At 46.0% G+C, this 71,128-nt stretch overlaps 3 protein-coding genes and 2 non-coding genes across 22 annotated transcripts; 2 read left to right on the top strand and 3 right to left on the bottom strand.

The window, feature by feature from the left end:
- Nucleotides 1-26,600: 26,600 nt before the first annotated feature.
- On the bottom strand, nt 26,601-56,635 carry LOC120819822 (myocardin-related transcription factor A). Of its 18 annotated transcripts, none has more exons than XM_078102800.1 (20): nt 56,299-56,635; nt 55,662-55,720; nt 52,931-53,094; nt 38,230-38,295; nt 35,604-35,659; nt 35,071-35,146; nt 34,599-34,757; nt 33,694-33,848; nt 33,396-33,545; nt 33,153-33,221; nt 32,592-32,776; nt 31,982-32,153; nt 31,449-31,835; nt 30,385-31,344; nt 30,061-30,267; nt 29,888-29,968; nt 29,340-29,480; nt 29,111-29,200; nt 28,117-28,177; nt 26,601-28,038 (listed from the first exon to the last, which is right to left on the bottom strand). In XM_078102800.1, the coding sequence occupies exons 3-20, from the start codon at nt 53,052-53,054 to the stop codon at nt 27,458-27,460; spliced, it is 3,720 nt and encodes a 1,239-aa protein (XP_077958926.1). In that variant the 5' UTR covers nt 53,055-53,094; nt 55,662-55,720; nt 56,299-56,635; the 3' UTR covers nt 26,601-27,457. The 18 variants fall into 18 exon arrangements, with proteins under 18 accessions (XP_077958926.1, XP_077958929.1, XP_077958928.1 ...); XM_078102803.1 differs by having other exon boundaries at nt 33,402-33,545; XM_078102802.1 differs by lacking the exon at nt 56,299-56,635 and adding an exon at nt 56,112-56,208.
- Nucleotides 56,636-57,263: 628 nt separating this feature from the next.
- trnaq-cug (transfer RNA glutamine (anticodon CUG)) lies at nt 57,264-57,335 on the top strand. Its single transcript has one exon. It is a non-coding gene; the product is annotated as a tRNA-Gln (tRNA).
- Nucleotides 57,292-59,238, top strand: mrpl58 (mitochondrial ribosomal protein L58). Its single transcript, XM_040177579.2, has 6 exons — nt 57,292-57,661; nt 57,960-57,984; nt 58,077-58,136; nt 58,232-58,314; nt 58,464-58,633; nt 58,724-59,238. Exons 1-6 carry the CDS (start codon nt 57,509-57,511, stop codon nt 58,806-58,808), a joined length of 576 nt encoding a protein of 191 aa, XP_040033513.2. The 5' UTR covers nt 57,292-57,508; the 3' UTR covers nt 58,809-59,238.
- A 496-nt stretch (nt 59,239-59,734) lies between these two features.
- Nucleotides 59,735-59,807, bottom strand: trnar-ucg (transfer RNA arginine (anticodon UCG)). Its single transcript has one exon. It is a non-coding gene; the product is annotated as a tRNA-Arg (tRNA).
- A 1,307-nt stretch (nt 59,808-61,114) lies between these two features.
- Nucleotides 61,115-70,122, bottom strand: LOC120819829 (cerebellar degeneration-related protein 2-like). Its single transcript, XM_040177570.2, is given in 9 exon segments — nt 61,115-64,283; nt 64,369-64,576; nt 64,669-64,833; nt 64,913-65,061; nt 65,516-65,628; nt 69,626-69,716; nt 69,719-69,825; nt 69,828-69,866; nt 69,869-70,122. Coding segments are annotated over 9 exon segments (1,710 nt in total). The 5' UTR covers nt 69,918-70,122; the 3' UTR covers nt 61,115-63,494.
- Between the last annotated feature and the right edge of the window lie 1,006 nt (nt 70,123-71,128).

Here is a 71,128-nt window from a genome sequence, read left to right as displayed (position 1 = left end):
AGGTCCAACTATCTCGCTCTCAAACTCCCGTTCTTACAGAGCGGCGAAACCAAAGGTGTCAAGGTCAGCGTTTAATGGATAGTTTGGATGTTTTGACGGTGGGTGGTGAGAGGCGCTCATTCATAATGTATTACCTACACTGGAAGGCGTACGATGGGTTTTAGCCACACAAAAGAAGGAAAGAAGCTTAAAATAATCAATGTGTGTGTGAGGGCACGCTATATATAATGTTTTCTTCACTCATCACATGCCCTGTTCCAATGAGGGACCAACTGAATGGGTCATTTATTTTGACTCATTTAAAATCCACATGATTCATTTCAAAAAGGGTAGATAGGTTTCACCTTTGTTTCAGTTCTACTGACTCAAGAGCCCCATATAACCCCAGTTCTAAACTATCTATCTCTCTATCTACTTTTTTATGACTCTCAGTACTCCAGAGAGCAGAGAGGTCACTTAATGGCTTGATGACTACAAACATTATTGTAATCATAAACTCTGCAGTTACGCGGCCTCAACACCTGATTTTTTGTTCAGGTGTTCCGATCTGTTATCTACACGTCGCCATTTCACAGGTGGGGAATAATGTGGCCTGGTTTGCATTCCATGACGGACGAAGCTCACGAGTTAGCCACCTCGCTTCTTCCTCATCTCTCTTGAGAAGCGAACCTGTGCAATACCTATACCGATAACTTACACGTGCTTGTAATCACTCCATGTTGACTTGGTTCTTTACCAACGGCATGACATTTAACCCCTTCCTTCACCCTGACCTCATGTCTTTATACACTTCATCATCCGACCTCTGACCTCCTTTACTCCCTACATAACTAAGGCCACCTCGAGAGTCATGGTTTAAAACGTGGGGCCGCTGACCAAGCTGCTGCATTTGATCCATTGAGCGCGAGAACTGGCTGCCATCACATGAGGGAATCTTTCAGAAGATTTCTGTTTATCCCTCGTGCAGAGTTCATAGGGCTGGAGAATGTCTGCCCTGAGGGGCCCTCAAATAGACGTATAGCTGTTTGTTTTTCATTTTATCCGTGCTGAAACCAAACAAGCAGTGTTTGAAACACCAAATATCCTCTTATTAAACATTTATATATATATATAACATTCTCTGCAGTTTTGTCGAAGGGTGTGGATGCCTCTTCATTTCCTCATAGTCAGGACCTGATCAACCAGCTGATCAACCAGCTCCAAATGCTCGGGTAATCACCTCACCTGCACCACGTTGACCGAGAAGAAAGTGTTCTAGTTCATCAAGGCTTGAGTCAATAACCAGACTGCAGGCGCACACTCTGTACGTATTTAAAAACGTGAGAATTTGTGACACGCTGCAGACGCCATTCGTGATGATTAACTATTGCATGTTGGAGAGCCTGTGTGAGTGTGTGAGTGCGTGTGTGTGTGTTTTTATCTTCCAGTCTCAGCAAAGTGAATCGTGTTATATATTGATGCCTCGCTCTTTACGCCTTCATGGAGTGTAAAATTAACGAGCTGTCGGGCTATGCGGATGAGATTAAACGTCGTGCGTGTTTGCATGTGTGTGTGTGTGTATGTTTGTGTGGAAGCATGATTCATTGATGGTGGGCATTTGGAGGGCTGCTGCACTGCATGCTAAACCGACGCCACAGGCTGTGTGGGGCTCAAGAATAGCTGGACGACTGTTGCTTAGTCTGACCAGAACACTCCAAGCTGTGCGACCCCAACCCTAAACCGCCCTCGCGTTCATGTGCAGGCAACATATAAACACTACAAAAATGGCTCATGGCAGACTGAGACGTTTTTGTGAACATACACTATATAGTGTCAAGTGTTTATTTGAAAATAGAGCACCTTCCCCTTTGAGTCATCTGAAAGCTGTGTATGACTAAGTGGTGAATGCTGTAATCAAATTTAGACCCCCAGGTTAACACTGTTATATCTGTCAGCAATGTAGCTGTTGTTTGCACCGTTCACACTGTTGGGACTGTTTTTGTTGTATTTGTTGACAAATATAATCCTTGAGATTTGAATTAAAGGAACCTTCTTCATCCTCCTTTGCAGAACGGTCCGAGGTGAGATTGCCTTGGCTGTTTGTAATTTCATCAGCCTCACTTTCCTACGACGGCTCTTTCACATTTAAAGGATTGGAGTGGTGGAGCACAGGGGGACGCTTATTGGAGCACATTGTTTACTACAGATTGTGACCTTAATAAAAACTCAACCAATCGCCTTGCAACTAAAAAGGTGGTATGAGAATCTTACACACCATTCGTCATTCGTTTAAAAATAGGTGGGGTCAAAATATATTGTAACGCGCAGCAACTAACATGAGTCCCATTCTCCGTGTCTACCTCGTCCGACCGGGTCCTTCGGAGAGAATCCGTTTAGTCAAAGCTGCCGCTGTCTTATTGTTATTGTAGGTTAATCTTTCTAAGGCGCATGTTCCCTTATCGGAGCGCTGCAGTCACTACGCACCTCGATTAGCTTCTTGCAGTGAAATAATTAAAATCACACTAATCTTTGCAAATATGAAATGTTGCTACCCGTCTAATTAGAGGCCTCAGAGGCAAACAGCACAGAGGAAAACTAAAGGCGCCAGACTCTGAAGCTGAAGTTGGCTGCTGCTGTTGTTTAATGCAGGAGGCATTTTGGGGTGTGGGATGAATAAAACATCAGAGCACCTAGTTTATTTCCATCCTCCACCGTAACTCGTTCTTTACATAATTGAATTCTGGCCCGTTCGCGGCGCTGCTTCTAATTGAACCTCTGCCCGTTAGCCTGGGAATGATTTGTTTCTGCGTGGAGGGCTGAGGAGACCTCCTCCAGATCACTGAAAGGGTTGAGGTCCATGTATCAATCCTGTTTGTGGTAAGAAAAGAGGACTGTTTGCATCACCTTCCCTCACATGCCTGCAGACTTCAAGCTTCTCCTTCTGTCCGTGGGTGAGAAGCTACACCCTCCTGCCCAGCAACCATTCAACCTGGATGATTTACACTCTGAACTGACCCCCCCTTCTCGCCCCTGCAGGTCAAAGTCTCCCCCTTCCTCCACTTCTTTGTTCACACAGGGTTATTTTGTTAATGTGTGACTTGTTGCCTAATCTGTCATGTTGCGCGTTACAGTAGAGTGCCCCTCCCCTCCCTTCCCTCGACTTTGCAGGCCTCAATTGTGAGAGATGCTTAGCCCATTGTGCAGCAAGGTTTTTTATGCACAGCCATGCCCTCCCCATATGGACGCCATTGTGGCTTGCAATAAATGGTCACATTCAGCCCCACTTCCGCCTTCTCATTGAACAGCGTCACATTAGCATTCTGCTGCGACACATAGTGAGGGATTACAGGTAGTGAGCTCGGTCAAATGTAGGAGAAGGAAGTGATCCTCGGTATGTGAGCAAACCATCACGTTGTTAGGCTGCAAGCATTTAGGTGCCGTTTTATGGCTCTCGGTCGCTGTGGTTATTCTCAGCTCAATTAACAGATGGGGTTTTATGGAGTGAGCTAACAAGGTCTGCAGAGGTCCTGTTAGGCCAGTTCAGCAGTCTGATCTTAAGTTGAAATATGACTCAGTTAATGGCCTCTAAATGCTGCATGGGAAAAGGACGAATACCAAGCTCTGCTTCATGCTGGCGCGCAGGGAAAAGGCTTTTTGAGGTTTTATCGATAGCCTTTGCACATGAATCAATGTCATGCTGATCATCCTTACAGATGGACTGTCTTTTCTCATGTTTTTAAAGTAAGGGAACAAATAAATAACCAGAAATGACATAAGATTTGTGTGATAGTATTGAATTGCGGTTGTATTGGAGGGGCTGTCGTTGTGATTGTGATTGCAAGAAAACTATGAAAGGTTGAAGAAAGCTGGATCAAATACAACACGTGGCAAGGGGCAGTGACAGATAACAAGTTACAATCTCTTGGTGAACTATGACTTCAGTGTGAAGACGTCAAAGAGACGTTCCACGCCCGTGAACCCCCACCGCATGATTTCAACGTGGACAATATGTGGCACGGTGGTGTGGTGGTTAGCACTGTCGCCTCACAGCAAGAAGGTCCTGGGTTCGATTCTGCATGTTCTCCGTGTCTGTGTGGGTTCTCTCCGGGTTCTCTGGCTTCCTCCCACAGTCCAAAGACATGCTCTGGGCATCAGGTTGATTGGTGACTCTAAATTGCCCGCAGGTGTATGTATGAGAACGGTTGTGTGTCTCTGTGTAGCTCTGCGATTGGCTGGTGACCAGTCTAGGTTGGACCCTGTCTATCGCCTGAAGTTGGCTGGGATGGACTCCAGCCCCCCCGCGACCCTGTGTGCAGAATAAGCGGTTTGACAATGGATGGATGGATGGATGAATTTACATATAATAGTTAACAATTATATTATTTAACAACTTACGACTTACGACCAACCCAACATTACCGTAACATTGTTTCTTAATGTCTTTGTCTCAATTCACTGTTTCGATCACCAGGGGGGACTTGGCGCTTCACTTTTCAAGAATGTTTATTGAGGTGATGCAGTTGGTGATAGTGTGGGCTCCACGGTGGAAAGGAGTCCGTTGAATTCTCAAAACGTTTTTGTCATTGCTGTGAGTTCACAAATGGGTTTTGAACCATTTCTGAAGAAAAGATTCATATTACCTTCTAAGTAACGATTGTAGGTTGAAACCCTTCCATCTCCAAAATGCATCCATCGAAAGGCAGTAAACTTAGTCAAACTGTCGATAAGCAAGTTTGCCCATTAACTGTCAGCCTTTCAGAAAAGGAGACACTCACGTATCTGGTCAAAAGTGATCTTGAACAAAAGCACCGGCTCACTTGTATAAACTGCTCTCGGGAACATTGCCAGTTTAAAGTCTGAGATGTAAATAATGCACAGTTCCATTTTTCTTTTTTACCTTTACAATGAGATCATGTGTCACTGCTCATTCAACCCGTGGAGTTCCTCCGCTTCTGCAGTAATGACTAATGTTGGCAAGAAAAACTAAACGTAAGCTGATATCTTGTTTTGGAGGAATGAGGATGTGACGGAGGTGCAGGTTACAGCCCGAGTGGAAGGAACGAGAGCGGCCTCCTCACCCCCGGGACGTACGTGGTAGATCATGGGCTTGTGTGAGAGTTTTTGTCGTGCGGTGACAGCCGGTTTCAAATGAACTGGAGGGAAACCAGAGACGAGGTCAACAAATGGGCTCAATGGATCAGGTTGATTTGGTCAGTGTTTCCACTCACACCTCACCGTTCCTCGACAGACTGAGCTGAACAACCAAGAATCCCTCACCAGCCACCTCGAGTCCCTTCATCTACAGGTTTGTAGACAGGAGAAGAAAGCTGGCAACAATTCGATATGTTGATGATGATAATAAAGATAATTAAAGCTGCAAGCAGAGATGAACGGGCCTTCGCCTCCCCTTGCATGTCGGGGGCGGCAGCGCTCAGCCAGACATGACGTCAGAACAAGGAAAAGAAAATAGAGGCAATATTCACTCACAAAACCTTCCTCTTCATTTTAGAATACGGTTGACTTTTTTAGTAGAGCATGTCCAAGAACATCTGTGTGCAAAATTTCACGTCAATCGGTGAAACTGGGCAAAAACTTTGCACTTCTGAATTTTTTAATATGATAAAGACCTCAAAAGTGCGATTGAAGTGGTGAAAGAAATAGAATAATTCTTCGAAAACACAATAGGGCTTTGCCGGACCTTCAGTCGGCTCAGACCCTAATGAAGATATCCTTCATTTCATATAAGTGTAAAACACCTGAATGACATAATTCGGAGGTTTAGCTCAGTGCAGCGGCGGCCTGCGGGCTCCATAGCGTAGGCTTATGTAACCTTTGTGCCATTATGCCGTGATGCCCGGCTTACGGAAAGCACGTGTGCAGAAGTCGATACCCATAAGGCTGTGATGATTGCGAGGGATCTTTGCAGGTATGTGTTCACAAGGATTATGCAAATGAGGTCCCGTTTAGCAGATGAGGATGCGGGATCCTAGGGAGGAACGTGCTCTATATGGGACAAGAAGCTCAGGGCGGAAGCTGTAAACAAAGAGACATCAAAGTAGGACACAATGAGAAACACCCACAGGTCATATTTGCCTCCACTTACAGTTTCCTGTTTCTACCTATTCCTCTTGCATAACCCTCGTGTTTTGTTTTGAGATACCGGGCCTGGATGTACATGGTGCAGGACAGTGTCCCACTAGATTTGGGATTGGTCTTTAGAGGGCTTTCCTCCCCTCCTGTGTACATGCAGATATAAGCAGTATATGTGTGTACACAGGTGCACGTCAGGTTCATGGGAGACTCCAGTCGCATTAGCTTTGTTGGATTAAGCTGCAAAGATGTTTATTTTCTAAAGCAATGAAAGAGTGAATTAATGAATTATAGTACACAATGAAAAGAAAAGAACAGATCAGTGAACAGATGAGAAAATCTCATGTTTATATACTGAAGAAAGAATATCACATTTTAAATGTGGTATCTCTTTCTCACCCTATCACACTCTTCTTGGCTTTTGGCAAAGAAAAACACACTTAATATTGATTATGCAAAGCATGTCAAACACACAGAATGCTTTTGATGGTAGAATTGATGCTACTAACCTCACTGCGAAGCATGTTCGTGGTCGTTCTAAAAGTAGGGAACTGGCCAATTGCGATCAAGCAAATTTGAGTGTGCGTTTTTTTTAAACGGTGCTTGAAGATGCGCTCACACTCACACATCCACAAAAAGGAACAGGGTCTCATTATATCTTAGTTGTGCCCTGCGGCAGGGTGAGTATTTACACAGTTGTTCATAGGAGTGACTGTGTTCGACCGCGAGCAAATTAGTTTGCACCCTGAGGGCTCAGTCGATGGCAGCCTCAGGAGCTCTGGGTGTGCCTGTGAGTGTCTCTGTGCAGATCATTACATTGTAACCGAATCTGTGTCCGTGTTGACTGGAGGCGGAGGACATCCCACATGCCCCTATGCAAAATAAATGGAGAACTTATTAAAGGGCAAAGGTCGCCAATGTGTCAGCAGCGTGTATCAAGTTTACCTGCTTGTGTTCCTCCGCCTCCTCTGCGCTCTCTCTTCAGTCCAACATCAACTTATATACACTTGCCTCTTTACATTCCCCCTCTCCTCTCGCTCTCGCTGTGTACGTACTGTTGCAGCTGTTGCTCTTTTTAACTTCAGTAGGCCCGTTGGCTGCTGGTGATAAATTGGACACTGGGTGTAAATAGATGTTCTGTTTTCATGGGAGGGTTTTCCCTGACTTGGAGACACCGCAGCTGATTACAATACTCACTTTCTACGAAACACAGCAGGTGTTAGCAAGGCCAGAGTTAAGACAAACAGTACACAGATACAGCTGTCTGTGCTTACGGACTGGAAGACTTTGACAACATGCTGAATTGTGAGAAATGCACATGAATGATTGTTGCCTTTTCCACATATGCAGTAACCAATAGGGTTAAGCAGAACCTGTTCCTTCTTTATGCTCTCGCTGTGACACAGACTCATGTGAAAGGTGTAGGGGCCGTCATTGGGAAACAAATCTAAAGTGCAAATGAAGTTCAGTGTCAAGAAGAAATATTATTAAATATTGTAACCGATATTCTCACCTCTCATTTTCCTCAGCAGCACCTTACCGACTCTTTCGTTGGTGCCACCAACCGGCAGACAAAGGCCTATGGACAGAGCAGTAGCTGTTCAAATATTTCTGTGGTTTAATGGTCAGAAGCATTATACTAACATTGGATTGACGCTTCAAACAGAACATATAGAAATACCTTTGTTAAGCCAGACAGTCAGCACACACCTTTTATTGGTCCTTTAGATGGAACAGGAAAGGCTGCATCACGGTGAAAAGCATGTTATTAACAGCGTTTGTCGCGGTTTTAATGCGATGTTGGGCCAACGAAAAAAACTATGTTTAAAAACATGAATTGATCTTCAGAAACAGAATGAAATAGCATGATATCCAGGGTTTATTAATCCATTCGGAACACATAAGCAGACTAATCCACAACGTGTTTCTGTTTACATACTTCCTGGATCCTGATTGGTGGAACGCTGCAGCACCAAGGCACTGATTGGAGGGTCACAGACCGTAATACAGCGCAGATGAACATGATTCAGCTTATAGAGTGCATATGTTTAATGATATGAATCTAAGTCTTAACCTCTATGGATGAGTAGTAAAGAAAATGACTGGATTAAGAAACTAGACAATGACCGCATGAGTTTTGTGCACTTTAATTACCAAATATTCGTTATTCGGTAACGGTCCACAGAAGAGGTCTGTGGAAAGGTTATAACATTTCTTAATACGATATACCAGAACAAGGTAGAGGGTGTGACTAAAACAATGAGTAGGTGTCTGTACATCGAAAGAAGCCAATCAAATTTAAGAGTGAGGTAAATGCAGTGCCATGGCTATTATTTTTGATAATCCACATGCATATTCAAATCACCCACAATCATTTCTTTATCTGCTTTCAGGACTAAACATGACAAAAACTTCAGTTAGAAATTCAAAACACAGATATGAATGAAAATAATATAAATAAATAACCGGGACAGCAGATTTCTATTTTCCAGTCTTCGTTCATAGTAGATGGCGTAGAATGGCAGCTTTGTTTTTTGTTAGGTTTTGACATATCTTCCAGTAAAAAATTATATACAAAGGATTATTAAAAGGGGTAAATCAAGGCCTATCATGGGACGGTATCTGTCAAACATTACTGTGTTTTCCCCATTTCTCTAGCTTTATGTCACAAAATTTATAATTGCAACATTTCTTGAGTTTTATGATCAGATACATTTTCAAACAATTGTCATAAGAAGAGTTCCATCTCAACAAGCACTGACTTTGTGAAGAGCCAGCCAATCAGGGCTGATCAGCTACTCCTGTGACACCTGCAGATGGGTATATTTACCTGCGACGTGACTCAGGTTGCATTTTCTGTTGGTGACCGAAGTAATGGGAGTGTTTTGGGCCTTGCTTGTTTCTGTGCTGACTGTCTGGTTTACCAAAGGTATTTCTCTATGTTCCGCTGGAGACTTCAATTCAAGAACTTTGCGGTGGAGTATAGTAAATGTAGGGTTGATGAAGTAATGTTTGATGAAAAGCAACTTCTTTATCTGCAGGCTCTGGTTTGCCGGTTGGTGGCAAGAATGAAATGAGTGGTAATGGGCAGCAGAGGACAATGAGCGGTAAGAATATTGGTGACTACATATTTCATGAGGTTTGTTAATGATACTCATTTTTGTAACTTTACTATAGATCTATCTCCTAATGACTCCTCCATGAAGAAGGCCCTTACACTTCAGCATTCACTTGAGTCTGTGTTGCTGAGGAAGTCTAAAGAAGGTGAGCAACTTCTGCTTAACGCTACTTGCTGTTTGTGTACGGCTCTGGTTCTTGATGACATTATGTGGTATTTACGTCTCATAGAGGCTGTGTCTGGCTCATGGTACTTTGATTTCATTCTTTTTAATGTCTTCACTTCAGTCCAACTGGAAACCAATCAAGTGGAAGTGGCGACATCAGCTGTCTACCTGCATATTGTTGAAAAGGCGCAGGGCGACAAGGGCAGCAGCAGCACAGGCCAGAACGGCACCGTGAGCGACGACTCTGTAGGCCAGAACGGCACCGTGAGCGACGAGGCCGCCGCAGGTGGCAACAACGGCACCGTGAGCGACGAGGCCGCCGCAGGTGGCAACAACGGCACCGTGAGCGACGAGGCCGCCGCAGGTGGCAACAACGGCACCGTGAGCGACGCCGCCGCAGGTGGCAACAACGGCACAGTGGGTGACTATGACTACAAAGTCCAAAAGGGCGCCGACGCCGCAGGCGGCAACAACTGGACTCTGGCCGACGACGACTCTGCAGGCCAAAACGGCACCGTGAGCGACGACTTTAAAGGCCGCAACAGCACTCTGGGCAATAGTTCCTCTTAAGACATTTTGGCTTGTACCTACTTTTAATCTCTGGTGTTAAATAAAACTGTCCCTGAAATTGCCGTTTCCCTGTTTGTCGTGTTGTGCAAAACCAAAGAAGTAGACTTTGTGACTTTCAATGATTGGCCATGAACTTGTGTTGAATGGAATGGGCTCTTTGAATCCTAGGCAGTCTAGACTTATAGCAAGTTACCTGGGGCTGACAAGAGTTCTCCAAAAGGCGTCTTGAGCCTAGTGTTAAATGAGGTGACTTTATGCCCACTGACGCTAATACAGGAAGTAATGGGATCCCTTTTCTCTGTTCTACTTCCAATGCAGTGACTTTGCCTTCAATAGCGTGCCTGATTTTGATAAATCTAGATTATTTCTGCATCACCTTGGGAAAGGAAGTGCCTCAATTTTAATTAGGTAGGTGAAGAAAGACCATCTCAAGGGTGTGTCCTTTTAACTTGTTAAAGCTTAACTGATTTCTTTTTGTTTGACAAATTACTGGGTCCAAATGAAGCAACCTTTTTTGGAGTTTAAAATCAGGTGAAGGCTTTGATGTCCTCAAGACCTTGAAGTACATCGAGCTGGTTGGTTTCCTCCAGTTTGATCAATAGATACATTTAAGTATCTGCATAGGAATGAAAGTTGATGGAGGTTGTTCTGATGAGACCCAACGCAAGCATAAGTTCAATAAAATCTGTGGTCCAACACAGAACCATGTGGCTATTAGTCATTGAATAAAGTTTTAAGTGTTCACGTTGGTGAACATTGGCCCCTCGTTCATAGTTCACCAACGTGAACACTTTATAACTTTTTTTCGCCTTGCTACACTATGGATCCTTTTTCTTCATACTTAGTTGTGATTCTTAATTACCATAAATCATATGTATTAATTGGCTTTTCGCGCTTGTCTAAAAATTGGTCGACGCATGCAAGGAGTAAAAAAGTCCCAGCGTTTCTCTGAAAACGTATAACCACAAACTAGGCTTCACCAATTTCGGTCTCTAGTCACGCACCGTCACACACCTGATTTCTCACGCTAAAAAAACGTAACGTATTGAAAAGTTGACAGCCCTGCTCAAAGTTAGAAAAAAACATTTACGACGAAACCCATCGTCATGACGATACTCATTTAACGTTAGATAGAATCTGCTTGAGGAGGCGGGTCCATGTCACTAAATAGCAACTGGGATCGGCTTGTGCCGTTCTGAAAAAGGATCTGACCAGCGGAGGAACCTTCCACCGACCACCCAACCTGCCGTTCTGACAAAGGACCCCACCAACCACTTTTTGCACCTGGCGTCACTCTGATCTGATTTTGAAGAAAACCAATAGAGTGTCTGGATTGTATATGCTTTTACTTCTCATCCAACCACAATCAAACTCTATGCAGATGGTGCGATATATCTGGACGGGTTTTTAAACAAGCCAAAATGAAATAGGAGTAACGAGGATATTTTTAAAACTTAAGGAGTAGAAATTACAGGAATTTGCGTGAAAATGTAAGGAGTAGAAGTAAAAAGTCGTCTGAAAAATAAATACTTGAGTAAAGTATAGAAACCCAAAATTTCTACTTAAGTAAGGTAAGGTTACTTGACACCTCTGCATATTTTTATAATGTGTATACATTAAGAGAAGTAGCGTAATTTTCTTATAGACTCTGACAGTCTGCAACCAGAGGCCCTATGCTAGCAAAGTTCTTTAACACTACATAGTATTATTCACCCATCTGCTGATGACTGGTGCTGCCATACAAAGTGTGACCATCAGCAACTAACATTGGTACCATTCAAACAACATAGTCACACCTACTGGAACATTGTTGGGGTTAAGTGTCTCGCCCAAGGACATATTGACATGCAACTTAGCAGAGCCGGGGCGTTCAGGGACCTAGTTACTCTTCAAGTAAACTGTAGCAGATATAAAATGTCAGCATAATACAGTGTTTTGTCGTAGAAATATGAGTCATATGAGCTATATTAGTGTATTGATCTTAGCATAGCAGTGTCCCACAGACACAGAAGCAAAGAAACACACTGTGCTGATATATACATGCCACAAATATGCATGCCTATGGTGCATGTGTGCATGACGCTACTGATGCATGTGACAGACTCAGGAGCTATTTATGTCTTCCTGGTTTGAGCGTTGACGACACCAACATAACTCCATCTAGTCTGCACAACAACAACACGGGGACATGTTAATGCGTGAAACATTATCTAAATGAATGTGTCTTCTCAAGGTTATATGGAGCCCTACTTTGCTCATTGGTGCCTAAAGGACAGAGTCCTTCTATTGAAGTGTGGATGGTTGTACAGAATCAGCAAATTTAGACCCATTCAGCAGTTATTTGAGATGGGTCCTCATGCTCGAATGTCCTATAAAAACCCCAAATCTACTCCCATTGTAATATATCTTTGTACATAGAGAAGACCCTGTAATCTCAAACGTGTTCTTATTAAAATAAAAGGGAATTTCCCAGCACAGCAATTTAGCTTTTCACAATAACAATGAGAAGTTGTATATCTCCGTGGGTGTGTTGAACTTTTCTCCACTGGATAAGAAAATACTGTAAATCAGTGCTATTCTTGTTTAAGAGAAGCTGCTTAGTGTTGTTTAGCTTTTTTTATGTTCCTTTTATGTCTTTTGACTGTTACCATTAATCGGTCAAACTAGGTTTTGTCGGTTTACTGTTAACGGTTAGTTACTTAACATCCCCAATTACAAGCACTGCCACCTAATTGCTCTTCCTTAATTTAATCTTCAGTTAAACAGCTGTTACAATGTTTTTTTATATATTCACTCAAAAAAAAAAAAAAAGCGCCAGAATACACCGCGGCTGAACAGTGAAGATATTCCGTGTGCTTGCCAGCCCAATAGATTCATTTGAATTTGATTGCTGGCTCGTTTAGCAGAATGGGATTCTTGCTTAGCTGGGAGACAATTAGAACCAATCAGCTATGAACATAGCCGCTCCATGAATCTTATTTTCGGGCTGTGCTGCACAGAGTCCCACGACTCATTCCAGTGTTACCTCAAACAAGACGCCCCTCCACCACTTTCCCTAAGAGGAACCGAGAGTATTGATTTTGCCGTGTGATAATTATAGCTTTAATTATAGCTGGAAGTCATTCCACACCAAGGACGTGAGCGTGTGTGTCCGCGTGTGCGTTTGTGTGTGTGAAGGTATCGTTCCCCAAAGAGTAGATCTATTTGATGGCCAATCATTTTATTTGGCCTGTTGGGTCGCGTCTCAGCCTTTCTCAAACTTCAGAACACCGAATTACTGGGGATGTCGGGCCTCAAACGCTCTCTACTGAAGCTACCGGAACGTGCAGAGAAGTTTGACTCTGGGTGTGATCCAGTATCCAGTGTGAAAAAGTCAAGATCAGCGTTGATGCAGCATGGAAGACGCTGATTGATGGGCTTATTCTTAGCTAACAGAAACAATTGAAAACATAGTTGATGAAGAGAATATATTAGTCTGTTGCCACCAATAAATCCTCCTTAATCCTCCACACTTACACCTTTAAAGCAGAATGGCGTTTACCATCTTCACTTTTAGCACACTGGCAAATGCTAATTAGCATTAAAGACAGTACAGCTAATGCTGATGGAAGGGTCATTAGTCTCGTAATGAATCACATTATTGGACAATTTGAAAAATGCACCCCATGATGGAGCAAGAGGAGTCAAGAGATCATCAAACCATTGAACCGAATCCCGGCTGAGGGAGAATAAATGGCTGCCCCAAATGTCATGGCAAACCCTCCATATAAAAATAATAAAGAACTGGGAAATGAAAAATATTCTTTGTTTGGTTTGGAGCACTGAGGACTTGTGCCTCAGCACAGGAAGGAGCTGGCTCAGGAGAAACATTGGGATTCTGGGAAAGTCCTCTGCCTCCGTTTTCTATTCTGTCTGTATGGAGCAGGGAGAGCAGGCGAGCGACTGTCCCCCGTATCAGCACTGCAGGGGCTGAAACAAGTTGCCCAACAGTTTCTCCGTCGCATGGGGAGCTTTTCCTCTGTGTCTGCACGTTCAGAACAGCCTGATATATGAGAATTTTAAATGAGCTTTGGTATGCTTTTAGTGAAAGTGCGTGCTGGTGCAATATTTCAAAGTGACACGGCATCTGAGCGCCTGTAGCATCGTAGCCCAGGGAGAGTCAAAGTCCCTCATGAGAAGCACATGTTCCAATGTGCCACAGTCAACCTTGGCTAGTCAGTGGAGGGGTTTGTTGTGTGTGTATGTGTGTTTGCGTGTGTGTGCCTTTGGGTTACTGCAGTATTTCCTTCTCTCTTACTCGCTGTGGCCCTTTCTCTCTCTCTCTCTCTCTCTCTCTTTCTATCTTTTCTTCTCCCACCATATTCCCAGATAATGTATCAGACATAAACATGAAGACGTACTTACTAGCATATGCACGTGCCACTGCAGTCACACACACACACACACCTTCTCAGGGCAGATGTGCAAGCTCGAATGACCCGCTGCTCCCGGGCGGAGGCTAAAAAAAGCAGCTCGCCCTGCTCTGAGTAGATGGAATAGCATAATGAGCATGATGTCGGCATTGTTCTTACCACGGTAACAAGTGACGCTGATGGACAACGGGGGTGTGGAGCGGGGGGCGCGATGGAGAGAGAGGGGGAAACCAGAGACTGGCAAAAACCTAAAGGAGAGAGAGGAAAACAACTCAAAACATGCAGTGAGTGAGATTCCTTATGTCACAACACACTCAGCTCAACTCACAAAGTGTGACACTGCCACAAATTGCATTTTTCTATTAGATGTGGACCCCTCGAATCAAGACCAAAATGCGTGTCGTACAAGCGCGCAATTTGCAAAAAGCATCGTTAAACATTTGACCTCTCTCATCCCCCCTGGAGTCGGCTATAACGTGTCACTGGCTAAGCACAAAGTATCAGTACCGTGCGCAGCTCACTGCAGTGACTCAGGAACTATTCATCACAATGTGCAAATACTCTTGGCAAGTGACATTCAAATTTGTGATTCAATGCTGAAGAGGGAAAGCTGCAGATGGCTGTTTTATTGTTTTATTGGTTAATTGTAGTCGAACTTCCCCAACACTTTTCCCACAGCAGCCCGCTGTTGGTGTCCCGTGTGAACGCAAAAGTAAACACTGACTTATTGAGGAGCTGCCGCTGCTGGCTGGAGACTTTCGTTTTGTGTTGATGTTGGCGGACTACGTGGAAAAAGCTGCAGTGTTTCCAAAACTTGTCATTTAGCTGCATCCAGGTCTGATGGTCGGCCCCCCTGCAGTCCGGTTTCTGGTCCTCCCGTGCGGCCTGCAGGCCCGGCAGGAGGCCCGGCGGGGGGAGTTCTTGCACTTGCATGATGACGTCGTCTGATTACACACGGAATTCGACACTTTGGCACCAAAGACCGGGTTTAAGACTAACTGCTACTTAGAGGCATCAATATCAATCTGAGGCTGTTTCATGACCTGCTAAATGTTCCTCACGTTACCTTTAACTTGCACTTACGTTCTTACGAGTTTACACAACAAACATTCTTATTTTAACACAAACAAAGTTTTGTTGCATAAACAGCTTTTATTGTGGATGGATTTCAGCAGGCACACTAATCCTTCTTGTTGCTGGAGGTTTGTAGGAAATAACACGATGTCATAACAAAGTGTTGCACGAAGATATAAATAAAATTGAACTTGAACTTGATGTTTAAATGTCTACTGTGGCCTCACCGAATTTTCTGCATAAAACGTGAATGCAGCATGATGTTGACCGGTGCCGTTTTCCTTTTAGTTGTTTGAGGCCTAAATGCCACTCATCCTCATACACAGCGTAAATAGCCCACTGCTGCGTAACATGAGGATCTGACTCAGTTGGGGAGAGCATGAGGAAGAAGCATGAGATGAAGGTCACAAGACAGTTCTGGATATCCTGGCAAAAGGGACCTTGTTATTGGCTGTTACGCAATGCAAGCGCATTGAGTTTGAGTTTCTAGAGAGCTGCTTTAAATTCTATAAACATGTCTGAGTCTACATGTACTTTTTAAAGCTCCTTAATACGTTTTAAAGGGCAGCATAATGAAAACTGTAAAAACGTCGGCCACAAGAGTTTCCTAATTACACACATAGCATCATCTCTAGAAATGTCCAGTAGCAAATGTCTTTTTAGCTTTGTTATCTCCAGCAACACCAAGAAGAAAAACATGTGAAAAAGCTTTGACTGCTGTGTACTGCAAAAAGCAACGAGCTAAAAGAGGCTAACAAAAGCTCCACACAGCTAATCTAATTCTTTGTAGATCAGTTGCTGTAATTGACACACTCAGCATTAACTCCAGCAAATTAAAGGCAAAGTCCCAAAAGCTATTTGATTTGAGTTTATGTAAAAAAGATATATTGATTGGTACAGCTTTAATTATGAGGTTGGCGCTTGAGAAAACCTCACCAGAATATATTAAAATTGCAAAAACAAAGAAGTCAAGGAAAGATTGTTTACACGTAACAATCCATGCACATTTACATAAAAAGAATGAAAAATGTATGTCAGAGAGAAAAACATACAAGTGAATATGAAATCAAACATCGTTTTAGGGGGAACTTTGGGAGGCAAAGGGCCTGTATATTGTACAATCTGTCCAATGGTTATTGATCATTACCGTACAGCGGCATAAAACATGGCTTTGATCCACCAACACACAGTCCATCATAACCTTGACAGCTAGAATAATAACATCTGGGCGGATGATAATCAAACCCTGAAGGACTTGTTCTATTTTACTAATGGATGTGCCTTCAGCGCAGCTAATTTGAATTGTTTTGCATCATTTCAAGGAAATTCACTTGACAGTTGCGTAGAAACCCAGCCGGTGTGCGACTCTCTCGTGAGCGCTTTAGATTTATTTTCCCTGTTGCCTTTTGGAGCCAAACATGTCGTCACATGTCAGTTGAGTTGTGGGAGAAGCAGAAGGGGCGAGTTTGTTGTCCTGCTCAGACTGGTTGGTCAGAGCGACCAGCTGACCAACAGCTCCTCTGGAATGAACAAAGCAAAACGTTTCACATGTTACAAAAGGGACTTTAAATCAAGATGATGCTAAAGGCCTGTGTTCCATCTTCAGTTCGCTAATGGCTGCTGTCTAACTGCAATGTAACTTGGCCACATTCGTAAGGAGCCAGCATGCCGCTGATTTGGAGAAATGACTGTGTAGGTTGTGAAAAGTCTCTGGAAAGCAGCAGGAGGGGGAAGCAGCTGCAGAGGCCTCTATTGTTCAGAGCTACGAAGAGTCCGAGTGAACTGGAGAAAAGTGTTTAACAGGAACCTTCCTCAATCCCTCACCTTCAGTGTCACACAGTGACGGACAGCTTTAGAGAAAGCCTCTGGTTTATTTTGGTGTTGGACATAAGGTGGTTGACTTAGAACCTCCCTACTGGTGCCATCGGTGTAATCCCGTTTTATTGCTCTCTATCATGCCGGGCAGCTGGCCCATATGTGGACCCGGCACCGTCGGCGCGCTGCAGTCGCAGCCCGAACCCAAACGTCACGGTGGATTGTGTAAAAGCTCCGTCGCTTAGAGGATTGGAAACAGCAGGGGAGAGCACCACTGCGCTAATACACAGTGTCTCCCCAGCGCTGACGTGCACGCATTGACGTCAAACAGTTTGCACACTGTGCACAGCAGGAATTGTTCCCAGTTGTGAATGTGATCACATCTCACACACACACACACGCACACACACACACACACACACACACACACACACGCACACACACCTCTTAATGTTAAGCTGAGGCCTGGAGATAAGTCCAAATATAGCAGGGGAGGGAGAGTGAGTCATCAGGATCAACTGAACAGATGCGAGGGTGTGTGTGTGAGCATGTGTGCATGCGCGTGCGTGCGTGCGCAAGTTAATTTTGGAAACAGGTGACGAAAGGGAAACAATTAGGCAATCGGTAACCGAACCATCGCAACCACTTAAAAAGAATATCGGGGATTGCAAAATGTTTACAGCTGAAGTGTAAATGCATCATGTCTCAATGAATCAAATTATCAGGTACCTAATAATGGCAAATATATTTTCACTTTCAGCGTCCAAAAGTGTATTCCTGGTTAACAGCCTGGGAGCCTTTTACTCATTCAAATTGTTGGAGATTTGGATTGCAGAATAACAACTACGATGTTAAAGGGTCCTCTAGTTTGTTAGAGCACTGTCTTAACTCATAGACGCTGCTTCTTTGTAACGAGTCAAAGAGGTTTGGAACGGGTTTGAACTTGGAAGAAAAGTGACGCATTTCTTTTCAAACGCTGTCGATTTGTCAAAGCTTTCACAGCATCACTAAATCTTCAACCAATGTTTTACCACAACATCCAAACCAAGTCCGCAAACATTATAATTCCTTTCGATCTTATCAAGGCAGTGCAGAATATGTTTACTTATTTACTTTCAGCATAAAAGCATTAGACAAATAAACTGAATAACTATTGACCAGAAGGAACTCTTGTTCACTCACAGCATTTTACTGAAAGGAAACTCCATAAAACCACATATAATGGCAATAGGCTTTACAACAATCTGCACCGGACAAAATGCCAGATGCTGCTGTGGGTCAACGGGGTCGTGGTAGTTGCTCCTCTGTCTGCAAACACCTGTTTGAAACCTATACTGCAAAATGTGCAACTGTTGTGCATCGCTTCCAGTACAAATGTTCCTGAACCAAAACATTCAGCAGCAAATATAAGGCATTGCTAAGTGCCACAATGTCGATGCCGTTTCAACAGCATGCAACAAAGTCCATTCATCATTGTTTAGGCCTTTGAGAACCTTGTTGAAAATATATCAAAACCATCTGCATGGCTTCTTGCTTTTAAAGGTAAGTGAGAAAATAAGTCTCAGATTATCAGGAATGACATTGTTCGACCTCCAAACATGAAAATACAAGAAGATAAAGTGCCAAAGCTTGTATGGGCCCACAGCTGTGGCCTGAGGAAAGCATGGTAGAAAAAGAGAAGACTCCTATTGGCATCTTCCCTGGAGATGAACCTTAAGCCTTGAGAAGACGAGACGAGAAGCACCGCCGATGACTCGTCTCATCTCGCTTTAACGGCGTCCATTCGTATTCAGGGAGAGCGGCCGTCCGGGAGTGAGCGGATTCACACCGCCACTCGTCGGGGAGTTTACACTCCTTATTGGAGTCTCATCAAGCTGCCGCAGAGGGGGGAGCCGACTCAAGCCGGCGGGGCGAAGAGGCCATGTGGCTGAAGACCAAACCTAACGGAGTGCCTTTATTCATCGACAGTCCTCCCGCGCCTCCCTTCATCACACGCCGTGCAGAGGGTATTTTAAGTGGTGTGTTTTCCTTACACTCTCTACACATCAGCGCTGGGTCAACTTCCAAGGTGGGAACCCATTGGGGTTCGTCTTAGTCTCACAGTACTCTCGGTTTATTTGGTGAATTGCAATAAATCAGTCATGGAGGCTGTGATGCTCCGGGATTTCTACCTCTTCACATCATGCCGTCAAACTATGTGGCATTAGATTCAGAGGCGTTTTTTATTATCCACACCTGTTGGCGGGCCGACTAAAAGAAGTGACCTCCTGTTTCCCACATGGACTTCAGGGGGCTTCTTCAACCGGTGGGATTCAATGAACACTTCATTCATTCACGGGCGACTGTGGGTGAGTGGGGAGCACGGTCGTCCTCCAATCAGAGGGTTGTGGGTTCGATCCCAGGCCCGGCTAACCCGCATGTCGTTGTGTCCTTGGGCAAGACACTTAACCCAACATTGCTCCTGTAGCTGCGACTACAATGTGTGAATGTTAGTTACTGATGGCAGGTATCACTGTGTATGGTTCTCCTGTCATCAGTGTATGAATGGGTGAATGATGTCATGTGGTGTTAAAGCTCTTTGAGTGGTCAGAAGACTAGAAAAGCTTCATACAAGTACAGTCCATTTACTATTTACTTCCCACAGTATCCCATCATGTTTATGACCAAAACATTTGGTGCATCAGAGGAACTTTCTCAGTATAAAATGTGATGTGGATTTTGTCCCTAATTACAATTTACAGGGGATAAACAAAGTGTGTGTGTGTGTGTGTGTGTGTGTGTGTGTGTGTGTGTGTGCCTGTGACAGATTGTTTTCTGTGTTTAGGTTGTTATTTGTGTCAATATGCCTCAGCAGTTCTGAACAAATTTAAGCGTGGGAGTGTTGTCGTGCTGGTCCATGTGTGCTGTGTGTGTGTGTGTGTGTGTGTGTGTGTGTGTGTGTGTGTGTGTGAGATAGAGAGAGCCAGAGAGAGAAATGGGAGAGTGAACACGATGTACCCAGGCACGGTAAACTGGGCCGTGTCCATGTGTCTGCTTGCAGCTATGCACTTGGCAGTCCCCTCCCCCCCCCCCAACCCCCCGCCTCTTCTCAGGCCTAACCAGATCTGGTCATGTGACCTGACCCCCCCCCCCCCCCAGCACATTCTGCCACCAACACGGCTCCTTCCGCCCCTCGACTCCTTTCTACTCACTTCTTCTCTTTCCTGCAGCCATTGTATTGTAAAGCTGACATGAGAGGCTCTCATGGTTTAAACACCCCCCTCCTCCCCTCTCTGCCCGGGCCCCTCACCCTCTCTTCCTTCCCCCCAAATCTTTTACTTGTCCTCAGGAAGCTCTGTAAAGTCGAGGGTTTTTGTCAGGTGAGGTGAACACGGTGTCCTGTGCCGAGCCCGCAGGCCGGCGCCAGAGGCATCGAGACAAAATAGAACCCCTAAAATACACACTAAAACACACACACACACACACACACACACACACACACACACACAAACATGCACACACCTCTTGAGCACTAAATCAACACACAATCTACAAATTGCTGAAGCCGTAGTTTATTGCGTTAGGCCCGACGCGGCAACCCTCGAACTGTTACATTATTGAAGATAAACTACTGCCTCAAGTACCTTATTGTTTTTATAATACGGTTACCAGGGAAATTATAATTAGTAAGTAAATAGCTGCCTTTCAGCACAAAATAGTATTAGCCACCAAACGTTGTTTATCGCATTTCAGTAATCTAGAGAAAAAATGGTCCCTGTATTCATTCATTCACATCGCTCATGACGTCCACCTTGATTGTCCAGTTGCAAAAGCTCGCATTGCGCAAAAACGATCATTTGTGGGATTTCTGGGGGTCAAGCAAAATCTAACCTGCTACTCGGGTCAACGTGAACAGCAACTGTACATTATCCTCAATAATGTGTGACTCACTGTCAACCAATCAGAACGCTGGATTCCATCTGCCTGTATTATAATAATTGCTAATAAAGTGCTAAACTTGTTAAAATGGAATTAGTTTTTAGCAGTAGGGGCTCTTGGGGATAACACTCAGGGAGGTTGGATCCAGATAGAAGAGCGCTGATACAGGAAGAGGGTAAAACGAGAGAGTGGGATGAAGCAGGGAATGAGGGAGCCGACAGCGTGAGCAGGGGAAATCCGGGTTTAAGAGCTTTGCTGCGCTTTAACACAAGCAATTTATTCAGAGCCTAAAAAAAACAATGGAGCCGAGAGAGTAAGAGGACTCAGCTGAGATCAACACCATGTAGGAATTAATGAAGTTCCCCGCCAACACACGGCAGAGAGATATTACAGCCCGCAGGCTGGAGACACTCTACTAATTGTGTTTTCATGAAACACAAATGTCTCATACTTCATTTCCCAATTATGAATGCTGCAATTGGTCACACAAAAAAAAGTTTAGTAAAAACTTCTGTGCAGAAAGACCCCCACTTATGGCAAATTTTACTCAGGCAGAAACATTGTAAATAAATAAACAAGCTAATTGACTGTACAACTTTTTTTCTAGTATTCCAACGCAACGCAATTTAACACTACATGGCATAATTCATTCACAGTCCCATTTTTAAGCCGCGGCAACAGACAGACAGTGTCGACTGAGAATAAACAATTAACTGAACCAACTGAAACTTCTCCTGCGTGCCAACGAGAAATTCAGCGGCTGATTATATTGAATAACAATAAATATTGTATATTCTCTAGTGACACACCCACAGAGGATTTAGTTCTACGGATCTTCAGCAACTAATATAGTGGAGCCATATATTTCCCTGAAGAGGTGGTGGAGAACCAAACCGAGCTAAAAGGGGAGCAAGACTTGACCTCAAATGAATGCTAGTTGATGCTTATCTGCAGAGCAGCTGTTTCACCAATCACATGTTTAACCAATCACATGTTCAACCAATCACACGTTTAACCAATCACATGTTCAACCAATCACATCTTCAACCAATCACATGTTTAACCAATCACATCTTCAACCAATCACACGTTCAACCAATCACATGTTTAACCAATCACATCTTCAACCAATCACACGTTCAACCAATCACATGTTTAACCAATCACATCTTCAACCAATCACACGTTTAACCAATCACATGTTCAACCAATCACACGTTCAACCAATCACATGTTTAACCAATCACATCTTCAACCAATCACACGTTCAACCAATCACATGTTTAACCAATCACATCTTCAACCAATCACATGTATACGGTAATACATTTTACAGCTCTGTAAAATTATTATTCAGCTTTAATCAGAGACACCAAAGTACAACTGGTTTATTATTGATAACCTTGTTAAATACTGTATAGTTTGATATATAAAAAAAAATCACATTTTACAAGCTAATTAAAAGCGTTGACTTTATTAGGTGCAATCCTAATCTGAAGTGCACAGTGGTAAAATAACGCACAAAAGTGTTCATTTTAAACAAATCTTCCTGTCCTGGTTCAACCTTTTCTTCTACACCAGAAAACATGTGGCGCAGAATTGGATCAAGATGGATAAACTCCGCAGTGCCGAGAATAGATGGATTGTTGTTGGGCTTTCTCGGAGTGTACCCTCCACATTACTCTAATCTGCAGCTGAATCGGGCCCCTGGTTTATGACGCTGATGTTTTCTCTGCTGTCAGTCTGCTGGTGACGAGAGGCGTGAAACGCAGCAGAGCGCGTGACGTCCCCGATGGATCATGTATCGATCTCTCTCTTACACAGACGCACAAAGGCACACGCTGTGCCTTTTCCCACCCTGAGTAAACTTCTAAAGCAGATTGCATAATGCATGCAACGGAAGCGTGGCAGCGGAGACACTCGTTCTCCGTCCCTCTCTGTGATGAAGGGATTGCATCAGGAAGGAGAAGGGGAGGATTTGGGTCACGCTGGCTCTGTGTGAGTGATTAGACGAGACGCTCTCAGGCAGCTCAGGCTCGCTCCCAGTCTGGAGAGGGTTCTGGGACGTAGGGGAGCGAGGGAGAGTCAGACAAGAGAGCGGCCCTGCAGGCCGTCAACCCCTTCCACTTGACTGCTGTTCTATTCCTGAGCAGCCCGTGTGTGCTGTTCCAAAAATAAAACACTATGAAGGGTGGGTGAACACGTGCACATGCAGCTCCCCTTCTTCCCACAATCACAAATAAACACGCACTCACTGCTCACGTTTAGAGGGAGCAAACCGGTGGGCTTCTGGGTCTGATTGAGAAGATGGAGTCTCGGATTTGTGTTTTATCGTCCGGGTAGAATGTAAAACGCTGTCACATTCCGCTATCTTTTCAAATCATAAATAAATAATGCAATATTTAGGAGGGTATGCATAGAGATGTCCAGACCGACAAAAAGACCCTTTCTTAAAGAAAGTAAATAAGCGTATTACCCCAAATATTTTACCAGTTCTAAAAATGTTTCTTGAGTGGAAATCAAGGAGAATAATTTGACAGAACACCTGTTCTAAGGCGTCAAACTTGTAAAAGCTGTAAATATCTGCACACATATGTCTTTTCAACCCCAAAATGCTCGCTGGGATTGCTACTGTTTACTGTTGTAATCATTTCCATAACACACAGCCAGCATGGCGTCTCATTATGCAAAAAAAACGATGGCGCTGATGAAATATTCAGGTGCAGTCAATCAAGACCAGTAAACTTCTTCTGAAAAGTGTGACTCGGTTGTCTCCTCGCCTCCTGACGTAGATGTATATATAGAAATAGATAAATGGGTGAAGGAAGGATGCACATTCTCTCCTCATTCACCACCTGTAAGTCCCTGTTTCGCTCTGAGCAGTGAACCTGGCCGGGTGTGCATTGTGTGTCCGCGTGTGCGGTTGCGTGTGTGAGGTCACACGTTGTCCGTGTCCTTTTATTACGTAAGCAGCGGTGGAACTGACGTGGCCTCGGGCTCAGTAACTGATTTACAGTGTGAGGTTGTAAAACGTTTAATCCGGCTGCTGGATGGGAGACAGAAGCGTGCACTATCATCACTATTAGAATAGTTTTCAAATAAAGAGATTACTTGTTCAATTATTTGGGTCCTTACATAAGAGCACTTTCACAGCAGAGGTCAGTAAAACTCCAGCAGACCAGAACTACTAAAACTACTTTTCCTGAACGTGCTTTTGCGTTGAAGGGTTCTGACAACGCACCGTTGGGCTCTGAAGCGATCTAAATGCTTCATGAGAAAATACACCAACAGATGAGAAGTGGAGTGGAAGGAGGTTGCACGCACACAGCAGCGTGTCCCCGGACCTCAGGGTGGAGGTGAGACACATCAGGTGAGGTCTGAGGGCTCTCTAGTGGCGCTGAGGGCTCACTGCATCAAACGGTCAGATGATCGCCTGAAACGGAGGCAAAGGCCGATGGGAATTGCATCCATTTGTTTTCTTTTTACCTGCTGATTTTTGCTATTACTGCGTATTTCATATTTGGGCTTTTTTTAGGTTCCCATCAGAATGAAAGTTCAGTTATATTTATATATTTATTTATATTTTTTGTACTTTATTTTAACATAAATGTTTTTCAAGCGCTTTCCGTGATGTCGTTTTTTTAATCGTTTTTCTACATAGCTCTTATTGTAATTTAACTGAGGGAAGGACATTTCTACTTCATCCTTTTGCAATCGAATTGTAACGTTAATACCAACTCAATTTTTATGGGACTAAATCACAGCGCAAGTTGACCCTAACAGTCACCTGGACCGTGTTAAATATTAATTGAATACCCACAATCTAGAGGCCAGAAGGACCGCAAATCCCCCACAAACCATGAAAAGAACCAGAGTCCCCACCTGGGCTGTAAGAGGAGGCCGACCTATATATGAAAATACGATGGAGACAAGTGTGGAACATCCCCGATCAAGTGCTGGATATAGGAACACACGGATATCATTGCTTCCTTATGTAAATATGTATAGAATTGTTTATGCCCTTCTGCCGTTAACAATTAGGAGCCAGTGTGTTGGAGCCATTTTTTCTATATTAGCAAGGAAAATGATTCATGCATGAGAAGTAATAGCATCTAAGCATCATTGAAACTATATTTCAATTGCCATTTTTTATCTTTTATCTCTTGGACCCGCACTGAGATGAAAGGTGTAGCCTGCTCGTGTGTTGGAGGAGAGGGCGAAGCGGTGCTTTGCTGACACCTGCTGTGCATTCTGGGAAGGTTGAACAGACTAAACCGTTTAAAGGAGAACGTTTAAGCACTTGTGGTTATTCAATATATGTATTTGATACAGAAATACTATTTATCATCTAACAAGAACTCTTAAAAAGACATTTGAATTAAACATTTAACCTCTTTGTGATAGTTGATAGTTTTAATAAAGAATATCGATCAAAAACAGACCAACCGTGGTCTGTTGTTCACCCAACCATGGGTGAACATCAGCACATACCGGTGGAAGAAAACCAGGGCACGATGCAACCTTTTATAGTTCAAACATCTTCTCCATCTTACTTCATATTAAATGAACGATTCCTCCACCGTGCGACACTGAAATGCACGTTGCTCGTTGTGGTGTTTTGATTTCGGTAAAGAAGACAGATCTGTTCAGTAACTGTCCAATAGGGCGACATGTGTGCATCCAGCATGACATCATGCCCCCACACTGGAGATACACAACACATAAACAGGAGGAATAGTGAGTGATGAACTTTAGAGATTAAATTGTTCATATTGGATGAAAGAAGCCATGTTTCACTGCAGTTCAATGCATATTAAATGAACTCACTGCAAACCATTGATCAAACATTGATTGATTGATTGCTTACCCTTTGTGGTGCAGGACACATTTCTTTGACCACAGCTCAAAAGAGGTTAATTGACCCCCCAAAAAGCTGTGCATAAAATGGCATCTTAAAACATTTGACGTCATGTTTTACCTTTCAATTACCTTATTACTTAGTTTGAATTTATTACTTTTCCAACAAATTATTTTACCCAAGGTTTGAATTCTGCTTTTGACATACTATAAATAGTCAACGTTTTTCAACATGCTATATTAGCACTTTGTTTCAGATTACTTTGACAAGCTATACCACGATTGTTATATTTTACCATTATACCATGATTTTTATATATTATAACTTTTAACACGTTATTTATTCTTTGACAGCTATAGTATATTTCCTACTTCATGCATTTTTTTCACATATTATTTGACATGAAAGTACAGTTAACTTTTAACATTAGACCAACAGATTCTAATCGGCTCGTCTTTATTATCAGTGACATTTGAGCTCAACGTGTTTAAGATATAATAAGTGTAAATTTACTTTTGTTGTCAGCAGCAATGTAGTTATTCTCCTCACAAATTTTCCATTTCTTCGTCTGTTGTGAAAACGCAGAAAAAAAAAAAAACATTTGTTGTGATTTTACAATATATTTATTTTTTCAAACTTTCCTTTCTTTAAAAAAAAAAAAATGACGAGGTCCAAGCTTCACCCTACGTTCCCCAGCTGATGAACTCGGCTCTAAAGCAACCAGCGAAGAAAAATAATCATGTGGACAATAATATACAGCAATACATAGTGGTCTACCATAAAGTTACCAATAATACACAACCTCCTCTGAGGCTTCAGTTCCAACGGCTGCCACTGATATGGTTCATTTGAAAGGGGACAGGTGGGAAGGGGGGGGGGTTCAGGTTGCCACAGTGAGAGGACGAGGTCACTCAGCATTGCGATTTGGCTGTTGGCCTGAACCTCCCCCTCCCCCCACCCTCTCCATCCTCTAACCCCCTCCGAACCAATCAGATTCAGCATAAGTGCAAAGTTTAGGAGGCACTGACACACCATGCCGTGTGGAGGAGCAGAGTGTAGTCACACCCCCCCCAGCTGTACTCTGTCAAACCGTTTGTAATGTTGCATTACAGTGCAGTCTCCAGCCACGTCTCTAATCTGGAAATAATGCATGTCGGGACACAGGAAATAGGATTATATCAGCGGGATGTGAACAGTCAGCTGCATGGACCCCCGTAGAAAGCCAATTACCAAAAGTCCACTCCAGTTCCACCAAGTTCAAGTCCTTTATCTAAGAATTCTTATGTTCGTTCCTCATTGGACCTCATCCTGCATACAGAAACAGCCAGTGTGTAAAAGCGTGTGTTTGCGTGTGCCAGTGAGCCCCGCAGTGGTTGAGACAGCATAGAAAAGACACGTCTACATGTGCATGACGTAAAGACGGCGCCTGTACACAGTGTGGGCGGGCGGGGGCGGAGCTACAGACACGACTCCCAGTGCAGCTGCAGGTCTGAGCTGTCTAGGAAATCGGTGGAGAAGACGCTCGGCGGGGTGTGAGGCACCAGCGGGGCCAGGCTCGTTCCCCCGTCTGCGTCTCCCCCCACCCCTCCTCCTCCTCCTCCGCCTCGACCCCCACTGCCGCCGGCAATCCCCACCATGGAAATATCCAGCCAGTCCATGCTGTCCAGGGTGGGGTCGCCAAAGTCCAGCCCCGCCGGGTGGGGGGAGAAGCCCAGGTCGGACGTGTCCATCGGGGAGGACGGGTGCTCCAGGATACTGGGCGTGCTCAGCATCTGGCTGTGGAGGTCGTCGATCAGCGACAGGCCGCCGCCGGGCTCCACGCCGAGGAGCGGCGCCCCAGTGGTGCTCTCCAGGAAGTCCTCCAGGCGCCCGCTGCCCGTGCAGTGCTCCCCCACAGAGGCCTGCGGGGAGATGAGGGACTCCGTAGGGGTGGGGGGGGAGAGGTGGTGGAGGGGAGACGGGGGAGAGGACGGGGAGGGCGGGTCAGAGTGGAGGGGGGCGAGGGAAGGGTCCGGGTTGGACTTAAAGCCGGGGAGTTCTAAAGGAGGACAGAGAAAGACGTTAGGAGACGGAGACTCGTGTAGCTCTCGTTAATGTTTGGATCAGAGCTTCTTACCTCCGCTCTTCAGCAGGATGTCAAACAGGTCGTCCATTTGCTGACTGTTGACGCCGTTCTCCTGCAAACAGAGGGGGGGGGGGTCAGAAAACATTTACACCTGCAACCACAGAACCACTGGCTTCCCACAGCAGACATGCACTACAACCCATTCCTTGCTTTTTGGTTAGTTTCTTGGTGGTTGAAAATGATCGCACGTTCCTCACGTGCAGCAAATCAAGTATATGATAAATGTATCATGTGAAATTATGGTAATATGAGATAAACTAATGGTGTTCTTGTTTTAACGTAAACTTTGCACATTTCCAGATGAATGTTTTTTTTTTTTCTGTCCCGCGGACCGTAAGCCACATTCCTCAGTCCTTTGCTGGACTTCTGACCGAAATGAAAAGCTTCTATTTGGATTTGGTCCACACGGACGTATCAGCATCACTTTAGAAATGATTTCCATCCGTACCAGCATCAAGTAGCACGTTGTTATTCCCTACACTGCGCATGCCGGTTTAAACAGGAAGTAGATCGTTGGGTATTATGGTATTATTATAGTATTCGTTGGCAATGAAGGGCCGGACTTGATACTTCCTTTTTTCTTTATCCAAAGATAAACAAACACATTTTGTAATAAAAAAGTTTTAGAATTCAACTTTAGTTGTAAGACTGCAGCTGTCTAACACACAAAATAACAACTTACAGATGTTATTTAGAAGTTTTACTAAATTAAGGGTTAGTAACTTTGGTCAACACATGTCTCACTCTTCGTAACAAGAACGAACCAATTCCTGCAGCAGCCTCTTCGCTCTCAGAGACACACATCACACACAAACACACTCCACAGTGAATCCAAGCCAACACCACCAGCTCTCTGCCCAAAAGCCATTGGACTACCTTCGGTTGGGTGAGCACAGCGCTCCGTGTGAGAGGCTGAGAGATGGGAAACGGAGGCACAGACAAAAGACGGACAACCACTACAGGACAGACGAAAAGAAAGACATACTTTGGAGCGTTGAGTAGGAAGGGAGGTGTTGGGTTTGGGAGAGGGAGGGGTGAACAGTGTGTGCCGGTCGTAGGGCAGACACACCTCTCTCTGCAGGGAGGAAGTGATGAAATGAAAAGAAAGGGGAAAGAAACAAGGAGAAAAAGTTAATGGAGTTTCCAGATCAGAAGGGAGGACATGGCGACGGGGAAGCATGGGAGCGAAGGGCCGGGGGGGGGGGTCGCGTTACCTTAAGCGATGACATTAAGTTACTCTGGCTTTCACTGTCCGACATGTCTTCAAAGAAAGGATGCAGATTGGGCGGAGCGGTGACCGACGGGCAGGGTGGAGGTACGCCATTGGTGTCCAGGTGCAGCCCTGCCTTCTGTCCCTGAGTGAGGAGAGAGGGACAAACTGAGCTGTGATTGGCTGCTCTGGTCTCAACGACGGGCTGCTGGATCACATGTCAGTCTACGTTCTGTTGGCTGGAGATGATTCTGCACTGGGCCAGTAGAGACGCCTTGTGGCAGGCGGAGGGAACTGCTTGGAGGACACAGACGGTCCTGATTCACTACGGTGCCAGATGAGGACAAAAGAATCCGGGGAGAACCGTAACGGTTTCCAAACTGTCGGTGACATTTGTTTTGAGGATTTCCTCAGTGGAAGCCGGTGGTGATAACCTCTCTTCTTTTGAGTCAATTCATTGATGTATATTGTAAGTGTAAAAGGAGATTACACAGTTTCATATAAATGACATGAATAAGTGCACAATAAGAAAAAAATAGGTGTTTAAAGTACCTTTTTGATTGGCTCAGCCACTGCTGGCTCCTTTGATTGGCTCCCACTGCTGAGGACTTTACTCGGACTCGATTGCAGCCTCTAACAGACGAGAAGAGAAAGTCGGAGATGAACATCACAGCAGAGCTTGTTAACCATCTGCAGTCACCCAACAAACAACACAGCTCCCGTACCTGCAGTGTGATGCGTCCGTTGGCTTTGGCCAATGAGGAAACTCCGTTCTGTCCATCTGCGGGGGGACTGGTCAGAGCAATCAGGTAGTGGTTTCCGTTGCTATCGGTGACCAGTGTTGGGGTCCCGTTAGCCTTGAGGAGGTCTAATGAAAGGGCCTGAGTTTGGGCCTGAGTACCGTTCTGTTGGTTAATAAAGACTGGGGTCACCTGAAAATGGAAACAGTGCACTTTAAAACTTTAACTCACTTTATATAAAGTCTGTGTTGAAATCTCTACCGCAGCACTTCCCTAATGCGCCGTTATGCCGAGCTGCCGGGCCGTTACCTGCTGTGTGGTGACAGCTGCCGCTTGCTGCCTCTCCTGCTGCCGCTGCTGAGCCCTCAGCTGCTTCCTCTGCTGGCTTTGGTTCGCTGCAGGCCTCTGGATCTGCAGAACTTGCTTGACCTGGACCGGGTTCTTCTGTTGGCTTTGTTGAACTTGAGTTTGTTTCAGCTGGTGCTGCTGCACCAGCTTCTGCTGACTGAGCCTCTGCTGCACTAGCCTCTGCTGTTTCTGTTGGGTTTGCTGTATGATAAGTTGCTGCAGCTGCTTCTGCTGATGGAGCAGGATCTGGGCTTCTTTCTTCTGCTGCAGCTGCAGCTTCTGAGCGTTCGATGAGGCCTCTGCCGCCTTGTGTGGTTGCTCCTGGCTCTGCTGCTGTGACTCTTTCTCCTGCTCGGCTTGTTGCAGCTGCAGCCGATGACTCTGCTGCAGCCTGAGGAGAGTGTCCTGGGAGCACTGCATCGACGGGGCGGCTCTCCTCACCTGGAGCGCCTCAGTCACTCCCTCCATCCCCTCCTCAGGCTCCATCTCCTTCTTCACCGTCACCGCGATGCCGTTGGTCAGAGAGGGGGGCTGAACGGCAGACGCTTTGATTAGAGTTGGAAGTTTAACCTCGGGGGTTCTGCTCTTCTCACTTTCTTCCCTCTTCAGCACGACTCCACTGGTCATCTTGCCATGTTCCAGCTGGGACCGGAGGGTCTCCACCAGCCTCTGCTTCTGCCTCAGCATCCTGGTCAACTCCTCGATCTGTTTGTCCTTCTCCTGGAGCATCTGGTCCTTTTCCAAAGAGGATGTGTCCATGGCCACTGCAGACAGCGGCTCTGGAGGCTGACACGCGGCGGGTGAGCTCCTGGAGAGACTGCATGAGCTCTGCATCTCCTCTTTGACCATGGAGAGCTGAGAGATGTTGGATGGGTGCTGGGGAGAAGGGTGCAGGGTGAGCTGGGTCAGGGGGGAGCTCACCTGAAGGACAAAGCATGACGACAATGTTAGGGAGACGTGTCCTTAACAAAAGAGTTATTTAACATAGTGACAACCAACCAACAGCTTTCCATCTGGTGTCTCACCATCTCTCCAAACATGTCTCCATTACAGCTGGTCTCATCCGGACTCATCCCGGCCAACGACCTCTCGGAGGGAGTAGGTGACATGGGGGGGCTGGAGCTGGTGCTGCCGAATCGCATGACGCGCCCGGGAATCACCTGAGCCAATGACGACAAATCCAACTTAAAGCCGCCCTCTCCTGATTGGTGGTCAGAGGTGGTGGTCGTGGTTGGGGAGGATGTGGAGGTGCCAGCAGCTGAGATGGCGCCCTGCGGGTTGCCGTTTTTTTTAGAAACCGCTGCAGTGCCGCCATTTTGCTCCTGGTAGTTGCGAAGCCTCTCAATAAGATCGTTCTTGGTGCCCGAGACGGTCAAACCACGCAATTTCAATTCCTGTTTCAACTCGGCAACCTTGGAGGAAGAGAAAGCAGATCAGTACTCACTCACAGGGGAAGGAAACAGAATATGACATATACTACATCTAATCAGGGGGAGACAAACGGCTGGAAGCTGAGTGGAGCATCTTTTCTAACAGGTAAATCTTATGTGTAACTTACTTTGAACTCATCCAAGTTGGCGGGCAGAGTGCCTGGTTTGGCTCCTCCCACAGCGCTTTGGATCTGACGGGCCGTCCCGCTCGGATTGGATGGGGCGGGGGTGGTCGTCGTGGGAACACTTCGGGAGGGGGAAGGGCCAGAGTTGGTTATGGGATGCTGCTCGGTCGGTTGCCTGAGAGGAGACAGAAAACGGTTACGTGTGGATTCAGCTTTACTTTGACGGAGCAGGGAACGTTGGGACTGAGGAGCGCAAAATATAATGGTGAATATGGTAGACAATATATATTGATTTAACAGTACTAAAAAAAACTGAATTTTAGAAACATTTTAATTGCAGAATCCATCAAAACCAAAGTAAATGACATCCACGAAGGTTTCATTGCTTGAATGATATTGATTCGATCAAGCTGTCAAACCTCATAGAAATTTTAAATCACTTCTGCTTTAACCTCCAGCCTCGATGGTGTCACCCAGAAGCCACCAATAGGGGAGGAACAAAACAAATCCACTTTAACTACTGGTTTAAACCTGAGAAAGAAACAGGAGGTTGGCAAACCCGTCGACTCTGAACAAATCCCCTGCGGTCAGTCATCCTCACTTCCACACTCACTTGGGGGGGGCGGGCAGAATGGTGTGGTAGTTATAGTGCTGCTGTTGCTGGTTGAGGATCTGCAGCTGTAGGAAGAGTTGCTGCTGGTGGAGGAGCTTGGCGTAGGACGAGTCCATCTGGGGCGGACGCTCCTTGTCTGCCTTCTGGTCCGGAGGGATGTACTGGTGGTACTTCAGCTTCTTCACCTACAGCCAGGACACAGGAGGCTTGAGAGGCAACTCCTCATAAAACATGGTGAGACCTCCAATCAACGTGTGGGCGGAACACAGTACATGTGGGCGGAACAATCAACGGTTGTAACATAACCACCATAAAGAGCAATTCTTTCCCGGTTCTGCCCAAAGTCTGAATTCTGCTGTTCTTTTGTTCCTATTGTGATTGTTATTTAAATGTCAAAACGTTAAGAGGACCTACAACAAACCCAGTGAGAGCAGCTTGATGGACTCAGCGATAAACACCTTGGTTTAATCTGCCCGACACAATCTTAGAAACACTATTTTCTGCACTCGATCAAAGCGCAGCTCCTTTGCACTTGAATAGGGGAAAAAAGAGCCTGCTGACCTTGGGTTTGCTGTCCTTCGCTTTCTTCAGTCTCTGAGGAGGACGGTCTGAACTTGTCTTAGCCTGAGACTGAAGACACAAACCGTGAGAAATGGGGTCGGGGGGGGGGGGGGGGGGGGGTTGGCCAGTTATAACTGCTCCACAAATAGAGATTAAGGTCAGATTTATTCACAAGTCATCAAATTGGCAGGAGGTTCCACAGGGAAATATTTCATGGCAGGAGACAAAAATAACCAGCATTACCCGCACCTTGGCGTGTCCAGTAGAGGGGCGGGAGTTTGTTAAGGTCACCATTGTCCCAGCTGTCACTTTTGGGAATGGGGAGTCCAACCCATTCACCTGGGGAGGAGGAGGAGGTGGTGGTGGTGGTGGAGGAGGGGACTGTGTGATGAACTGTGAAGACATCACTCTGGTTAACGGTGCATCACATATCACATTTATTAGGACCTGCTTTGGTTTATAGGAAGTTGATCAAAACGCAACTTCTCTTAAATGATTGCACTTTAGACGTAAAGATTTAAAATACACCCTGCAATGGTACCTGAGTGGGAGACATGTCCCCGCTCTGGGAGAACACGTCAGAAGGGGACAGCTGGGGGACGGCACTCAGGGGGGAGTCGTGATTGATTAGCTGGTCCGGTGACAGAGCGTCGCTGCTGTCCTCGTCTAAAGACGAGCTGTCTCCCTTCTGGGAATCTGGGACGGAGGACACATATTTTCAGATTGAGAAGAAGCAAGATAATCATGGGAAGTGTCCGGTAAAAAATGTCTTCTGACCAGAGGGCACAACTATTCACCTCTCTGGCTCCCTCACAACGCGTTCACAGCGGAACACCGTCATCGCTGGTTAACAGATTGCTCAACAGCGGTGACTTATTTCAGAGAAGTTCTACAACACTCTGTAATGCCTGTTCAAACACGGCCATTGTGTCATTTACGTAACACAAGTTGTTTGTCAGCCTTAATGCTGTGTCACATTCGTCAGAATGTGTGGCTACCTGGATGTTGAAATCAAACGCCTAAAGGTGTGTTCAGAAAAAACGCCATTTAGTTTTAAGAAGTGGTGCAATCGAGGACAAAGATTACCACTTTAAATTCTCAGTGCATGTGTTGACGTAGTGCTTGTGTGTGTGTGTGTGTGTGTGTGTGTGTGTGTGTGAACACATACTTGTGCCTGCGTGATTGTGGGATTGCAGAATACCTCATTTTTGTTGGCTATTGGCTAATTAGTTTTGCTTCATCCGTACCAGGTGAACAGTGTGTTTCTGTTACCTAGATGCATGACTGTTATGTCTAAATGTGTGTATTAGTTTGTAGCTCCTCAGCATCCACGAGTTGATCTGCGTGACTGTGATTGTGCCCTTAAAGATGTGTAATGGGCGCGCTGAGAGACTCCGCCTTCTCGTTTGGACGGGTGCACCCGTTGCACATCTTGCGTGCGCTTACCTTCTGGCGAGTTCACGGGGCAGTCGACCGACAGGATGTTCTTGTGAACCAGTTCGATGGGGCCCGGCCGGTGGGAGATCTTGTCGTTGAGGTCGTCGGCCAGCCGCGCTCGCTTCAGTTGCAGCTGCTTGGCCTGCAGGGACGGCTCTGCCGACGTCTCTGCGCAGGACACAGCGGGACGACGTGGAAGCAAATTTATTCATCAAGGAAGACAGGGGCATGCTATGCAAACAGACTTTCTAAACTTTGACAACGTTTACAAAGAAGGGAAGTTGAATCACATTTCTTTTAATTCAGAAAATACCTTGAAATTGAATTGAAATGGGAACTGCAGGTGACCCTTTGCTCTCAGAAATGGTTCCGTTTTGTTTACCGCATGGTTCCTTTTTCATAACACCTCATGCTTCTACCCGGACTTAAGCCAGTCCTTCTACACATGAAATGACTAAGAGATGTTCTATGTAAAACTCACCCTCCAGGATGTGCATCCTGACCAGCTCAGAGCGCTCAGGCCGACTGCGGATCTTTCTCTTCAGATAGTCCTCGGTCTGGGGAACACACACATTGCAGACGTAAGATGGAGGACCACGGCCAGAAGGACGAGAGACAGTCAAGAGAGTGGGAAAGGAGAGGCGCAACAAACACGCTAAAAGAGCTTCACGAGCACTGCCATGAACTGCTGCTGCTCATTTAGTTGACATGTTGTTATAATGTGAGATCGCTCCTAGTGATTTCTGTGTGAGGGACAATTTTGCAGGTTCTCGTCGCTGATGCTATTTATGCTACAAAAGAATCTGCAAAAGTTAAATGTGCATATCTCAGCAGATAAGTTCGATCTGACCTTGGTTAATAAAAAAAAAGTAGCATGCTATTAATGCTGAGCAATCCGGTTGACTTGTGCAGCTCTTTACCGAAACATTTCGTTCCTCGTCAACAATGGTATCAAGTGTCAACAGTGGCAGTAGAACTCAATAGTACATTTGGTCATAGATGCCGTAAACTCACCCTGGCTCGCTCCAGACTCCTCCGCTGCTCGTGAAAGGCCGCCGGGCTCTTCAGTGCTGCGTGGAGAGGGATGACGGGGAGATGAAGGCAGCGCACAAAAGACTTTCGGCGAGTGACAATATGAGAACGGAGTCGGACGACAGGAAGACGAGACTCAAAGCAGAAGTGGCCCACGGGAGGAGACGGTCAGGGGTGCTATTCTAACCTGAGGCTCTGAAGGCGGCTCGGGGGGCCGCGTGTGCATCACCAAATACAACTTTCTACACTGTAAGACGTTTTTATGTGTATTCTTTTTTTTTTCAGTTTGAGCGCAGAAAAGAGTTGATTTGGAAAAATGTTTTAATTTATTTTTTTTACATGACAAGAAGCAAAGGAGGTTTGACTGAATCTCCAACATGCATAACCGTATCAAGCCAGCAAAACCTCTCCTTTAACTGCTACTCGTGCATATATTCGGTTTAATCGCTCACATACTTTCATAGATCAGCACGACAAACCTGCATCATGACAGCTGCTTTATGGCCACCTCAAAATGAAAACGCTACAGAAGTGCGCCGACCTTCCTGCCGCATTTTGGGATTTGAAAATAGCAGGCTTCCCAAACTATCACCGGTCCAGCGTCTGTGTAAAGTGTGAGACGGACAGGAGCTGGGAGGCCGAGGGACATCAATTCTTGCTGACTAGCAGTCTGGTGTAAATCGTTAAGAAGGAGCAAGGCGGCAGCGGAGAGAGTAATGGAGAGACTGCGGCACATAAAGAAAATCCACATTCATCACGGCACCTCAGCCGTGACTGTCTGCAAGGTACCTCGTGAAGAGATGGGCGTGTGGATGTCTGTAGGGTGTGTGTGTGTGTGTGTGTGCGTGCGTAAGAACCAAGAGGCAACATGTGCACTGTAGATGGGGAAGGATGTTGGGAAGTCAATGGCAGTTACCGTGATGCAAGACAACATTCATCGGATTGGTCAACACCTGGTGAAATAAATCGCTGTTCAGGCCACAGTGGGGCGTGAATCATGTGTGCGCCTAATATGACAGGGGGGACGGGGGACGGGGGGGTGGGGGGGGGGGTCATTCCTCATGTCACAACCCCTGACGTTTGAAGAAGACCTACAGTGTACGCCAGATGTGACGCCACCAACGGGTTCGCATCACAACAAAAACAGCTGATCCCCATGACTACAGTCTGCTAAAAAGTCAACAAACGGGCCGAGTTAGTCCCTCTCACAACATGGCTCTTAATGACACTTTATTTGGTTTCAGCAGTAAAAATAAAAAGGTAACATTATGTATTTGGGGAAACTAAAACACTGAAGAAGCAACATAGCGGAGATTCATCCCATAACCGGACCATAAGAGGACCCATAACCGGACCCGTTTCTCAAAATGAACTCTGTGATCAACAAGGCGCCTGACAGGACGGAACCTCAATGCACAAGAAGATTTACCGACATGCAAAGTGGAACTGAAATCCTTCCGCACAGACGGGGCTTTATTTTTAATTAGGTTTTGTTAACGGGAACACGACCACTTCCTAAAGACAGACCCTAAACATTCGGGGCGTATTAACACTGCTGAACCCAGGAGCAGCGATGCAGCAAGCAGAAGTTCAAGTGCCTTGCTCAAGAACACCCAGCAGCAGTAACTAAGGGAGAGATGGTGGAAAGTTACTTGTTCACACCGCCTACGTTTGCACAACCAGCGCGAGGACTTGATAGCACAACAGCACTGGCTCCGGCTGGCTGCTTTTGGTCTTCTGGCTTCAGCAGCTTCATCAGTTACGTTTCTTCACCGGTCACGGCAACGAGTGAGACGGGATGCAGAACCAAAGAAGGAGGAGGAAAAAACCTACTTTTTTTCATTTTGGACATTTGCAAATAACATCTCAGTCAATCCCTTGTTCAGAACATCTTTAGTTTATCTGTCTGAACTGAGCCACCGGACACCTTCTCAGGATTCCCTTAGAACCCTTTTGTATTTAAAGGAGATGAACAATGAGTGTTTGTTTTTTTTCTAGGAAGAGGGGAAAGATACCTACTGCCCACACAACACAAAAACTCATGAAAATATAAAAAGAAATAACTCTGCCTTTGGAAATGTGCGGAACTCTGGAACAGGAAGTGATAGAGAAGAGGAAGCTGCCCCATTTGATAACACAAAGAGTTGCAAAGACATCAACAAATGTGACGGATGCAGACTTTTAACATCTCTAAGAAGGGGCAGACATTTTTAGCAAAAAACCTGAATGCGACGTCTCTTAACATGCTTCTAACATCAGGCCGAGCAGATGAGGTCGATCAGGTAGCACCGATGGCCATACAGCTCAGCTTTAGTATTATTACATAGCAACACGGCCGTACTCGCCAGCCTAAGTTGCTATTGAGCATCGTTATATTAAAAGGCTCCTCTTCATGCTAAAGGCTAAAAAAGACTTCCTGCACCACAACACTAAATCTTCAGAGCGTTTCCGTTGGCGGGTCTACCGCTGTGCGTGTAGCGCATGTGCAATCCTGTATCGGTGAGGACATTCATACATGCATTTATATGTTAACATGAAACGGGCAAGTCTGACAATACGATTTGGGAAATCTGCAGAGCCGCGTCAGAGGCTTAAAGAGCAGACTTACGTGGCATGATCCCTTGGCTGACCAGCTCCTCTCTGGTTCGTCTCTGCTGGAGTTTGAGCTGGAGGACTGCATGGAGACAGGGGAGGTGAGGGGGCGGAGAGGGGAGAAGAGAGAGTCAGTGACGGCCGGATGGAGCCCCGAGGTCTTGAGGCTTCCCGATGGTCTCCTGCTGGCCCCTGATCAGTGGTCCACCTGCTACGCTCACACACATAACCGTGCACAGGGACTCGGGCGCGCTGCAAGTTACACTACGAGGACATGCAATCTCTGACAGCACATTCATCCTCTCATTTCCTCCTCCCCAGCCAGAGGAGGGTACAAGTGGGGCGTGAGCACTCTACACACTTCCTGTTTCTCAAATAGGTTTTTAGCACTTTGTCATCGCGCGCTAACCCACAGTTGCTTTATGAAAAATCTTTACAGAGAGGGTTGAGCAAGAAGCGGAGGAAAAACAGAGAAAGAAAAGTTGAAAGAAGGAAAACTGAATTGAGATCAGCGTCCGTTAGAGAGAAAGAAATGGTGCAAACAATCGCAGCGTCACTTTAAAACAGGAAGCTCTTGTTACATAACAAGAAGGTTTTAAGGAACACGGCGGTATAAAAAAGGAGCAGGACCAGAAACAAGGTTTCACTTGTGCAGCCGAGCCGTTCTCATCTTGTAAAAAGTTGAAGTGAAAATTAACTATTTACTAATCAACCCTTGGATTGACAGTAACCATAATTTAATGTTAAATCGACACCGGGGCTCAATAAGATATGTGATCTATACAATAATGATAAAACACATTGTAGTACCACTGTATAACTCTTATTTATCCACGTATCCATCCTCTTTCCATGTGGGAGAAGTTGGTCGTGCCTCTTTGAGCTATGAGTCGTCAGGGAGCAGATCACTTGTTCGCTGTTTTTTGTAGTTAACAAAAGAAGAATGTGAACGTAACCTGGAAGGTTAAAGGGTGTCAACTCCAGATGGAGAAGACGCACAAATTGGACTTTGCACTGGTTACACCATTTGGGTGCCAAAAATCCAGAACTACATGTGAAATTCAATGCTGATGAGAGCCTGTACTTTTAACAACAACCATTTACAGGCAAACTGCAATAAAGTACTCGGAGACTCGGAGGCTCAGTAGCACCAAGAGAAATACTCTATGATCATCTTATTATTGCTCTTATTGGGTTTATTTTTGGATAGCTTTGAGCGAAGGGGTGGTGTGAGGCTGACGGAGGATGCAATGTATTTCTAACAACAAAATGCCCATAATTAAAAACAACAACACAACATTAATTATACATAGACAGCTGCAATGGACCTATTTGCTTCTGGGTCTTACAGGTTTACAGTGTTTCATACAATCACAGGATCAAAACAACTTATTATTATTCCAAATTCTTGCCCCCTGACATTCAGCTGTCCCAGCTGTCCCCGTGGAAGTGCTGCAGCTTTGCGAGCCTTTTTTCTGTGTGCGGTTGTGTCTGCCACGCAGGCAGCACCTGTTCCGTCCCAACCAAGTGACACCATCAGCGCTCCCGGGGCTCGCTGAGCAGATAGCCGGCCGACTCCACGGATGACCGTCGGCTAAATGTCATCCTTTGGCGTCTCTACAACAGCGACCGGGGACCATAAACATGTAATAACATGGCAGAGGAGTCCGCACACGCACCTAAACACAGCCGCGTGTGTTGTTGTACACGTTGCACCGGCAGCTACGGCCTTTTTCTTTTCTTGTTCCCCTCAGAGCACTTAGGAGACTCAAGAGTGGACGCCAACATGGCAGAGTGCAGGATAAGATGCCAAGCCACTTGGGTTTATTCTGGGAAAGAGAATCTTACACGCTCCCTGTATTCCAGAGGCCCCCCCCTCCTTGTATTCCTTCACACGGACAGGACACTCCAGTCAACTGGCGTATTCTCTCCTGCACTCCCTCCTTTTATACCTCCTCATTGACAGGAAGGGCACTGGCACGTTGCTGGTGAGGCCGGTTATCACCAGTGTATCAACTGGGAGGCACTTTGTGTCAGACATAGTATAAAAATGAGCATCAGCCCTCATTTTCACACTGAACTCAAAAAAGAAAAAGAAGAAGGAACTATGCAGAAGTCTCAGTGCCACCTCATACATTCTTGTGTGAAACGCTGAAGTGGTGTTGAAACCAAACGATGGTACAGTAATGACTGCATCTACAAATAACACACAGGCCGAACAAACAATCGTAAAGAAAAATATGGAGGCCAGTATTTTGTGATAAAATAATCCTTAAACATAAACGAAGCTTGGGTAACTTGGATTACTTTATACTGATGTGTGTGAGAAACGCGCTGATAAGTGTGTAAATAAGTGAAACGAACCGGACTTCCTTAATTGATTTAGAGAAACCTGGTTGACCGAGTTAAAACGCCTGCTTCCACATCACAACGTCTCAGCGGACATGTTCTCTTCTCTTAACATTGCTCTCAGTAACCCGGTGGCGTCCTGGGTTTACGTTCTGTTGTTGTTGTTAAAGGATTGGTGACTTTCATCTAAAAAGGCAGGTGGGGGGTCAACTTTATGTTGATCTTTCGGTTTCAAGTTATCATCACAGACCAGTTAACCAAAAGCATTCAACCACGTCCGTCTGTCGGCTGCAGAGCAAAAAGACGCACGCTCGCAGTTCGCAGACTTCCAGCATCGCGCCGTGGAAGACATGTGGCCACGAACACGACTCTTGGTATCGGCGCCGGTCGATGGCCTTCTGCGCGAGCTCGTCCTTCGGCGGCACGTGCAGCGTGACGCCGAGCAGGGCGACCGCAGCGGGCGGCTGCTGTTTGAACGTTTCACACGTCGGGGAGGACGGAACGGGGCCAGTTTATCGCCACTCACACCTGCACACTGCGCGTGGAAGCCAGCTGCAGTGACGGTTAGCGGTTAGTCACCTTAAACAATAATGGCCAACGGCTGAAGGGTCGCACTGCGACGCGCCGGCTGTTTCTATGCTGCTGCGCGGGTGGAGCCTTTGCAGGATTCCCCCTCACTTTTTCTCCATCTCTAATCACTTGAAGCTCACAGGAATGTTTGCTTTCAGCCGCAGTCAGTCATCTGTGACTCCGGCCTGTAAAGGTCGTTATGTCGGCTATAAACAAACCGAAGCTTGTTTTACTGTTGCACCGACTGTAAACAATTCCAAATTAGGATGTATTAGGCTACAGGGGGAGAATATCAAATGCAAGCCGGTCTCGGGTTTTGCCTTTCAATGGTAAAACATGTGAACTAGTCGGACGGTGTTTGCTTGCCTCCCTTGTTTTGTCCAAATCACATCCGAATACAAAAATGGATGCGAGTGCGGCGCCATCCCATATGACACAGCCGAACATACACAACAGACAGACTGAAAAGACAGGCAAACACCTCCAGCTTGGCTTAAGTATTAAATATCAACAGCTGGTTGGGTTAGAACCTAAAAAGAAACATTTGTGAGGAGAGGGTCCTCGTTTCGTTTGGTGGGGAAAAAAAAAAAAGGCTTTGCAAATGTTTTAGGGAGGAAAGAGATGCATTTGTGGAAATATAGCTTCCAATCCACAGAGAATGAAATAATGAGCAATGTGGTTTCAACATAACATTTCCTAAATTTAACATAGTGGTCACGTCAGGCTGTTAAACATGTTTATCAGAGACGGCGCAGAACCGCGTTTACTTCCTTCCTCCCACCGCACAGGCCAGACAACTTTATAAAAAGCCCTGTGAACTATTCACACGAGCCATAAAGTCCTCAAAAGATCACTGAATGGCATCAACACAAATCATTTCAGATAACGTATGTCTCTACTGACTATGTGCAGGTCCGGATCGCCCACCTTCTTTCAGGCTGAGATAGACAAGTCTGTCATGGTCCATCAAGAGTCCTGCCTTCTCCATGTCTTCTCCCATTGGAGGAGAGCCCGGAGGGGAGGGCTCGAAGGACAGACAATGGTTGGTGTCCAGCATTATTCTTCAGAATGGAGACAAATTATTTTGTAAACATTGAACATTCAAAAGCGTCCCGAGTCCCAAATGTTGGCTGATTTGAGCGGACGAACGAAGAGTCCTCGATGAGTCAAATCTGCAACAGCTGTCCCTTCGACCGGCTGTCCTCCCCTTCCGATGGAAGGACGCAAATCAAATGCTTCCAATGACCCCCATGGCGAGCCAAAGTAAAATCTCCTCTGGAACCAAAGAGGAAAGGAGAAATCCTGCCACCGCCTCCCGTCTCCTCTCCGAACGCTCTTCAGTATCACAGGAATCGAGCGGTTTCTCTCAGCTCCTCCTCATCCTCCTGCTCTCCTTCCCTTGCAGCGGGAGCGGACGAGTCACGACGGCACTTTCCCTGGGCGAGACGGGGAGGGAAATCCATGGGGCGGGCGAGGACGACCGGAACAAGGGAGCAGAGGCGAGGGAAAGCTGAAAAGAGGCCAGCGGCGGCGGAGGAGGAAGAGAGGGCGACGGGGAGCTGGGCAGAGCGAGTGCACACGCACAGAGAGAGAGAGAGAGACACACCGCTCTGGTTGCAGCTCCTCCTGATTCTCTCTCTCTCTCTCACACACACACACACACACACACACACACACACACACACACACACACACACACACACACACACACACACACACACACACACACACACACACACACACACACACACACACACACACACACACACACACACACACACACACACACACACACACACACACACGGGGTGCTGCCTATAAAGTTCTCCTGCTCAGCTGTTGCCATTCATTCACTGTTACAGAAAGGGGGGGAGGGTGGGGGGGCAGGGGGCTAACCTGCCACATGCTAACACCCCCCCTATCAAACACATGCACACAAGGTTGGGAACAATCACAACACAACGGAGCAGAGAATCGGTTCCTGCAGGCGGCTCGCTCTCACACATGCTGAATCTGTGTTCTGCTTGTGACCTCATCCAACATAATCAACCTTTGTCATTGATACTTGGGTAAATGTGAAACTGATACTGGGATGAATCGAGCCCACTCACACACACAAACACACACACGCTGACTTTTAAAGTCAGTGATTGATTTATAACCATCCACTGTTATGCCCAATCAAAGGTTGATTGAAAAGTGTCTCATTGGGACAGGGACTAACGCCTTAGAGAAAGACAAAGAGTCCCATTAGACTTGTGCGACCGAAGAATCAAAGCTAAGGCTTCCTGACGCTGGTCGGTGGTCTCACCCCTCTGCGGTGTTTTAAATAGCAGGGCCAGCTGGCCATGAAGGGGGCTATATTCAGCTTGGGATCACCTGTGCAGTCGCGGGGTAAAGTTACTAAGAGGCGCGCGTGCGCACACACACACACACACACACATCACTGCCTGCAAATAAACACACAAGCGTAGACTTTTGAGCCCACATTTCCCCGGACGGAATCCATGTTTTATGAGGCGTGACGCAAACTACACATGCAGCACGGAGGGGAGTCAAATCCTATTAATAATAAAACAAAAGGGCCGGGTGGAAATATCAGACATGACCTCTGCTATCTGCCACACCTGTGAAGTCCAACTGCTGTTATGCCCCCCACCCCCCCACCCTCGACGGCACTCTTCCCATCAACGCACCTTTTTAACTCAGATCTAGCAATTCTATGCGTTTTCCACGTGACCAAACCCAATGGGCCCTGATCCCCAATTTAGGGCCCAAAGAGCGTTTGCGCTCTGTGTTTTGGGATAATTGCAGCAGTTTGATTGTTTCAGGGCTCCGTGGTCAAAGCGTGTGGGAAGTGCAGCTACGTTCTTTCCCATGACCTGAACCCACAGTACCTCGGAACGACCAGAGGACCAAGTAGCAACTATCGGCCGTGCTATCGGCTCTGTGAGACTGCACTGAGGCCCAGCTGGGCTTTGGGATGGAACACTTTTCACTTTGAACCAGAGCGCGGGAAACAACCGGACAAGATTGGCGTCTTTAGAGCTGCCAGAGTCCCTGGAGGATCTGCACATTTAAACATGCATCGGGTCGCTTTTCTGCCGTTTGTCAGGACCATTACACGGATGTTAACGTTTAGCAAGAGAAATTAGCTGCCGTAGTCGAGGCGTTGGGAACATTCCTCTGACCTTGACATCTTTATCTGGCTCTCCTCCTTTATCCATCCCTGAAAAACATTTCTGGTAGGCGAAAAGAAAACACTGCTGTTTTGGGGTCAGCAGGCATGGTATAATTACTGTGTGAATGCCTTGCAGAAACACTCAAAGACTTCCTGTGGATGTGTGAGTGGATGGAAAAGTCCCCCGCAGCTTCCAGCCGGTCGCTGTAACCTGGACCTCGAATCATTGGTGGTTCTTGGTAGATTCAATCTAATCATGCTGTTTTTTTTGGACCATTGTTGAATGGTCACATAATGGTCGTACGAGCGACCGCCGCGGAGCAGAGGTGCAAATGTTTCAGCTCTGGCTGCGTGTTTCATCATTTCTCATATGAGAACACGGCGGCGCTGTATGAAAGAACGGATAAAAGGATCGTGATGGGAAGACACGGGTTCACTAGGAATGTCAGACTGGGCCCGGACGCATTGAAGCATCACCTCTTTGTCCACAACCTGCTGTGGTAACCCAAACATCAGCTGCAAATGTAAACAATCAACAAGCCTCAAAATTCAACCTTCCAGTCTTGTTTTTGTATTTATTTATCTTCAAACTTTTGCGGAAGTCAGGGGGGGGGGGGGGAGGGGACTTCAGCCTAAATGTTTTTCACGTTCTGCCCTTGGTGTGGAACATCATGAATCTCTGGCGTGTCCTTCAGCAGAACCCGCACAAAACAATTACCCCACCACATTCCATTAACCTCCCCACGACAATTACTAGTTTCCTCAAACGACCGTAACAAGACCAGGCAGGCCCGTTTCAGATGAACCGCACGTGAGGAAATTTGGCAGGGTCTGTAAACAGCATCCAGATCGACGTAGAACTCAGACCTTCTTGTCTAGTCCTGCCTGGGATTGAATATCTCTTTCCATCTCCTGGCATATTTAATGGTTGCAATAACTTAAAACTAGATATAGATTATGAAACAAAATGCCCTTTAATGTCTCCATCCAGTTCAAAGTAAATCTCAAATTTTTCACATGGTGGCGACCGGGTCACAACACTATGCTTTTCCTTTATTACATCATCGGCCAAGAGGCTCGAATCTAAAGATCTAAACCGAGTTAATAACCTCACCAAGCCGATATTGTGATTGGTAAGGGAAGGTTCACCGCTGATTAGTCCTGTGCACATTTTGTATTTGTATGTCTATAAGATTTACGGGATCAATAAATGAAAGCATCTCGTTCACAGCATGCAGGGTACAATTGGGTACAACCCAAAGGAATAAAGAGTGTGGTTGCCATGACATCAGCTTCAAAAGAAAGGGAGCACATTACATCTTTATTTTCCTCATCTAAATGAGGACACACAACATGTTAGGTTTAACTGGTGCGTACAGCAATTTGCCATATTGTCTTTAGGACTCAAAGTACTTACATCACCAAAACTCTCAGGAAAGCGTTTCGGTATCTTAACAGAAACTTGACTCGGGTAACATACTGGCAATACGCCCGGCAATCCTCCTCACTTATTTTCCCAGGAAGTCGTAGACGGATAAGGGCCTGGTAGGATGGATGAAGCGTGTGTTAAAGAAACTTAACCAAACAACAACTGGAGCTCAGAGGAACCAAGCGGGCCCCATGCCAGGCTACAACAGGTCAGATCAGCCATTAACAACTTAGGTTGTTTTTTCCTCTGCTTCCTGGAACCCCCCCCGCACAAAGGCTTCTGTGGAATTCAACAATGTTTGCATTTGTCAGTGACTCAACACAGACATCGAGGCTGTGATATGTTACCAGTGATGCAGTGAACTGCACAGATAAATGTAGTCGTGTCTGAAGCAAGGGGCTTGGTATCTGCCGAGAAGGAAATATCATGTGATTGAACATGAAGCACCGCAAGAAGAAGCTTGAATCCGGCACGTGTTTGCACATGAAGAAGTTACACAAGTACTTGTGGGACATCAGCTGTACAATCCCCAGCTGACCCAAAGCCACACTTAAATTGAGTCGTCATGAGGAATCTCGTTCTCCTTTCTGCTGTTACAGTTAAACAAAGACTCAAAAGGTTCCACCACGTACGTCTGTTCTGTTCCCCAGGGGACATTTTTATTAAAAACTACAGAAAGCTATAAAGACTATACACATGTACAAACCTGTACATCTGTCTGCCATGCGGTGAATTGACCCGCCCCGTGGTTTGCTACACAGAAACATCGTTGGAAACTAGATGTTGGGGGAAATACTTGAAAAGTTGATTGGATGAACCATCCGTCGGTCAAACGCTGAGGGAAGCCGATCGGCAAACGAACGAAAGCAACGACACTTTGCTCTCCGGCTCCGATACAGCTGATGCTACTGCAGCATCCACGGCAGCCGCTTCAGGAGGCGCCATCGTTGTTGGCCAGGTAGACGGCATCGCCGGGTTCATCGGCCTTACTGGAGGGAGAACTCACGGGGGGTTACGTGGTTTCAAGAGGCTTAAAGCACACCAACAACCAGATGCAACACCCAGAGCACTATGGGAAATTAAAGCCACCTGAGTAACGCTAAAGGGTGTGAATAAAGAATGGAGGTACAGAGCAAAGTCACAGAGTGCTCTCCGCGTGGTCAAAGCTTCCTTGTCGAGCAAACGGCAGTAGCACCTCTCAAGGTGTCACACCTCTCTACTTAAAAGGGGTCCAACTACGCCCTAATTGTACACTGTGGAAGGAGAGAGAAGAATCTATAAGAGCGCGACTGTTAAATGAAAGGAGAAGCACAGACCAGCTTTCAGCTGTTAGCATCTGGCAACATAAACCTTCCTTGTAAACCAGAAGGTAAAGAACGGAGGTGGGGGTGAGGGTGAGGTGTGTGGGGGGTAAATGGTGAGGGGGAAGAAAAACGGAGCCGGTGGAGATGGAGACTGTTTTGCACAGACTCCCACATAACTGGAACATCTGAAAATCCTTTTATTATTGAAACTAAACTCCTAACTTCCTGCACTTAGAAACACGGAACAACGACAGACTCCTGTGACGTGGAAAGCAAGTGGACAGAGATGCAATTCTATGGCCTGGCTGTGTGTGTGTGTTCTTGCTGGTGTTTTACTTCAGGTTGCTCGTTGGGGTGTTGCAGGCCTCTTCTTCCTGCCTACCCGTCGCGTCCTCTCCGCTCTCTCAGCATACAGCGTCTAACGGACGCCCGGCAGTTCATGGCTGCTGCCACCAAAACGGCCAAGCGTTTATTAGACGCCGATCTTTTTTTAGTGGGAACTTTGAGTGGTTAAACGGCGTGTGTATGAGACCAGGTAATCTATTATCTTAAATACCTCATTGCTCTTCCACATCTACGGGAAACGGCTCAGAATCAACCTGCCACGGTACTGTACACACCTTTGTTCCCTATCGCTGCCTCCAAGTACACTCACAGATTGTCATGTAAATCTGGTTTATTGCTGAGAATTTCTGTCCTCACGGTGACCCGCGTAAACAAACAAAACATGGAAATATGCTTGTTTCTACAACGCCACATTCCTGACGCTAAAAAACACAATAAAGGAAAACAGGCCGATGATGATGATGATGATGAGCTCCATGTTGTCAGAGACAAAGAGCGAGGGACTGTCTGGAGGCCGGGGACACCGCTGATGCCATCGACAAACTTTCCCCGTTGCGGAGACATTTCCAATCCTTAAAATAGGGCTCAGCTCAGCTCCATTCCTCAGCCAACGCTCAGCGTGACTCACAGGCTAGTGGCTGCTCCATTATTCACCAACACCAGTGTTGGGTCGGAGGACAAAGCACAGGGTAAACCAACCGGAGGATGCGTGTCGTCCGGGTCGGGTTTGTGTACGTTGCACCTGTGACAGAAGGAGCTTTAAACCGTGTGAAAACTCCCATTCACGTGTTTCAGAAGTGTGTGTGAGCTGCTGCCGTGTCCGAAACATTGCTGGATAAAAGAAAATACCGAAGCAGAAATGTAGCGGAGGCACGTTTGCACGCTCAGCGTGCATGTTAAACAATAGATGTGTGTGCGTCTCTAAAAAGATCCCCAAACATACATGAGTGGGCTGGCACCACCTGTGGGTGAGTGGGTTCCTGTTGCTACTAGCAGACCTACGGAGCTTTTCTTTAGCTCCGGGCTACAGATTTCTCGCTCGCTCAGCTTCTGATTATCCCCCCCAAAAAAAAGAAAAGCACGCCGACTCTGTCCGAGCTTGTTGAGAAGAGCGCTGTCGGGGGGAACACTGTGGAACGTAGAAGGCTACCAGAGCCTGTGAGCGCAGGTCCAGGTCCCAGCGGGGACATGCGTTTGTGAAGTGTGTGTGTGTGTGTGTGTGTGTGTGTGTGTGTGTGTGTGTGTGTGTGTGTGTGTGTGTGTGTGTGTGCTGGTGACTCATGCGTGTTGTCTCTGTCTGTGTGTGGAGAGTTCTGGACACGTTTGGGATTCAAGCCATGCCTCGGTTGCATAAATACGTGTGCACGTGTGTTTACTTGACTGAGAGCGGTTTACATTCTCCGAAACCTACGACATGTTAGGCTGCCGTCCGGGATCGCCGCGTTCCGTCACGACACTGGGGGGCCGAGAGACCTGCAGCTTAATGTTCCGCGGCATGTGTGTCCTCAAACTAAATCAGGTCATTACAACACGCTTCATGTTTTGGATTGTCTTGGGAATATGGAGATTATCTAATGCCATGGCGGGGGCCCGGGCAGAGAGGCGTGGATTACGTTTGCTGCGGCGGCTCCTGCGCTCGGAGTCCCTCCCGCAGTACCTCGCTTTCTAATGCCCTGATCGCTTTATTCTTCGGTTGTCTCCCTTCTCTGCACGCCTTGTCCTCCACTTTCTTGCCATCCATCAGTCTCTCCATCTCCTCTCCCCTCCTACTCGGAGCCCGAGCTTTTGGCCTCGGCTGCTGGCAGCCTCCCAACCCGTTACATAACAGTACAATCAGCCTCCCTGAATCACCGGCGGGCTAAGCTAGCCTCGGCCAGGCTACACTTCTCGCTGTTGCATTTTAAGTGGTGGCCGGCAGAAAATCGATTGTCCATCTCTTGGATTCCTCACAGCAAACTGATCATCTTGGCTTTGCGGGGCAGCGTCACTGACGACACAAACACGGAAAGCTGGGGCCCATCTACTGTCATTGTGCCATGGGCGGGGACGGAGAGGGCCGTGATCTTTATCTATGTTTTCAAGTCTGGCCGACGTAATCGCCGTTTAGCCTTACGAAGAAATCACAGCCAGGATCTGGCGTTCAGAGAGCCGCAGTGGCCGCGTGATTAAAAACCAGGGCTCAGGGCTGCCTGGCACACAGCAGCATTCATCATTGACACTCACACGCAGCAGTAGTAGATCCATCTGAAATGAGCAGGTCCTCTTAACTTCCATCTGGAGCGGAGTCTGTGTTCCATCGGCTAAACCCCCGACTCTCCGTTCCCCTGCGGTTGGTCCACAGGGAGTTTTGTTTACTGAGGAAATCCACACGTATGAACCACACCTATTGACCCCTCAGCCACCCACTCTGTGACCGGAGTGGTCCCCCGGGAATCTGATCACAACGCCGCCGTCTGAAGTAAAACCACCAGGTTCTCGCCATGAGATCAGACGTTGAAGGAACTACATTTACAGTTTCACAGGCTCGACAACATTGATGACATTCCCAGTTTATCTCTCCTTTTAATGGAAATCTTTGTTGTTGTTGTAGTTGTTGGAATCCACACCTCATTAGGTACGCTTCCAATAAACCGTGATCGCGATTAGCGGCTTCCGTTACGCTCTGGTTGATAGAAAGGTTGTTATGAAGTTAAATAAAAGTTGGTGAAGCCATCAACGCAGTGCAGACTGTCTCATACAAACGAGGCTGCAGAGTCAATTCACCAAACAGTTACTGTCACATGCACCCACACGCCTGTAGTAAGCAAAGCTCAGCTTGAGGCACACTTTTCAATTCAATGTATTTTGTCCTCTTGGGACACAAACAAAATACACACAGTACGTCATAAGAAACTTTTCACACAGGCGAATACTGGAAAGAACTTTACCTGATGTCACAGTCATATCCCTCTGCACCATGCTGAGAGGAAGCTTCACCCTCCCGGCAAGATCAAAGATTCATATTCCCAAAACAACCTCAACGAATAGTGTGAAAAAAAAAACCCGTACACCAACACTATAGGTAGAAGGCTAGAGAGAAGTCCAGAAGGAGAAAAGTGCCACATTAAACAGGTTTTCCTCTCACCGGTGGCTGGTACTCCCCAGGTAGCAGTGCACCTCACATTCCCTTTCCCCGGACTGGATACAAGTGTGTGCACGCCCCGCCAGGGAGGGCGTGTGTGGCTCTGCCCCTTTGTGCTTCTAACAACAAGGTCCACCCAAAAGGTTTACGATCTCGCCGTTGCGACACTTTGCGCTCTCTCTCTCTCTCTCTCTCTCCCCCCCGTGCGCTTACAATTTTTTAATTAAAAACTTTTGGTCACTTCGCTTTCTCGCTCAGCCGCTCATGGAGTCAAAATAGTATAAAACAAACAAGCTGGTGCGTTACATCCACGAGCACCAGCTACACATACAAACCCTCCTGCCTTCTGTTCCCCTCTCTGACAACTTATGCAATCCTGCCATCGCAGACGCGACCTCCCCCCTCCTCCTCTTCCCGCCCGCACTCCCACTCTCGCTCCTCCGCCTCAAACTTCAGAGTGATCTCAGTGGCATTAACATAGCAGCGCCGCCTCGGTTCGCTCTGGAACAATTCACAGGCGAGTCGGACGGGAAATGTAAATTGCTTTTAAGGCCATTTTCGGGTTTGTCAGCCTTTAATGGCTGGAATCACATCTGACCCTCTCTTTCTCTCTCACACTCACACACACACACACACACACACACAAACTAATGCGGACACGCTTTAACATCTGCCTGAAAACATGGAACTTCTGTGTGTATATGTATGTATATATATATATATATATATATATATATATATATATATATATATATATATATATATAAATAAATAAATAAATAAATAAATAATTGTACATAGACACACACAAACACGTGTTTATTGCTAAATCTCCCCGCACTGGTCCGTGACCAAGGAAGGAACCGTGTGCAGTAAACACATTGCATAACCTGGTGTTAGAGATGAAGGTCTGATGAGCTCAGAGGCTCATTTCATTCTCCTTCGCTGGCCCAGATGTGCGCGGGTGGAAATGAACATGCAGCGGCATGCAACGCCCCTCGCCGCTGCTCTGGAAGCATCTTCCCGATGAGATTTAGCTGCAGGAGGGCCTGCAGCGGCATGTCGGCTTCTTTTTTTTGGGCGAGCGTAATGGAGTGCGCAGGCCAACGAGGCCAGGGGTTGTTTAGATTCGGGAGTGGCGCCTTAGGCCTGCTCCTCGCCTTTCAGATGCAGACGTGGTCCGGCGTGGTGACGGGAAACACGGCAACGTTTCTTAACTGATGAAGCCGTCGCTTGAAATGTGGTTGGGTGTGAAACGCCTGCCGTAAATCCCGCCGTGGCCTGAGGTTCAGAAGGCGACCGCGCTGGGCCTCCACCTCTTCCCCCCCCGGCGTTGACTTGCGTTCCTTGAGTTGCACATTACTCGAGGTCGCCTGAAAGGCAGTGAATCATTCACCGGTCCAACGTGGTGCGACGTTCCCTTCTTGACAAGTCAACGGCGGGTCAGACTGCAGAGCGCCGCGGGGCCGACGCCCAACCGGGCACAATGGACAATGTGGCAGACAAAGATAAAGTTGCAATAAAACCAGGAAGTTTGCCTTTATTGACCCAGTTCATGCCAACGTGTGTAACTACTTTTTATATGCGTGCAATAATACACCTCAATGTTGGCTATAAAAAAGAAAACCAGTGTGTGTGTGTGTGTGTGTGTGTGTGGCACTGCTCCAGGGCCAGACTGAGGCCACTGGAAGTGCTCGTCTGGGTCGTAACCAGACGAAGCCTGGTTTGGTTTTCAGAAACGACCTTCAAACACGTTGTACGAGGATGAATGAGAAAGAGTTTCAGTTCAGACAACTGAGAAAAGCAGCACATCCACCTAACGGACAAGATAAAACCAGCAAATGTTTTGACGTTTGAGAGACCCAAACACTTAATTGCTGATTGACTAAAGCGATTGATGGATTCAGCTATCAGCCCACGTCTATTCAGCTTAGTCCACGATGGCAGGAAAAGGAGATTAAGCTTGATTTACAAATACTTAGTCATTTATAAACTCTGATTTACTCGTTGATATAAAATCAGCAACAAATCAGCTCTTCCAACTCAAATCCAAATGAAATTGCGTCTTAAATCCACACAGCTAACATGCAGCTCAGTCTCCTGTAAGGAGAGGTCAGCGCAGAGGAGCAAGTCAATTAGGTACAACAGCTTCTCCACTCCCTTCCTGCCGGAGACGTCACTGCACGCAGCCTCACACACAGGAACAAACACACACACACACACTCGAATCTGCACGTCCCTGATTCTTAACACACCCTCTGCGGTGAGGCCCTCGGCTGACAAATGAACAAGACGTCCAGACACATCTGATATTTAACTTCTGCCTCCTTGGCTTGGAGGAATATATGTTGTAATATATGAAAGAGAGAGAGAGAGAGAGAGAGAGAGAGAGAGAGAGAGAGAGAGGGGGAGACCCACCGTTCTTCCTCTCCTGCAGGGGGCGCGGGACGGCTCCGGGGTGAAGGGTCAGCTCCTGGAGCTCGCAGGTCACCGCCTCGCTCTGGGGGCTGGGGACCAAGCCTGGCGCCCCGGCGACCTCCATGCTAGCAGGACCTAGCGTAGCCAGTGTGACGGAGAGAGACCTGCAGCAACAAACAGGGCCTTCGTTAAAGTGGAAGGAATAAACTAAAGTGTGATTTTAAGTGATCGACTGCAAACAAGAAGGCATTTTTAAAAAGTAATACTTCACAGGTATTCAATAAGAAACAACTACATATGTATACATTCCACATACGTGCAAACCTTTGGTTTAGTGTTTTATCCAACATCTACTTTGGGTGCATCCCAGACGCTGGACTTGACGATGATACCAAGGTTGGCATTTAATTATCAGACAGGTAAGCAGCTTAAGATCTACCTGTGGAGCACAAACTCTGGCGGTACGGCGTTTGTCCCTGATGCAAAGTAGCAAAACATCATCACATTCGATAACATCTTACCGACCCCCGGAGGTATTTTCATTGGGTTTTTAAATTGAGCAATAGATTTGGGTGTGTGGCCCCAGCACGCCCAAAGCAGTGTGGAGTTGGGGGAGAATTACTTATCCTTTTCCTAGCAAGGCCCCTCCCCCCTCCTTGAATTTGCTCCATTCTCCAATAAAGGAGATACTTTATCACTTCATTAGTAAAAAGTGTTACGTCTTCAGAGAGAGATACAAAATGAAACCTTTACATAAATGATACTGTTTTTTTTTTTACAGGCTGCCACAATTATGGATTGTTTTTCCTTATTTGCCTCAAAGCCATTTCCATACGTTTAAACCGTGCAACAACCCCCCCCCTCCCCCTCGGAGCTGGAGAATTTTTAATAAAAAGAAAGCAATAAAGGACGTGAATCTACAAATCAACAGACGTCGTCATTAGGGACCAGTAAGGTTGAGTTTAAAGTTGAAACGGGGCTCATTGTGCAGACTAACTCTGAAGACGGCAAGGAAAAGAGCGTTTCCATGGCGATGGTCACACAGCAGCGGATTTCACAGTATGCAAAGACCAGACTGTAGACGGGAATGGACCAAACCGCCCGTCATGAACACAGAACCTGTGGCGAGACATTACCGACCACTAGTGAGTAAAGACCCTTAGCTTGAAATCATGACATCATTGCCATACCAATAAGTTATTGGTACCAATAACTTATTGGTATGGCAATGATGTCATGATTGGCAATAACGTCATCTTCCGATCAGACCAATCTGCAGAAGCATACGTAAACTGATGTTCAATTCAACTGTGCACTACTGCTGCACAAATGCCAGCCATCAAGTTGTGTGCATATGTTACAAACACAGATTTAAATAACTAAATATCTGTTTTACATAGTAGCTTTTGCAAAATAGGCCCGATAACGTCCAGACATGTCGCCTCCTCCTATCAGGAATGAAAGTGTTGGTAACAACATTAACAGCGTCCCTTTTCTAAATAACAGCGATCCAGCAATTACTGAACCAGCAACCGGAAACTGGAGGACCTAAAAAATTCAGCTCATTCTTTTACTTAACATTAATGACACCAAAGGAGTGGAAGCCTTTGACATCTGAGTCGATGCAGCTTGAGCCAGAATGTGTTAACAGTCCAGCAGTAATGACTAACAATATAAACTGGTTAAGCATAGAGGGGAACCAATTTCTCAGCTTAGACTAGTGGAGGAAAATGATCATAAATATGCTGCCAAGTAACGCTCATTTATTTGTACCGGCTTTGGACATTTACTGCAGTAAGCCTGGTGTTACTCTTAGAAAAACACTCCTATGTACGGAACAGGCCCAGTAACAAGGGCGGCACGTTGCTAATTGTTATTTTCCAAAGGCAGGCCTGCTGCCGGGGTGTGTGCCGAGCTTCCTCTGCAAATATGTGTTTTAGAGCCACGCGGCCCTGTTGATTTGGATTTTTATTATTAAGTTTTCAAATATCTGAATAATGTGCAAATTACGTGTCACTCAAATCCTTCATCCGCCTCCCCTGAAATCTGAGTGACATGCACCCGGAAATGACATGTTACAAATGTTAAGAAAACAAAACAAGTCCAGATGAGGGAGGCACAAACCTTCCCACTCAGACTGAGGAAGAGGAAACTGGTTTGGACCGGGAGGAAATAACATGACGGGGAAATTCAGTGGTACTAAAACTCCTGTATTACATTAAGAAGTAAAGTCAGACAGCTGCATAAAAACACTTCTGCAGAGAAATACGGCAAGCCAGTACCTTGTCTACCATGCTGATAACTACATGCATTACTCGCAACTCCATCGGGACTGAAGGCCGCCTACCGTGCGAGAAATTGTTTGCAGAGTCACATGTGATCTCTGTCTCAGCACAACACATCACTTAAGAGACGCAGACATTCATATAAACACGATACCCTGACACGCTATATTGACACATACTTTTAAATACACCTGTGATCCCACTGCGGCCGAGACACAGCAAACAATGGAGACAACAGTAAATCAATTTTTCCCAGAAGAAGGCTGCTGTTCAAACATGCATTGGTACGCTCCAGCATTCCTCTGCAGCGGCCCACGCTGGTCCTTCAGATATGCATCTTGGTCCCACAGATAACCAGCGTCCTGACACCCCCTCATAGGAGGGAAGCTACACCAAGAAGTACCACCAGCAAAGGTCATGGAGCACCACCTCGGCCTGCTGCTTACCTGCTTCACTGAATACTGAAGGGGGGTCGCGTCTCAGCAGGACGGAGCCATGAACGGTTCTGTTGAAGAATAAAAAAAAAACAATAAAGAAAATTGCAAATAGAGAATAACTGGCTTCTGGCCGTTTGTTCAACGGAATGTGACGTTGAGTTGAAGTTTCAGTATCAGAGTAAAACGAGGCCCCCGTGGAGTAAATGAGATTAACAACAAAATGTATGTCGGAGGCGAGACGAATCCACGTTGCAGGAGGCCCATTCCACGGATGTCACGGGGCCGCAGCCGGCTGCTGTCAGTGTCCAAAACACAGACGAGCTAGCTAAGCTAGCGTTAGCTTGTCGAAGTGGGAGTTAACCTGAACAGTCCAGAGCCAAATTAAAGTGTGGCTACTATTTCAAATTGCACACAAGCGACCTAACGAGCACGAGGGGCTACGAACGACATAAAGACGACCTTATTATTGATGCCGGGTTACGTCTGCAATCTCTTCGGCATCCCCGTTAACCGCAGACTGGCCAGACACACCGAGTTAGCTAACTAGCGTTAGCATGCTATGTCTGACAAGCGCTACAACTCGTGCTAACGTTAGCTAATCCCGGGGCGCCATCTCTCTAATGTAACGTTGTGTATCCGCGCTTACTTTTCATGGTCGCGACTTTTGTGTTGCGTCTGTGGGGATAAACGGCGCTGGCGTAGCACCAACACTTCGGAATCACAAAGGAAAGTTTAACCGGAAAACCCTCCTCTCCGTGGGAAGCGGAGACCCACTTCCTTCACCTCACAACAACAAACAGCCACTTTACTGTGACTCCTGTGACACGATGGGTGATGCACTCGCGTCATGACCGCAGATATAAGACCCGGGGCCGTCCCTGCGTCTGTAACGGAATATGTTCATCGTTTGACGTGAAGAAAGAGAAAAGTGTAGATATATGTAACGATGTGTGTATATTTATAAACTAACGTTACACGCAATCACGGTTTAGTCGAGAGGTCTCTGTCTCCATCTAGCGCCGATCCGCGTGGACGTCTCTACAAAATTAAAGTAGTGCACTTGACTTCTATTTTGGACCAAACTGCCAATAAAATGCAAATGCATTAATGTCAGAAACATTGTTGACGGGCTTTAGGGTCCATTACAACTTTTAGATTTAGTGAGGGTCAAGGAAGGAGGGAAAATGCACGGGCTCACAATTTGTTTTTGTACCACTGGTCGCTTAAACGTGGTCAAAACAGGTGTTTTCCCAGGTGAGTTTACATAAAACCTTTACTAACAAGTTTTATCAAGACCATGATTAAAAAACCTTTTGCATGTTTTTTTGCATTGAAATTAAGGGAGAGCTGGGGGTTGAGGTTAGGGCTGGGGGCAGGAATGAGGTTGTGTTTAGGAAAAGTCGGGTGCACACTTGGTAGCGGTGATTTATGTGTGTAATGTACAGAAGTGTGTTTAGTGTGTTGCAACAAGGTAGTTTTTTTGCTATTTGATTCTGTTGACAACAAACGTTTTCACGGTATAAATCATCATCATCATCATCATCATCATAAACATTTCCATTATCGGTTCCCACAACTACATATTCTGTTCTGTTGCTGGGGCAATTTTAAGGTTCCATGGTGTAATGGTTAGCACTCTGGACTCTGAATCCAGCGATCCGAGTTCAAATCTCGGTGGAACCTGTCTTTAGCATTTTGTACCTTCTCCTGCAGGTGGAGGCTGTCTGTGTGATGTTTTTCTACGTAGCATCAAAGTAAAGAATCCGGAAGCGTTGCATAGTTTTAAAGCAGTTACTGCAAAGTTACATGAGTTACATGAGTTAGCGAATCGCTAACCATACTGACGTCAGTCCAACATGGCGGCGCACATCGCACGTCGTTGTTATTTACTATGTCGCCGGGCTGGAGGAAACGTGGTTCCACAGCAAAAGAATGTTGTAATAAGACACATTAACACAAATTGGCAGCAGAACGTGGGTTACAGGACGCGAGGGACAGACTCAACCGAGGTTAGTCAAACGTCCAGACTTATTGTGGAGGAGCGAACGACAGTGAAGGTGTTACGTCGAATATTGTATCCCGGTCAATATGTGTCTCTCTCTACCTAAACACGAACAAGCCCATGTCTTCCGCATAGACCGCGTGAAAAATTATAGCATGTTTTGTTGAATGTAGGCATGAGCATTACTCAGCCAAAGAAACACAAAACAGTGTAAAAGTAGTATGACGTGGTCTAAACGATGTCAGTACAATGGACGTAATGTCAAGGATGCCTAGCAACAAATGTGTTTTATTTACACTTTCCAGGACTTCCGGGTGCACATTCCAGTGGGTAAATATACAAATGCATAATCAAGCATTACAAAATGATTTTTTCCATTCTGTTATTTAACAATAATGTATTTGTTTTGTTTTGGTTCTAAGACCGCCTGACGGTAACTTACAGCAGAAGCAGTGGGCCGGGTGGTCAACATGTCAATAAAGGTTCTCAAAGTTTAACGCCATTGTTACACATATGTGTCGCAGTTGAATCTTGTTGTGTTGTCATTGTCATTGTGTAATGACATCTCAATCTGCAGTCAGCACAAAAGCAGAGGTCCGATTCCACGTGCTTACAGCCGACTGGATCCCTGAAGATGTTCGACGGAACATCTTTGAAAAGGTCTGCTTATTTTATTATTGTAATTCATGTATATTTCATTCTCTATCAATGGATCTTTGCATTTGCAGCAGAAAATGTGCTCAGCCCAAATTGCTGAGTTGTAAATGTTAAAACCCACCCTGCACATTTCTCTGATTTTCCCGGCTCAGAACAAGAACCGCATCAACAAAGCCGGGGAGCTTCTGGTGACCTCGGAGCTGAGCAGGAGTCAGCAGAGAAACCTTTCTGATTGTATCCACAAGATTTCTGCCATTCTGGCCGAGGCCAGCGAGAAGCCGTGTGAGCCAACGGCAGAGGACGTGGCTCTAAGGGCAGCCAGGTATTCATTCACCCGCTGTTATGCTTCCACTTTGATTGTGAACGTATCCTCTGCGGCGGCTCTTTAATGTGAAATGTGTTTTTCGTGCAGGTTAGAAAAGGGGAACATGGAGCGACTCAAACAGAAGAAGATCAATTCAGCTCTCAAGAAGAGCAGACGAGTGGACTTTGACTGATTGACTGTTACGTTTCCACCTCCGACGACTTTACTGTCAATAATTACACATCATTTTTATGTCCAGTGTAAATTATTTTGTCTTTCTGTTCCTATACAATAAAAGCAAGTAGAAGCATTTTCCTTTAAATACCAGAAATAGACAAAACAGTAATAATTGTTCTCTTACTGTTAACAGTTACTGTTGGCTGGTGTTAACTGCATTCTTTGACACATCGGATTGTTAGACAATGTGTAACAATGTAATAATGTTAGTTGTATTGCACTTGTTAACATGTTTAGTATGCTCGAGTGCCTGCTTTATCTCAACAACGAGGTCATTTTCCTACAAGAATAGATAAACAAGAGCTTATTAAATGTAGACATCGAAATAAATGTATGAATACAACAACAAATAACATGGAAATAAACAAACGCATTTACATGTAAAATCTGTTATTAAATAGGGCTTCAAGGAACAGGTTCACAAAGAGGTATTCCACAGAACTGGATTGAGACGGCCGAAGAAAAAAAAGCTAGCAGAGGATGGTTTCGATCCATCGACCTCTGGGTTATGGGCCCAGCACGCTTCCGCTGCGCCACTCTGCTCCGTTGTGCACCTACTGCCAAATATACTATTTATATTCTCCTACTATTCAACACCACTGATCAGTATGTGATAAGTTAGCTATCGTGGTAACTAAATAACTTTTTTTTGCATGTTAAATTACAATGTCTGTTAAGTGATTGGTGTTGACTTAACGTCATGGATGATAATAGCGAAGAAAGCAACAAAAGTGTCAACCATTAACTCAATGGAGACTTGGTGATCGTTGACTCGTGAAGATACCACGGGCGGAGAATAAAATCTAAGCGCCTAGTAGTTTACCATAGCTTTCCCCTATAAAATGGCCACCAAATGCAATGATTTGGTGAACAGCTAAAAGACGACCACGAAGGGACTCGAACCCTCAATCTTCTGATCCGAAGTCAGACGCCTTATCCATTAGGCCACGCGGTCTTGGTGACTTCATTCGGTCAGTATTTTGTAGATGTTGTTGTGAGACAATGATTTTAGTCAGGAGGGAAGGGACTTCCGTTGTACTAACTTACACCTAAAATAGATGTATACACACAAACAAGAAAATAACAATTAAAAATAGAAAAAGACTGAAATAGATACAAAATCAATTAAAGCCATGAATATCTACAACTTGAGCATTGTTGAACACTTATTTATATTTGTTTCGCCGACATTCAACTTCAATTCAACACTATATATACTAATGCTGTGTACATATGGTAATGAGGTAGGATATAACTACTAACCCCACCCTGGCATGTTATTTCAACCGAGGATTCTTTATCTTTAGATGCCACAATAATGTTTCCTTACGTCTAGATTGTAGACACAACAATTTGTTTGACGTTTGACATAAAGATGATCCGTATTATAACTACATTTACGTCTGCTAGCTGCATTGTTGTATTTTATGTCATTCTCTACACATTTTTCTTTATTTTTTAACTCAAAGTATTTATTTTCTTGCTTTTTTATTGCTTTTAGAGATGAAGGATGCAGTTTGAAAATATACAGCAAGTTAAGTTGGCTCAACTGATTAGACATGTTGGTCCTAATGTAGGGTGTTTTCTGTCTGGAGTTACATGGTCATTTAAAAGCAAATTCAATTTAAAACACCAGAACAACTGCTCAAGCACCATTTTTATGGTTTAGTAGGAACTTTAGGTAAAGAAGTTTATTTAGAGTCACAGCGCCTTTCTAACCCAATTCAGTAAAATTAAATAGAAATTATAAGAAAGCCTAAAAAACAATTTGTATGTAACAGTCAATTCAAATATATTTAGTTTTTTCAGTTTTTTCCCTTAACTCATTTCTACCTTATTTTACTTTCATTTAAATTTATGTAAATATTGTATTTTTATTTTTATTTTAAAATTGGTGGCTTTCCAGAAAAGGCAAGTGTTACGGGTAACAGCAAGCATAAGAATTTCAATAGACAGGGGGTGTGTATTTGACAATAAAATCTTTGAATCTTGAATGTGTTTAAGTATGTTGGTCACTACTGTTAAGATCAATTCAATTAACGATATATAAAGCTGGAAGAGCCAAACTTTTTTGATGTTTTTGACCCCCCTCGTCACTTAGTATCTTTACATACAACAACACAGAATACTCTTCATGCTTTATTAGCAGGGTTAAGAAGGTCTAAGATTAGTAACGTTCATGAGTAATACCTGGGGAGGCTAAAATTCAATGCCAATATCTTAAATAATAACACAGTATTTGAAATGCATGACAGTAGTAAAGCCAGTCAAATAACTTTATTCGGAGAATTAAAATAAAAAGCAAAATAAAATGAAAAAATGAAAAATTCAGACACAAATAAATACAAGGGTACAATCTCATGTTAGCTATACTGAATTTACAAAAGATGAGGCGTCTAACATGTTCAAGTGCAATAGGTGAGACATTGCAGTAAATACACATTACAAGCCTTTTACCGGCTGTGGTTTGGCCTGGTTTTGTTATGCTAACGCACGCTGCTCACGCTATCTAAATAACAAGCGTAGACCCCGAATGCACTCCTGTATGCCACAGCTGTTCAGCACCAGGTAGCGAGCTCCCATCCATCCGCTGCTCTTCCTCCACACATTTGTCAGTGTTCAAGCTCAGCTATGGCTTCAAATGTAATAACACTAAATGTTTACACACGAAGGGGAGCTTCCCCAGAAAAACAGGCTGATGTAGTGTCTATTGTGAGAAATTCGTTTGCATGTCAGTCCTTAATCTGGTTGCTGTTTTGCTAAATTAAGAATTAAAGGGAACATATTCTTGACACTGTTAGAAATAGTTTAAATAGCGCCTAAGAATTTTTGTTTCCACTACTGGACCATTTTCCTCAAGGAAGAAAGAAGGGTCCTTATCTTTTCCAATCCAAATGTCAATGGATCCTTTCTTTTGTAGTAGTGGTCTGTTGCAGAAACAGAAACCCCCTCCCCCTAATTAATAAGAATGCTCACTCATATGACACAAAAAAAACACCATTGAACATCTCGATTAAGGGATTTTTATATTCTGTATGACGAGTGTCCATAATGGCCCAAAACTAAAAAAAAAATAACAATCCAAGTCTTTTGCCAGACAGCAGCGTTTTAGCATTTAGTGGGATCATCAGTGTGACACGTTCAAAGAAACCACCGGTACAATAAGATTATCAATAAACAATGCTCCATGTATCTAGACAAGCTATGGTATTGTTGCCCCGATGTAGTCCAGTTGGAGAGCTTAAGTGACATTAACACTTAAAAGGTGAAGGTATTTTGAATGCAAGCACAAGTAGGCCTGTCAAGAGAATTACATAATTGACCTATCGTACAATATACGGACGTGATGTTGAGCATTGTTACGCCATCGACTCATGTACAACATATGGACCAGGTTTCGAATATATTTTGCGACATCCTAAACCCTTGTGTGTTTGTTGATATTAGGATTTTCACATACTATTATAAGACTTAGGCAGAGCACAAACATTTTTTGTTAACAGAGCCCATTTTCTGTCATTGTTCTGGTCGTGTGGTCTTTAGAATATCTAGATATGCTAAATACTTAAAGATTCATCGCCGTTTGAAAGGCTATACTTACAATATTATGCCATTATATTATACCATGAGGATAGAAATGGTCTTAAAAGGACGTTAATATCGTTTATTGTAACAAATATATTGTCTAACTACAGTAATTAGCGTGACAGGGGTTCTAGTCCACCATCGCGTTGCTCAATAAGATGCTAAAGGAGCACACAGCTTGCTTATCTAAAGGCAGAACACACAGCATAGCGATGTTCAAAAGAGGACTAAACCAATGTTATATCTCGCTTAACAAAGTAAAAACAGTTTGGTAGGAAACAGTCGGCCGCATACACAACCGAAGCCCAAATGTGTCGTCTTCTAGCCGTCTCATCCCACACGCCGGAGAGTGGCATCAATGTTCAGAACAAACTGCCAGGAAGAAAGCCGTTCCTCCACCGCGTCCAGATTACATTACACGTCAGTCTAGATTGAAGCGGTCGAGGCACACAGACAACGGTGCAAAGGCAGCGGCGTCGTCCACACGAAAGGGCTCCGTAAACCTAAAAGCAGCGTGCGCGTACTGTGACTCGCCGCCGCCGCCTCAAGCTCCTGGTAGAGGCCGACTGCGCTGTAGCCTGAGAGGATCCATCTTGGTTTTTCTAACTGTAATTATGCGTTAAGTGTTAGCGGAGGCCATTATAATACAACGGAAGAGATACAGATTCATGTTAGTATAATATTTTGAATTCCACTCGTTTATCACGGAGTGTTATTTTGTGACGCTTTGACATTTCGTGCACTTGTGAGGCAAACTGCTGTTATTTTATTATTGTGGTAGACGCCTGCGGTCAGGCAGGGAAGCCGGTATATTTAGTTGTTAACACTGAGTGAGAGTAATACGAGGGCTGCACTCAATCTAGCGCTTAACGAAATTCATTTATTTCTTAGAAATAAGACTGAATTCTGCAAAGCTTTTCCAATCGATCACATGCTAATCAAACTCTCTTATACAGTCGGACGGCTGAACTAAGCTGTTCCAAGCTACCGCCCCCTATAAGACACTTAACACTGAGATGGCGCGTTGCGGTCCCCTCCGAGCTAACCGGTGCACCTTTTACTGTTTACTAGACTTGCCGGATTTGCCAGATTTGCCGGCCTTCGCCGCTTTGGTAGCTTTGATGTCCATCTTGGTCTTCTGGATCCGAGAAAAGATCTCTTTGAAAAGCGCTTTGTACTCCGGAGTGTTCTGTCCCAGCCTCTTGTCCACCGCCTCCACCTGCTTGCTGATGCTCTCGATGGCCTCCGGGGTGGAGGGCGACTGGGTGGGGGTGGGCGGCGGCGCCGGCGCCGGCGTGGGGCCAACAGCGCAGTCCTTCATGGAGGGGTCCCGGGACACGGGTCTGGACGTCTGGACCCCAGCGTGACACAGGCTCTCCTCGTGGCGCCGACACTTCCCCAGCAGCTCCTCGTACTTCTCCAGCAGGGCGTGGTACTGCTCGTCCACCTCCCTGAGGATGGACATCCCCCTCTTCCTCACGCTGTTGGCGTGCAGGGCGTAGCTGCCCCTCCGGCGGCCGGAGGCGTCGCGGGCCACGATGGCGTTCAGCGCCGTGTCGCTGCAGCTCTTCCTCACCGGGCTGGAATCGGGGAGAGCCTCCCCGCCGACGCCGACGCCGACGCCGCCCGCCCCGCCCTCGGTCTCCTCCCTCACGCCCCCTCCCGCCTCCCCGACCTCGCCTTCCAGGAAAGTGTCGGTCTCCGGCGTGCTGTTGAGGACCGTCTGGGTGAGAGTGGCGCCGTCGTCCTCGCTGCTCAGCAGGAAAGTACGAGCGCGGCGCAGCTGCTGGAGCTCCCGAAGCTCCACCTCCAGCTCGCGCACCCTCGCCTGGCAGCTCTCAGCATCCTGCAGGCAGAGACGCGAAACAGCGCTCACGTGAAATGAACGCGTAAAACACCTGTTTTATAATACATACCCGGCGTGCACCCACCTGCACCCGCGTCTGCAGGCGGGAGAACTCTCCGAGGAGGAGGCTGCACTCCCTCTCCACCCCCTCCCGCCGCCCCCTCTCGGTGCGGGCGGCCGCGCGGAGCGCCGACACCGCCTCCCTCAGGTGCTGGTTCTCCTCCTCGAACGGCGGCCGCTTGGCGTCCACAGTGAAGCTCTCAGCCCGGCCCACCACAAACTCGTCCTCATACCTGACGGGAAAAAAAAAAAGACTTTGTTCTCAACGTTGTGAAGAGGAGCCTCCACCTCCTCCTCTCTCTGGAGGGTGGGAGGAGACGAGTACCTGGGGGCCGTGCAGAGCTCCCTCAGACAGGGGAAGGAGTGGATGGTCTTGCGGCGTTCCCTCTTCTCCCTCCTGACTCGGAGCTGCTCCATGGCGCCAAGCTGCTCCACCTGCCCCGAGAGAGACTCCACCTGGTTCTGCAAAGCATCTATGGTCCCCGTTAGCCTGGACCAGGGGGAAGAGAAGGTGTTAGAAGGGTATGAGAAGGAGTTTTCTTTTTTTTTAAACTCCCATTTCCACTCACGTCTCTATCTTTAGCTGGGAGCCCCGGCTTTCCATCACCAGCGTGCGGTTGGTGCGCTCCAGCTCTCTGGCGGTCCCGTCCAGCTGCTCGTACACTTTGGCATGCTGCTCGTTCATGTCCCGTAGGACCTCCAGCTGCTTGGACAGGTACTGTGGGGCGGACAAGTGGACAACACGCACCGAGACTGAAATCCTCTTAAAAAGGAGCGACCATCTTGGACGCTGAGGGGCAAGGCGACCGCTCATTGGCCGCCACGCGAAACGAGGTGGTTCTGGTGAGATGATGATACACGATGAGATTAATTTATTCATTATTTAATAGGATTCATTGCTCATTTATTACGGCTACAGAGAACTTCATTCCAATTCTAAAAATAAGATGATTGGTATGAAATACTGCCTCACTGTATTCAGTGGAACATTCCCAAATTACCATTTACATACTTTTGGGGGTTTATAAAGTTAACCACCCTTCTACTATTGGAAAACAGCAGTAAACCAAAGTATTCAATAAATAAGGTTATGAATAATGTCAACGATGGCGCAACCTGATTATTTACTTTATTTAAGAATTCACAAGTGAGGAATAATAAAACTTTCACACCTCGATCTCTTGCACTTGCTCTTCATTAGTGATGTACATCTGCTGCAGGGAATCCTCCAGCTCCTTGTTTCTCTCCAGAAGAGTCTTTCCCAGCTCTGCCGCCAGGTGGAGGTCTAGAAATCACAAAGAGATGGAGAAAGGGACGAACGAATGAGCAACAGGCGTCGACAGCAAGACGTCCATTTAGCAAAGGATGCAAAGAGCAAATGTTGAGGATTGGGATAAAAGAAGGCAGCAGAGGGGCTGGAAGAAGACCAGATGATCATCTAGGAGTGTGTGAAAGGAAATGGTGACAGAGAAAGAAGAATAGTCGGGGAAGGACACAGAGGACAGAACCGAGAATACTATATGATCTCACATCCGTAGAATTTAGATAGATGGATTTGACAAAGCACGTTTTATCTTTTCCAGGCAAGGTGATAACGGGGCCTGGGGAAGAATGGTCAGAGGGTCCATCACGTCGTCCCAGTCTGCACTGAACCAGATCACATATACGGAGAGCAGAGGCTCGCTGTCTCGCTGCGGGTCCTCGGCTCTCCGCTCAATGAAGACGAAGGTCAGAGATTGGTGCCGAGAATTATTTAGCGAGACGCCTTCCCCGCTGAAATAGCCTGAAAGGAGACCATCAGATTTTTCATTCAAGCCTTGAAAACTAGTGCTCCAGGGATCTTGGTCTAAAAAGAAAGAACATCTTAGCAGCTTATTTCGCTCCGCTCTAGCATTTGTATTTTGGCTTGCGGGCTGTTTGAGCGCCTCCTAAGAAACACAAGTCACTGGCGTCGTACTTCATTCCAACGCTGCTCTGACTCAGCGGTATTGAAGGCCTACGTCATTCAGTCGGAGTCAGCAGGAAGCGGTTTTGCGAGAGAGAGAAAGCTGAGGACTAAAAGCAGCCAATGAATATTGGATATTGATGACTGGGAGGAAAATCACATTCGGACCCCGACTGTTTGTCACAATGGACCAATTGTAACAAATCTAAAAACCACAACTCCACCGAGGAAAACCAGACCACCCAAACGCCGTGTTACTCCCCACATCCCGCTGGCAGAGATGGAGCTCGGCTACGAGGTCACCGCAGGAGGAGGGGCACAACGCGAAGGTGGATGAGGGGAAGAGAGCCGATCGATACCACTCACTGCACTCGCACACCACAGCATCCGTTTGCTCCACGCCGGACTGACCAGCGCGCCGGTGTAATCTCATCACGTGTGACGAACGCCTTTCTGATGTGCTACAGAGAACCGGTTGCAACCACTTGGCAGTGCGGTTGTGTGTATTCTGAGAAATTGGTTGCACTGTTGACGCAAGGCAGATTTTGAGTTGAATGAGAGAACGTGTCTAAACTTTTGACTGGTCCTGTATCCGTTAACATGCTGTGTGTGTGTGTGTGTGTGTGTGTGTGTGTGTGTGTGTGTGTGTGTGTGTGTGTGTGTGTGTGTGTGTGTGTGTGTGTGTGATCTCTTCCACAGGCGGTGTTGTTTCTTTAGGTGCGTATCTCCCATGAGATTCGTTGGAATGAGGAAAACAGGACTTCTTCTCTTCCTCTGGTCCTGTGTTGCAGAGACAAAGATTCCAGAAGCATCCAGCGGCCAGAAATGAATTATTTAGAAAAATGGCGGATGGCTTTTTTGTCTAAAAACCCACACTAATGTTTTATTAGCCAAAGCAGCGGATTCCTGCAGGATTTCGTTGCCCTTTCGTACTCTATGGTGTAAACAGCACACATCAAGATCATTTAAAGGATCAGCATCAGATGTTGGTCCAGCAAACAAACCTGCGGTCTCTCCTGGACTCGGGCCAGTAGAGGATCTGGCGAACACACAACGGGCCCAACCAAAACGGCATGTCTGGACTTGGCTTTCCAAGATTGAAATCTGCTAAATGTGCACACAAACAAAGCCCTTCATTCACTGGCCTTAAAGGAAGAGAGGAGGAAAGGCAGTGAGATGCGTGCGTATGAAGATGCAACGCTTTGACGGGTGAGCTCTGGAGGTTCTGCTGGGCAGATCGTGTTACCAGGCTGGTTGTTTACTTTATGCTAAGCTAAGCTAGCTGGTGGCGTCGTATTAGCAGCACTGATAAGACACGCGTCATCAGCTTTGACTGGATAGCCTCACTAGGAGTTAGTTTTCTTGTTCCCGGTGAACTCGTTTGCAACCAGGGTCCACCTCCTGAAGACCTTCTATTTTAACCAAGCATTCTGATTTAAGATGGAAGTTATTAAGTGGTGCTTCTGTGTGAGTCTTTGTGGGTTAAATCAATTAATGATTAGTGGAGTTGAAACAATGAAACAAAACATTTGCTGATTCCTTTTCGGTTGATTTAACCGATCAATTCATCGGCTCATTTGTTTAAGCTCAACGGCCTTTTCCTTCTACCACGTTTCCACCATAAACGTTCTCCATCACAGCACTGAGGTCAGCCTGCCGGAGGCTCTGGTGTGACGACAACTACAGCACCGTAGCACAATGGCGGTTTCTGTCTCGGCTTTGTGGCATCCTGAAACGTCGCACAATACATGACCTCTGCTCCGGAGGCATTGTGACCTTTTCTCCTGTATCTCTTTTACTCTTTCCTCCGCTGTAAAATAAGGACTAATGTCATGATTGCGGTTTCTTGTATGTGCCAGTGTGCGCAGACGGGATTAGGTCAACACCACTGCGTCAGCACCCTCTCAGCTACGGGAATGAACCGGTGGGATTACGTACAAGCGAGGGGAGACAGGAAATGGCCGGAGTGGTGCGGCGGACAGAGAGGCGTCTTTGTGTGTTGGGAGCCCGGCGCTGTGATCAAAGGAAAACATCTTTCAAGGGAGCCATATCAGCATGAGAGAGATCCCGATCTTTCTTTCTTCTATTCGTATCGAATAAAATGTGTTCGCCGACAAATGTCTTAACCGATGTTCGTGCATAGCAAAATACAAAGTGGGACCTCGTCCAAAACGCACTTTGCAGTGTGTGACTGGTTATTGTTCCCCTCTAGAGTCCAACAGTCTTGGGCTATATGGAAATTGGCTAATACCAAGTTGATCTGGAAAAGAATGTGACTTAATGTTGTGGTTTTCAGTCTGATATACAGTATGACACCTTTAACGATTAGTTAGTTGGCCTGTTGATTGGACCCAAGACTATTATAATATATTCAAATATTAGTAGGATGAGTAAGAAGTGTAGACGATAGATTCAGTTGTTCAGCTGCTGCCGCGTGCAGCAGGTGGCCTTTTAATGGAAAGGTCGAGCGAGTGCATTAGCTGGAATTAGGTTGTTTAGACAACGACTGAACAGCGAATCCCGAGTGGGTTCCTTTCTTTGTCTTAACATTATAGTAAATTTAACACCAAAACAAGAGATTTTAGGACATCACTAGACAACTAGACAACTGTGATGTGCATTTGACGCGTTTTCTTTTTAATGAACCTAAATAGTCATCAACAGGTCGATCAACAATGAAAACTATCATTTGTTTCAATTATAAATAGCACCAAGTTATATGGACGATGCAGATTGAAAATGTCTCTTTACTTATTGGTTTGTGACATTTTTAAGAAGCCAATAAGTAAGTGGGGCGTATTTTTATAAATACAGTTTGGAATAATAGGGTTGTATTGTATTTAATTGCAGACACACAATACCATAGAGTTTTCTTTTTTCAGCAAAACATCCAAACCTTTCTTTGAAAAAAACAAATCCTGCACTGCTTTAATTTCATTGATTCTAATCCAATGTGCAGCCACAAAAAATCTCCCATTTGAGAATCCGGAAGCAGAAAAAAAAAGAATGTGCAATTGCCTGGTAACCAAAAAATAAATGCACAAAATCCATCCTTTAGAAATAACCTGGTTTAGTCATGTTTAAGCTAAGTGGGGGTCTAGGAGGGGAGCAGGCAGCAGCAGGCCCTGTTTGGCATGCTGTCAATGCATTGTTGTCACAGAAGCACCGCTCCATCCTCAAAATCTACTTCGCCGTTGTTCGAATTGAGGAAAGGCCTCGTGAAGGACGTCCGTGCCGGTTCCCGAGCCCGACACAGAGCCTTTGTTAAGCGGGGGCTGGCTAGTAAAACGGCCCCGGGTGAAGGTGATGCTGCGCGGAAGGGAGGATGGTGTCTTACCCTGCTCCAGGTCCTGCTGGTCGTACCACGGCTCCTCCTCTTCGGTCACGAATTCCTCCATTCCCCCGGCGGGGTTTAGCATGGGGGACCACCCGCTCTCTCCTCCCGGACCCGGGGCAAGCGCAGAGACGAGCCGCTCCGTGCGAAACAAAAGGGCTCCGGCGTCTCCGGGTCGCTCGTCCCCGGCTCGGAGCTGCTCGCTTCAACCGGGAGGGTCGCGGCTCTGTGTGCGTCTCCTCGCTTCCTCCTCCCGTTGTGGTTCCTCGGTCACTCGCACCGCGCTCCCTCTCATCCCCACAGCGCCCGGCGCCGGCCCATCATTCCAGGTCCTCGCTCCCGTAGTCCCCGTCGCTGCTGCTGCAGAGGATCCGTCAGACGTGGCAGCGGCGGTGATGCGACGGCGCTTCCTTTCTCCCCGCTATCAGCTGCACGCCCGCGATGCCTTCAGGTGCCGCTCGTAAAGCGCGAGTGTTTTAGTCTGTTTCCGTTCACGTAGCCTTCTACGCGGCTCGTCCCTGTTGATTCGTCCACGTAAACATGCTATGACAACATGCACTAGACACACTCTTTTTGAACACACACACACGATTTAACCAAATTCTACGTCAGTGAGTTTTAAATATTAAATTACCTCATACTTCTGACTTGGAATCACTCGTTGTGCTTGTTTACGAGTAAAAGTACTAATGCATTTGATTGGATTATATTGATTAATGCACGCATGTGTTCATTATTTCAGGTTTTCAGCTGGTAAACGTTGACCTAATTTTAATGACTTTATATTAGTCATTACTCATTATTAATTAGTTGATTATAATCATGTACATCTTTGAACTACCTGAAGCTGTCAAATAACTTCAGTGGGGTAGAAAGTACAATATTTGCCTCGGAAATGTAGATCAAGAGAAGTAGCATGAAATGGTAGCATGTATTTCTAAATGTTTACTTACTCTAGAGCTAATGTATTCGTTAAGTTGCATCACTGCTTGAAGCCGAAAGGTTGTTTTGTAAATACATTTTGTGTAGTTGTGAAAAAAGGTTAAAAACTGGGGACTCTTTCAAATGCGTTCCCTGCGTAATCACACAGATGTGACCCAGTTTGATGTTTTGTTTTCCAACATATCAATGTTTCTGTAACTGTAATGCATCTTATTATTGTCCAAAGTGTATGTATGGCTGCTGTTGTGTTCAAAAATGAAGAAACGCCAGGCGGACAGAGGGCATCGCAGATCTAACGGTTAAAATGTTGTGGTAAAAAGAACATCTCAGCTGAGGAGCCGCTGGTCTCAGCAACCAACAGGCCCCAGGCAGTCCTTTGACCATCACTAGTGCCCGTCTGTTGCCTCCACCAGCGAACTCCAGAACAATGGTTCCTACAGGTATTTATACCGATCATCGTAAAGGTGTGAAAGTGTCCACACCTCTGGGAGTGGTCTTCTGGTGAGTTCAATGTAACTCGGATTTCGAATGACCCTTAGTCAATGTCAGTTGTGGTGTGGTCAA

The sequence above is a fragment of the Gasterosteus aculeatus genome, chromosome 5 (assembly GCF_964276395.1).
Source record: "Gasterosteus aculeatus chromosome 5, fGasAcu3.hap1.1, whole genome shotgun sequence".
Taxonomy (NCBI): domain Eukaryota; kingdom Metazoa; phylum Chordata; class Actinopteri; order Perciformes; family Gasterosteidae; genus Gasterosteus; species Gasterosteus aculeatus.
Note: the sequence above shows the minus strand (reverse complement) of the source record. Positions and strands in the feature narration are given on the sequence as shown.

Bases quoted from the DNA above. Each gene is read 5' to 3' on its own strand.
- LOC120819822 (XM_078102797.1), bottom strand. From the start codon at position 42,189: ATGCTGGACACCAACCATTGTCTGTCCTTCGAGCCCTCCCCTCCGGGC. The intron at 33,546-33,693 runs GTACCATTGCAG...ATGTCTTCACAG, and splicing joins GGGACATGTCTCCCACTCAG to TTCATCACACAGTCCCCTCC. The intron at 33,222-33,395 runs GTAATGCTGGTT...TTGTGTCTTCAG, and splicing joins CTGGACACGCCAAGGTGCGG to TCTCAGGCTAAGACAAGTTC.
- mrpl58 (XM_040177579.2), top strand. From the start codon at position 57,509: ATGGCGGCGCACATCGCACGTCGTTGTTATTTACTATGTCGCCGGGCT. The intron at 57,662-57,959 runs GTTAGTCAAACG...TACACTTTCCAG, and splicing joins GAGGGACAGACTCAACCGAG to GACTTCCGGGTGCACATTCC. The intron at 58,315-58,463 runs GTCTGCTTATTT...TTCCCGGCTCAG, and splicing joins GACGGAACATCTTTGAAAAG to AACAAGAACCGCATCAACAA.